This window comes from Salvelinus fontinalis, chromosome 10, assembly GCF_029448725.1.
Source record: "Salvelinus fontinalis isolate EN_2023a chromosome 10, ASM2944872v1, whole genome shotgun sequence".
Taxonomy (NCBI): domain Eukaryota; kingdom Metazoa; phylum Chordata; class Actinopteri; order Salmoniformes; family Salmonidae; genus Salvelinus; species Salvelinus fontinalis.
This window is the reverse complement of record NC_074674.1, coordinates 35,127,908-35,188,855: the sequence shown is the minus strand read 5'-3', so window position 1 is coordinate 35,188,855 and position 60,948 is coordinate 35,127,908. Positions and strand designations below refer to the sequence as shown.

General features: G+C 43.1%; 3 protein-coding genes, 1 long non-coding RNA gene and 1 pseudogene across 5 annotated transcripts; all 5 read right to left on the bottom strand.

Moving 5' to 3' along the window:
• Positions 1-602: 602 nt before the first annotated feature.
• LOC129863289 (glutamine synthetase-like) lies at positions 603-3,361 on the bottom strand (annotated as a pseudogene).
• A 3,989-nt stretch (positions 3,362-7,350) lies between these two features.
• Positions 7,351-8,982, bottom strand: LOC129864090 (uncharacterized). Its single transcript, XR_008761054.1, has 2 exons — positions 8,296-8,982; positions 7,351-8,099 (listed from the first exon to the last, which is right to left on the bottom strand). It is a non-coding gene; the product is annotated as an uncharacterized LOC129864090 (long non-coding RNA).
• Positions 8,983-9,136: 154 nt separating this feature from the next.
• Positions 9,137-23,780, bottom strand: mamdc4 (MAM domain containing 4). 2 transcript variants are annotated; one of them, XM_055936685.1, is made up of 29 exons: positions 22,830-23,780; positions 22,144-22,236; positions 21,679-21,840; positions 20,586-20,711; positions 20,202-20,438; positions 19,900-20,025; positions 19,662-19,820; positions 19,460-19,563; positions 18,815-18,970; positions 18,543-18,633; positions 18,253-18,369; positions 16,426-16,512; positions 16,103-16,240; positions 15,828-15,967; positions 15,555-15,663; positions 15,307-15,411; positions 14,971-15,105; positions 14,669-14,796; positions 14,292-14,505; positions 13,544-13,681; positions 13,094-13,221; positions 12,748-12,838; positions 12,494-12,643; positions 12,151-12,276; positions 11,861-11,985; positions 11,242-11,347; positions 10,943-11,148; positions 10,269-10,343; positions 9,137-10,161 (listed from the first exon to the last, which is right to left on the bottom strand). In XM_055936685.1, the coding sequence occupies exons 1-29, from the start codon at positions 22,882-22,884 to the stop codon at positions 10,126-10,128; spliced, it is 3,663 nt and encodes a 1,220-aa protein (XP_055792660.1). In that variant the 5' UTR covers positions 22,885-23,780; the 3' UTR covers positions 9,137-10,125. The 2 variants fall into 2 exon arrangements, with proteins under 2 accessions (XP_055792660.1, XP_055792661.1); XM_055936686.1 differs by having other exon boundaries at positions 10,269-10,340.
• A 105-nt stretch (positions 23,781-23,885) lies between these two features.
• LOC129864089 (14 kDa phosphohistidine phosphatase-like) lies at positions 23,886-27,018 on the bottom strand. The gene is made up of 3 exons (XM_055936688.1): positions 26,718-27,018; positions 24,596-24,723; positions 23,886-24,441 (listed from the first exon to the last, which is right to left on the bottom strand). The coding sequence occupies exons 1-3, from the start codon at positions 26,881-26,883 to the stop codon at positions 24,349-24,351; spliced, it is 387 nt and encodes a 128-aa protein (XP_055792663.1). The 5' UTR covers positions 26,884-27,018; the 3' UTR covers positions 23,886-24,348.
• Positions 27,019-27,099: 81 nt separating this feature from the next.
• Positions 27,100-58,718, bottom strand: LOC129864088 (ectonucleoside triphosphate diphosphohydrolase 2-like). The gene is made up of 9 exons (XM_055936687.1): positions 58,312-58,718; positions 36,582-36,699; positions 34,829-34,979; positions 31,695-31,854; positions 31,052-31,279; positions 28,509-28,781; positions 28,183-28,302; positions 27,842-27,976; positions 27,100-27,624 (listed from the first exon to the last, which is right to left on the bottom strand). The coding sequence occupies exons 1-9, from the start codon at positions 58,426-58,428 to the stop codon at positions 27,409-27,411; spliced, it is 1,518 nt and encodes a 505-aa protein (XP_055792662.1). The 5' UTR covers positions 58,429-58,718; the 3' UTR covers positions 27,100-27,408.
• Between the last annotated feature and the right edge of the window lie 2,230 nt (positions 58,719-60,948).

Below are 60,948 nucleotides of genomic sequence, written 5' to 3'. Positions count from 1 at the left end.
CATGATGCCAAACTAAAGTAACACCATTCCATCACCATTCAAGTTTTGTCAATGGGTGAGATGCAGTAAGGCTTGACGTGATGTGGTGTGTGTGTTTTTTTAACAACAGCTGACATGTTGGTAATAAATAAGCTAACCAGATTCAATGCATTTACAGTGTTATTTGACTGGTTGTCATGTGTTGTCAATATATTAAAATAGTTTACAATCAACGGTTAATGTGAGTTAATCATGCTACTCATTTTATTGTCATTCATGTCCAGTATGAGGGGTGACAATCAAAACTTGCATCATGATTCCACCTAGTGGTCATTTTAAAGAGCATGCGGCTCATATTCAATCCTGCACCTCTTTATTTAATCTCAATTTCAGACAAAATGAATAATATGCCAATTGGACCAGCTGTAAGAAAGATGTACAACTATAATTGACCATAAACATTCAACCTACCTTCAAGTAATGACTCTTCAAAGTCAGCAAACCAAAAAACATCACTACAGATTGCTTTGGCTACATTATAGTTCTATCCTACAATCATGTAACGGGCTGGTTTCCCCGAACCAGCAGCTACAGTACCATAATGTATGAGTCTGGTCACTATCTCATGTACTCTCCTCTTCCTCCTCCACCCCGAGCAGGCAGGTGCTTGTGATGGTACCCATCATGGCATAAGGGTCACAGCTGGCGGAGGGCCGACAGTCTTCAATGTAGCCCTTCTCCTCCTGGCCCACCTAGCGTTGGATCCAGATGCTGGCCCCGCGGTTGGCCACCCTGGCATAGAAGTCGCGGGTGATGGAGGTTTCATGGAATCCTGTGAGGCATCTGATATTGTCCTGGCCTCCGCGAGGGTCGTACACACGGATGTGCTCGGCGTGTTGCTTGCTCAGCTTCTCAATGGCCTGCTCAATATGTCTGTTTGAAGAGGGGAGGGGTTAGGTATTGGACCGAATCTTGTAGTTATACAGCCTTACAGAACCTTACAGTGCACTAATGTTTTTACAGTAATACTCACTACAGCCACCCTTCTTAACTTATCTCCTTGGTGCTAACTTTGGTGTGGCAGCCTGCCCCGTTCCAGTTCCCCTTTAGAACCATCCTGAAAGACTTGTTATACGGCATTGAAAAAGTCAAAGTTTACCTGAGCCGGCATGACCTCAACATTGGTGCCACAGATTCTGAGCCCAGAATAGAGACATGCCTTTTAGTGACACTCCATAATGTCCCTGCCATAGATATTGTCTGCACCAACCCCACAGTAGTATGGACCTGAGAGAGAAAGAGAGAGAGTTAAATGGGACCAAATTCAAAGGCCTATTTGATAACATTAAGATTGTATATAGACATATAGATAGAGGTAGATTTAATATATGTAGTGCTTTTCCGAGTGCACAAGACCATTTACATTATGAAATGAACAATGAACACATGGTAGAATACAATAGAGTCAGTCACCTTGGGGACCTGGGAATCCAGTTTGGGGCCAGCCATAAGGGTGACCATCCATCCCTAGGAGAGTGTACTCCTGCTCCATTCAAAACTAGGGGGTATAGTCCTTCACCTTCTTACAGCCTGAAAGTATGTTACACTCTGTATAGGAGAGAATAGGCATACTGTAGGGTTAGTTTGATTGACAGGGAAATATTAGACAGTCAAAGCCTACAGGCTGCTGTTTATCTTGACCAAAACCAGTTGGTCTCTGTCAACTTATGTAGAAAAGTGATCTCTTGCAGTAATTATTTTAAGTACCTGCAGGCAAGCGGTTGTACTTACGGACCTCACACAGGACCAGTTTGTTGGGTGACAGGGTGAAATGGTCCCGGAACATAAAATGAAATCAAATTGTATTAGTCACAGTGAAATGCTTGCTTACTTACTAGCCCCTAACCAACAATGCAGTTACAAAAAAATACAGATAAGAATAAGAGATCAAAGTAACAAGTAATTAAAGAGCAGCAGCGAAATAACAAAAGCAAGACTATATACAGTGGGGTACCGATACAGAGTCAATGCGCGGGGGCACCGGTTATTTGAGGTAGTATGTACATGTAGGTAGAGTTAATTAAAGTGACTATGCATAGATGACAACAGACAGTAGCAGTGGTGTAAAGAGGGGGGGGGGGGCACTGCAAATAGTCTGGGTAGCCATTTGACTAGATGTTCAGGAGTCTTATGGCTTGGGGTAGAAGCTGTTTAGAACCCTCTTGGACCTAGACTTGGGGCTCCGGTACCGCTTGCCGTGCAGTAGCAGAGAGAACAGTCTATGACTAGGGTGGCTGAAGTCTTTGACAAGTTTTAGGGCCTTCGTCTGACACAGCCTGGTATAGAGGTCCTGAATGGCAGGAAGCTTTGCCCCAGTGATGTACTGGGCCTTTCGCACTACCCTCTGTAGTGCCTTGCGGTCGGAGGCCGAGCAATTGCCATACCAGGCAGGGATGCAACCCGTCAGGATGCTCTCGATGGTGCAGCTGTAGAACCTGAGGATCTGAGGACCCATGACAAATCTTTTCAGTCTCCTGAGGGGGAACATAGTCACTGGGATCAGGTACCTGTCACTGTTGGATCCCTGGACCTGGTATGTGCTGGAGCCATCAAAGTTCTGCCAATATCAATTCCAGCATTAACATCATGGAAAATAGTGCACTGTACTAGAGATAAAATGTTCTGCGAGATGGGCCTAATGCTTTGGGCTTGATGAAGCAAGCACAACTTTATTATACATGTCACCTCTGGACAAGTATGCTTTCTTGTCAGGTAAACACTACAAGTCAAAGTCAAAACTTATTTTTACCTTCCTGCAGAGGAAGATGACACAGATGCCATGGCTTAGAGTCTAAGGGGGTTAAAATGACAGAGAAACAGATACTTGAGAACACATGCTGTATAGTGATGCATAGTTCAGCAGGTAATTCCTCATGGTTGTTTCATCAGATGGTGTCATCAGATGTAGCACAAGAACATATTTTGTATTGTTATTCATGTTCTATTCCATTCCCTTGTACTCTATGCAAATTAGAATTTAGCAAATTTTTATTTCACAAAATATATTTAGAACCCAATCTTACTGTGAATTTTACAGTGGCTTACAGGTAGCTCTGTGGCAAGTAAAATTATGTATTTCATATTACAGAACACTTACTGTAATATAAATACGGTATCAAAGCAAGTAATGACACACATTAAAATACCGTAAAATTGACGCTATTATACTGTAAAAAAGTCAACGCTATCAGAATCGGATTGATGTCAAAATGCTCAACCATTTAAGGTTAAAGACTTGCTGCCACTCCGATCTGTACCCTATACAAATTGATGGGGCACTGTAACCACATAGGAGTTAAATTGTTACAGGATTCTCACTCATGGTTGCAACAAATACGACCTCTTCCAAGGCACACGCAAAAATATGATAATGAACCAGAAACCACAATACCATGCACCCACTAGTGGTCAATAGGTTTTTGGTGCTCTAAAGGTATGGTACGGTACTGTATTCTGTCGGGTGGAATTACAGTACCTTTCGTAATACAGCAATTCTTTCCCTGCCCATATTTTCCCACAATGCACCATAATTTACAGTATGCTGCAGAGTATTTTACTGATAATAATACACCAAATTACTATATAATTTACAGTTCTCCATTACAGTGGTGACATACAGTGCAGAAAGAAAAGGCATACAAAATAAACCTGCACACTGTTGTACTCTCTCAAATCGGCCTTCATCAAAAATCTCTTTAATAAAATGTATCATTTGTGAGCACACAATGGTATTTGTGAGTTTATTTTGTCTATATTGAACAATTTGCTCTACCTGACACCTGGTAAGTTTAGCTGGATGTGCACACATTAAATTAATGTAAAGCATGTCTTCCCACTGGCCACAGACATCAATTCAACAGCCAGTCCACATTGGTTCAATGTCATTTCAATGAAATGATGTGGAAACAACGTTGATTTAACCAGTGTGTGCCCAGTGGGCGAGGCGTTTCACTTTCTTTTACATCATCCACACTTCCAACTTCTTCACTTACTGTTTGATGGGTGACGTGAGGAGAGTTGATTCTACTGAAGCAGTGCTCTGGTCTCTCTTCCTGTCAGCCTCAGATCATCCAAGTCGATTGAGACGTCTAAACCCATTTAGAGTTTTTACACAGTTTATGGAAATTAGCTTGTTGTGACATGGAAGACAGAGGCTCACATGTCCTCTCATCATTGATAGCTGAGCTATCAATCAACTAGTTAAACTGCTTTGAAGTTCATTGTTTTACCGTATAACTAATTACACAAACATTTTAATTAACATTAAAACATCTTAAACTTGTTTCTAAAAAGGGTTCCGTAATCCACATCCGGCTTTGACTAGTTGTCAACTATGTAAGTCTTACGATGTACACTGCTCAAAAAAATAAAGGGAACACTTAAACAACACAATGTAACTCCAAGTCAATCACACTTCTGTGAAATCAAACTGTCCACTTAGGAAGCAACACTGATTGACAATAAATTTCACATGCTGTTGTGCAAATGGAATAGACAAAAGGTGGAAATTATAGGCAATTAACAAGACCCCCCCAAAAAAAGAGTGATTCTGCAGGTGGTGACCACAGACCACTTCTCTTCCTATGCTTCCTGGCGGATGTTTTGGTCACTTTTGAATGCTGGCGGTGCTCTCACTCTAGTGGTAGCATGAGACGGAGTCGACAACCCACACAAGTGGCTCAGGTAGTGCAGTTCATCCAGGATGGCACATCAATGCGAGCTGTGGCAAAAAGGTTTGCTGTGTCTGTCAGCGTAGTGTCCAGAGCATGGAGGCGCTACCAGGAGACAAGCCAGTACATCAGGAGACGTGGAGGAGGCCGTAGGAGGGCAACAACCCAGCAGCAGGACTGCTACCTCCGCCTTTGAGCAGGAGGAGCACTGCCAGAGCCCTGCAAAATGACCTCCAGCAGGCCACAAATGTGCATGTGTCTGCTCAAACGGTCAGAAACAGACTCCATGAGGGTGGTATGAGGGCCCGACGTCCACAGGTGGGGGTTGTGCTTACAGCCCAACACCGTGCAGGACGTTTGGCATTTGCCAGAGAACACCAAGATTGGCAAATTCGCCACTGGCGCCCTGTGCTCTCCACAGATGAAAGCAGGTTCACACTGAGCACATGAGCACATGTGACAGACGTGACAGAGTCTGGAGACGCCGTGGAGAACGTTCTGCTGCCGGCAACATCCTCCAGCATGACCGGTTTGGCGATGGGTCAGTCATGGTGTGGGGTGGCATTTCTTTGTGGGGCCGCACAGCCCTCCATGTGCTCGCCAGAGGTAGCCTGACTGCCATTAGGTACCGAGATGAGATCCTCAGACCCCTTGTGAGACCATATGTTGACACATGCACATTTGTGGCCTGCTGGGGACCTGGTCTATTCCATTTGCACAACAGCATGTGAAATTTATTGTCAATCAGTGTTGCTTCCTAAGTGGACAGTTTGATTTCACAGAAGTGTGATTGACTTGGAGTTACATTGTGTTGTTTAAGTGTTCCCTTTATTTTTTTGAGCAGTGTATATTTAACTTTGATTTGACTACATCCTTTAGTGTTTCACAGGTCCACATCTGTCGAAAAATAAGCTGAAGAGATGCAAAAGCACTGACCAACTCAAATTCACAATGTGATCCTATATGCAAACACCAACAACAATTTCAAATTCTGTTTCATTTGTTGACATTCTACACATGTTAACCCCTAAATGAACACAAAACCCCCTTACAAAAATACAGCCAGATTTCGACAAGCATGGACCTTTGAACCAGGAAGACTGAGGCAGCCAAATGCTTCCTTCCCATGAAAAATAAACATGAGCACCCTCCTGTGCTATCGCAGGCGGGCCATCTGCTGAAAGAGGACTGGTGCTGTTTAGTGATCCATGCATTGTATGCATCTCAGTGCACAAGAGCACACATTACAGGCCAGTACGGAGGACGGCTCCTTATGAAACGCACCTACTGTCTCTCTCGTGTATAATCAGATAATATACTGAGATTGGGAGAGGTGCTATGTAAGCCTAAACTTGATGAGTCATCTTTTGAAAAGTAGGTATGAAGCCACTGAATCCTTCCTCCAATTTTAAACAAAAAAGATGCAAATAAAGTTCTAATGCAATGGTATTTCAAAGGGAATGCTATGTTTTGCAGGCCATTACCAAAATTGACATGTAACATTCTCTCCGATCAAGTCCCAACACTCTTAAGTCTCTTATTCTTTTGTATTTGATACAACAGTCCAATATTCTGCTCTTACACAACATATTTGATATATACTGAACAAAAATATTGACGCAACATGTAAAGTGTTGGTCCCATGTTTCATGAGCTGAAATAAAAGATCCCAGAAATGTTCCATTCACACAAAAAACTGATTTCTTTCAAATGTTGTGCACAAACGTGTTTAAATCCCTGCTAGTGAATATTTCTCCTTTGGCAAGATAATCCATCCACCTGACAGGTGAGGCATATCAAGAAGCTGATTAAACAGCATGCTCATTACACAGGTGCACCTTGTGCTGTGGACAATAATGGCTACTCTAAAATGTGCAGTTTTGTCACACAACACAATGCCACAGATGTCTCAAGTTTTTAGGGATAGCGCAATTGGCATGCTAACTGCATGAGTGTCCAACAGCGCTGTTGCCAGAAAATTGAAAGTTCATTTCTATACCATATATGGTTTCCAACATGTTTGCTGATGTCAATGTTGTGAACAGTGCCCCATGGTGACAGTGGGGTTATGGTATGGGCAGGGATGAGCTATGGAAAACAAAAACAATTGCATTTTATCGATGGCGATTTGAATGCACAGAGATACCATATCGAGATCCTGAAGCCCATTGTTGTGCCATTCATCTGCCGCCATCACCTCATGTTTCAGCATGATAATGCACAGCCCCATGTCACAAGGATCTGGACACAATTCCTGGAAGCTTAAAATGCTCCAGTTCTTCTATGGCCTGCATACTCACCAGACATGTCACCTATTGAACATGTTTGGGATGCTCTGGATCGACATGTACAATAGCGTGTTCCTGTTCCCACCAATATCCAGCAACTTCGCACAGCCATTGAACAGGAGAGGGACAACATTCCACAGGCCACAATCAACTCAATGTGAAGGAGATGTGTCACGCTGCATGAGGCAAATGGTGGTCACACCAGATACTGACCCCTATTTTTTTTTAAAGGTATCTGTGACCAAAATATGCATATCTGTATTCCCAGTCAAATCTATAGATTAGGGCCTAGTTAATTCATTTCAATAGGCTGATTTCCTTAAATGAAGTGTAACTCAGTAAAATCTCGGAAATTGTTTCATGTTGCATTATTATTTTGTTCAGTATACTTGCTGCTCCATCACAGACAGTCTTTCAATGGTTCATTTCAGAAGTGTGTGTTAATACAAATTTTATTAGAGCCACATCCACAGTAAACACACCTGGTGGTCGCTACATTGGTGAACATGGCCTGACACATTTATTTTTCTCTTTGAGAAAGAATGAAGTGTCTAAATGAAAAGGACACTTAAAATTCCTGGATGGATCTGATGGAATATATAGCATTCTTTTGGAGGTGTGGTCTAAAATACAGATCCTGAAGGGAGGATAACAGCTGATTTGGAATACAAACCTCACCAAATAACATGATAAAATAGAACTATGACAATATAGATTAACAAATAAATAGACAAAGTTTCCACACATCCACAGACATTTCCTCATGTTGTACTGTTCTCCGGAGTTTAGACTCCGTAGCTGTGTTGACCAAATCCCCATGAGCAATGTGCTGCTCAATCACAGCAAAGAGATGCTGCAGCAGATCAAGCTCTTCAAACCTGTCAAAGTTCCAAGTTCAAGACAAGAAGAGGTCTTTCAGTCCAACAATCCACTCTGGGGTTGTGGAATTGTCTGAAGTTCTGCTCAACAGATGCTCTCTCCAGCTCAGGCCTTTCTGACAATTCGTCGCCCACTCTTCCCAGCAGCCCTCCTCCAGTCTCTTCCTCTCTCTGTCCTGCAAGGCTGGCTACTGACCCGCCAGCTGCTAGGGCAAACTCGGGCACTGAGGGGTAGAGAGGAGGGAGTAACAGCTGAATGAGTAATGTATTTGTCATGCTGTATTGTAATAACTCCATAATAGCCTGTAATGATGAATATTAGTTCTTCAAACACAAAAAAAGTTACTTATAATAGCATTAGTCTACTATCATTGATGCATTTTGTTATTCATCCCATTATAGCATACACATAGCCCTTACCTGGTACTCCACATCGGCCCGGCTCGTTTTCGGGGCTTGGCAGCTTGCCTCCGGTACTGCAACCAGCCGCAGACGAGCTCATGAGCTATCATCATATACAGCAGGAAGATGAGAACAGCGGGATCCATCCGAACGAACGGTAACGGGCTGCTGTGCAGGTATTCGAAGAGGACGGATGGCGCGAGCCTGGAAAGGAGGTTGTCCAGGGAGCGGGAGCCAGAATGGGTTCGCGCGTGGTATACTCCGTTTATTCTCGAGAGCAATGAAGTAATTTGTTCTAATGGAATTGCAACCGAGATTTTCTCGAGTCCTGTTCCTTTCTAATTTGCGCCTAATAACCACCCACATCTATGGGTGTGTGCGCTGTCACTGTGTAGCCTACCCCACCCGTGCTAATCTCACTATAGACTAGGCTACAGCCGAAATGATGCCCCCCCCCACCTATCAATACAGTGTGTACCCCAACCATCTTTGTATGAGTTGGTCATCTAATCGAAAACATGCTACTGTGCAAGTGACCATTAAGCGTGTAATACTATTGATGCCACCGAAGAGGACAGGGGAGGATGTTGCCGTGGAGACATGGCGGTTGCTATGGTGGGATGTCGTGTCGTGATTCCCTTGTCCATCTGTTTTTTTTTTTTTTTATCAATCTCATTTGACCAGGGCAAAGCCATCTGGACTCTTGATCAGGGAGCCAGGAGAAATAACATGACGGCAATTGACTTACCTTATGATTACACATTAGACCCATAATTAGGCTACACATAGGTCTGACTGGTTTTAGTTTAATATATCTACCATGTATGTTACTTGTCACAATATATGCAATAGCCTCATAATCAAAGGAATGACAATATTTATTGTAAAACTGAACTGAAGCAATATGGTGCATGACATTCTGTTTTAATTAGTAATATTCATAATCACAAAACATACAACTAAGTGACCTGTCAATAGCATTTTGCTTGGAAATACATGCTCATCATTATATTTTCCTTTTAGTCTTTTATTTGCCCCGGAACATCAGCACTGTATTTGGAAGCAAATTGCAACAAGGCCCCTTTCTATCACAGATTGTAATATAAGGCATCAAATCCCACTCTCTGTCTTTGTCTCTCTTACTTGAAGTTGAACCAGCTGTCTTCTATGAATGTGTTTATAAACAGCTATATAGCATGGCTCTCCTATCAATAAGCTATAAGTACAATTTAGCACTGTAGCCAACAGATAGGATTCTGCGACAGACATTTTTGTCAGAGTGTTCTTCATTTCTACTTCATCTAACTCAATATTAGTCGAATTACCAAAGCAGAGCAGTGTCTGTCTTGTCTCTGAGGATCGAAGGGGCAATTTCATGCTTTGGCAGCTAGAACTGCATACAGCGAGCCATCTCATCTTATTGACTTCCAACTATCCTGACAGTCCACCAGCAGAAGTCCCAGACTTCAGGACCCAGTCAGTCAAATCTGAAGCTGCTCCATTGATTGCAATGGCACATGGATAAGAGTGAGTGTGTTTGTGTGTAGGGTTTGTGAAGGTGTGCAGTGAATGCTATAGCCATTCACTCACAGTTAGCAAGTCAATGCTATCCTGATATCCAGGTGTGTGTGTGTGTGTGTGTGTGTGTGTGTGTGTGTGTGTGTGTGTGTGTGTGTGTGTGTGTGTGTGTGTGTGTGTGTGTGTGTGTGTGTGTGTGTGTGTGTGTGTGTGTGTGTGTGTGTGTGTGTGTGTGTGTGTGTGTCAGGTGCAAGACGACACAAGCAGTTCTTCTGCTGTGATATCGCCTTCATTTCACAAAGCCACCACCAGGCAGCAGAGTCTCCCCTTCTACACCATCTCCTTCCTCACTAATTCTGTGGAATCCTGCAGACACACAAAAACAGATATTTGTAGGTTATTCACAGAGCACATTAGAATAGAATAAATAAGTCAATAGAAGTTCATTGATTCATAGTGGGACATGTACTTACAGAGAAGCATACTTCATTAGTGAAGTCCCCCGCCATTGGTTGTGCTGGAACTGGAGACACGGTCATTCGGTCCTGCTGAAAATGGACAAAAGGAGAATGATAACAAATGTACAAATATTTCATGTTAGAAACACCTTCTTGGGGCCTCCCGGGTGGCGCAGTGGTCTAGGGCACTGCATCGCAGCGCTCGCTGTGCCACCAGAGACTCTGGGTACGCGCCCAGGCTCTGTCGCAGCCGGCCGCGACCGGGAGGTCCATGGGGCGACGCACAATTGGCCTAGCGTCGTCCGGGTTAGGGAGGGTTTGGCCGGTAGGGATATCCTTGTCTCATCACGCACCAGCGACTCCTGTGGCGGGCCGGGCGCAGTGCGCACTAACCAAGGTAGCCAGGTGCACGGTGTTTCCTCCGACACATTGGTGCGGCTGGCTTCCGGGTTGGAGGCGCGCTGTGTTAAGAAGCAGTGTGGCTTGGTTGGGTTGTGTTTCGGAGGACGCATGGCTTTCGACCTTCGTCTCTCCCGAGCCCGTACGGGAGTTGTAGTGATGAGACAAGATAGTAATTACTAACAATTGGATACCACGAAATTGGGGAGAAAAGGGGGTAAAATTTAAAAAAGAAAAAAAAGCAACACCTTCTTGAACCAGGTGAAAAAACCCCAAGCCATAATACTCACTGTGAGGTGTGGGTCATACATGTCGTTGGCAATGCCTTCGATAGCGGAAGGCGAAGCTGATCGTTCCACAGCTCCGCCAGTCATTGCTTTTGTTTTGTCCTGGTTGCGCAGGTAGTAGTACAGCAACACTCCCAGAGTGGCCAGCAGCAGCAGTACCACGATGGTGGAAGCTGCAATACCTCCTGTGTTGTCTGGTTCTGGTGTGGCTGTATTGGACATAAGGTGTTATTAGACAAGGGTTGCTCAGCCAGGCCTGGTGAGTGGCATTAGCCATGAAGAATATATTGCTTGCGTCTTACTTGTTAGTGGGTCTTTTGCTTCACCGGCACAGTTGAATCCTATGTCATAGTCAATGTCATCCAGGGCCAAGACTCCAGTGTATCCTTTCAAACCCTCAAATATAATCTAGAAACACACGTTCTCAATGAACAACAACCCTTCCTTGCAATAATACAATATGAAACAATATATACAGGTAACTGGCAAAATAAACGAAACACCAAAATAAAGTGTCTTAATAGGCCGTTGGGCCACCACGAGCCCGAACAGCTCCAATGTGCCTTGGCATAGGAGGGATGCGACACAAGAAAATCCAGCATTTGGTTTTTGTTGATGGCGGTGAAAAACGTAGTCTCAGGCGTCCCTCCAGAATCTCCCTTAAGTGTTCAATTGGGTTCAAATCTTGTGACCGAGATGCACGCGTACACGATCGCAAACACACACTTTAAACCCCCTATGCTCCGTTGAGACCCCTCTTTCAAAGTCACTGAGATCTCTTCTTCTAGCCATGGTAACCATAATAATGGGCAACTGGGCATTTTTATACATGACCTGAAGCAGGATGGGATGTTAATTGCTAAATAAACTCAGGAACCACACCTGTGTTGTGTGTGTGCACGTGTTTGTGTGATGTCTGACCTGATACTCTTTAGTAGAAGTGATGTCAACATTGAAGCGTGACCAAACTGCTCCCACCTCTTCCACACTCAACATTTGTTTCAGGTTGCCTTCAGACTGCCTCCACACCTTCAGATGACTACCATCTGCATGGACACAGTATGGAATATAACGGCATTAACAAACTGGCAACCAGGATCATCACCATCATGGTCGGCATCATCACATAGACACAGACAGGTAAGGCAGGTTGTTTGATAGAGTTAAGACAGCAGTGGTGGTGAAGTCCAGTGGTGTAGGTTGGGTCTTACGGGAGACTGGTTTGTACACCCAGAAGCGCAGGCAGGTGCCCTTGGTGGAGGGCAGATGAGGACTCAGCAACCAGGCCTTGTATTTGGCTGTGTCCCTGGTGCTACTGGGGAGGAACAGGAAGTGACCTGCAGAATGGACACAAGGACAATAAGACTGGGACCAATCAGAACATGCATTCTCATCTGGAAGAGTAGCATTTCAGAGGCCAATTTGATGCTTATGACAAATCTTATAATGCATTATAACTGCATCATACCTGCATGCTTTAAGTAAAGTGTTACCGTTAGGTTTAATCAAGACCTTAGCATACAGTAAATGCATTTAAATGTGTTAGTGTGTCACCTCTCTCTGTCCCAAGGGTGTGGTCATGGGATGGGGTGGGGTAGTGGGTCTCTGCCTCAGCACTGGTCAGCTCCCAGTCCAACTGGTCTAGCTCAGGGTTCTGAGTGTTTGTCCAGTCACACATACCTATCTCCAGGTCACACTTAGTACCTGACAAACAGACCAGCATGCATGTCACTAACACACACAATAAGAATAATTATCTCTCTCTCTGTGTGTTCGTGTGTGTGTATGTGTGCGTGTAAAGTACTGACCAAGTGTTTGACAAGGATGGTTTGAGAAAATTATGTCATCAACTGAGACATGAGTGCCTTTCCCACCCGCTCCCTGCACCTCAAACTCCAACTGAAACACAAACAATTTTCAATTCAGTCATTTAGCAGACACTCTTTTCCAGAACGACATACAGGAGCAATTTGGGGTAAGTGCTTTGCACAAGGGTATATCGACAGATTTTTCACCTAGTCGGCTCGGGGATTCAAACCAGCGACCTTTCGGCTACTGGCCCAACACTCTTAAACACTAGGCTGCTTACATCTGACCTTTCAGTGCTTGCAGTGTCTGACCAGTGGCTTGATCACATGACATCATGTACACTACCTGCCAGTCTGTGATGGTGCTGCTGATGTTGCCGTTGCCATGGCGCCAGACATCACCCTGGTCCAGGTTGTTGGAGAAGATCTTCACCCTATCTCCTTTCACTGGCTTCATGTACACAGTCAGCAAACCTAAAATAGAACACACACACACTAATGTTGGAGCACGTATTTTTTTGTAGTACATTTACCCCTTTTTCGTGATATCCAATTGGTAGTTACAGTCTAGTCCCATCGCTGCAACTCCCACTAGAGCGCGATGGGACAAGGACATCCCAGCTGGCCAAGCCCTCCCCTGACCCGGACGATGCTTGGCCAATTGTGCGTCGTCTGTAGTGACTCCTCAAGCACTTCGATGCCTTAGACCGCTGCGCCACTCTGGAGGCCCCAGCATGCAAAGTGCGATGTGTGATTGAGGGTGCGTGGGTATGTGCTGTAAAAGGTATATACTCACCAGGATTCTCTCCCCCCATGTGGTACCAGAAGTGAACACACTCTGTTTGTACCACGCCTACTCGCACAGGGGATGTAAGGGTGGCCACACTGCCCTGTGGTAGGATCTCCACATCACTGTCTGCCATCATGTAGTACCCTAAGGACCAACAATAGGATATGTTGAAGTAGATTCCATGTATCTTTGTATCTCTCACTACTTGTATTTGTGAGAGGTATTGACATGTTGAAAGCACCGAGCTGTCTGTTTAGCACACAGCTCAGACACCCATGCATACCCCACAAGACATGCTACCAGAGGGCTCTTCACACTCCCCAAGTCCAAAACAGACTATGGGAGGTGACAGTACTACATAGAGCCACGACTACATGGAACTCTATTCCACATCAGGTAACTGATGCAAGCAGTGGAATCAGATTGAAAAAACATATAAAAATACACCTTATGGAACAGCATGGACTCTGAAGCAACACAAACATAGGCGCAGACACATGCATACACACACATGATAACATACGCACTACACACACATACACATGGATTTTGCCATTTGCCATTTTTTTTGCCATTTTGCCTTGAGGGCGCACAGTGTGTTGTGAAATCTGTTATGAACGTATTGTAATGTTTTCAAAATTGTATAACTGCCTTAATTTTGCCATACCCCAGGAAGAGTAACGGGATCCATAATAAATACAAATACAAATGATCTCCTTTTGTCGTTCTATTTCTCTCTCTCTCCGTCTCTCACCCATCACTGTCTCCAGTGTGTGGTCTGTTTTTGGCCCAGTGTTGGATGACTGCCAGTTAGTGTGGAGCCAGCGGGCAGTGCCAGTGGTGGTGTAGCCGCATTGCTGGCCTTCAAAGGAGCACTTATTGGGCACGGTGCATGGGCGGTTCACAAATGTCACGTCATCTAGTGCAACCCGCCCGTCAAAGCCGGAGCGCACTGCTTCAAATATCAGCTGTGTGTGTTTGTGAATCAAAGAGGAGGTAGGAGAGGGGAGCAGGGGTGGGGAGAAATGGAAGTGTCATATCAATGTCAACATGAACAGACATATTCTATTTTTGTTATTATTCATGTTTATGTGTCACTGGACCTAAAGCCTGTATTGAACCCACTCATACCTGGAAGCTAGTTAGCTGCTCAGATACTGGACAGTGTCCCTCATGCCAGAAGTTGCCATGGGCACCGGTGCGGCTCCATAGCAGACTCTCACCGCCGTAGGCATCACGCATCTTAACACTGAGTGCACCTGAGAGGGATAGAGAGAGGGGGAGATGGAGGGGAGTTGAGAGAGAAGGAATAAAAACATAGGAAGATGATGTGAGAGGAAGAGAAGAGGGAGACAGAAATAGGACGTGAAAGTGGTTTTCATTGAGTTCAGGAGTGACTCTTCTGGAAATCAAGGAGAGCCCTTCATCCTCACCTGTCTCAGGCCCATAGAGCTTATAATAGAAGGACAGGCAGTGATGTCCGGAGGTGCCTGGCTGATGGTACGATAACAGACGGCCAGACACACCCCGTAACAAGGGGCTCCATACGTCTACAGCAAGGCTTTTACCTGTAATCAAAGACATGATTAATTAAGGCGTTATAGACATCTAATGACTTAATGATCAGGTCCATTGGTTACATAGAGAGCAGAGAACACTTGGATTAATGCTACTATGTGAGAAGTACGACATGTTAAGAATGTAAAACTGGTAAGTGGTTATGTGAACCTAGTTGACTATTCTATGCAGGTGTAAGGTCATGTTAGTACCGACGCCAATGGAATGGTCCATCCCTGTGAGCAGGCTCCAGTCAAAGTTGTCCGTTTGATCCTGGTACCAGCCACACAGTCCCTCTTCAAAGTTACATGACAGAGCTGTCCAGAAGAAACAAATCATATCAGCAGAAAATCAACTAAATAAAATGCTATATACTATACAGGATGTGTGTGACCGTACTGAAATACCAAATGATCACAGCAAAACAATATTTGTTCAAACTGAAACATAAATTGCTTACCTGTGGGAGAGGATGGGAAATACTGAGCGTGACAGTTGATGAAACGAACATCCTTCACAGATATTCTGGCACATGGGCACAACTTCCTAGCACGAGCCACAAATTCCATCTTGGAAAGAGAAGGAGTGAAAGAAAGAGTAAATACCAGAAAGAGTAACCACAGCATCAAAAAATGAATACAATTACTATGGTAGTAGATATTACAAGATAATTACTGGCTACAAACAAGGTCTCTCAAAACCAAACCATAATCATGTCTTGAAGGTATCATACCTGGAAGCGGTGATCCCTGGCTCCGATGTACACCTGCGCCTGCTGGTACACCCCCTCTACAGATCCTGTTTTCCCACTGAACTCCCAAAGCCTTGGCAGACTGCCCAACAGACTGTCAATCACACGGATGGACACCTCTCCTAGGGGAGAAAACGGGGAACAAAGAGGCAGAGGTAAAGACAAGGAGCGGCAGATGTCCTGAACTGTAGGAGGGACATAGGTTTTGGTTAAGGGGATTGTTAGGGTTTGCTTGCAGGTGGCTGAGGCTGTGTTACCGGTGTGATTGCTCTTGCTGGTCAAGGAGTAGGAGAAGTTGAGGGTGCAGGCTGGCCCCGAGGGGCCCAGGAGAGGGGTGCGTGTCTGTGCCTCAGTCAACTGCTGCCCTGGGGCTTCAGCTAAAAACAGGTACTTGTCTGAGGGCAGAGAGAGAGATGGAGAGTTGGAGGTCTGTCACTATACTGAAAAAAAAACAAACAAAATGTACAGCTGACCAGACATGGCCACTCATACCTTATAGTATCTTGATATGCACACAAGCATAACACACACAAGCAAGCACGCACACGAACACGCACACACTCCGCTGACCAAAAGTTACCTTTGGGGGTGTCATTCAGCACCCACTGCTGGCTTCCAAGGCTGCTGTCTGTCCATCCAGAGCTGCCCTTCTCATAGGAGAAGTCCCCTACACAAACACACACACTAAGAACATGCAGATTCACACAAAAAAAATTGGGACAAATAATACAAATACAGTTGAAGTCGGAAGATTACATACACTTAGGTTGGAGTCATTAAAACTTGTTTTTCAACCACTCTTCAAATTTCTTGTTAACAAACTATAATTTTTGCAAGTCGGGTTAGAACATCTACTTTGTGCATGACACAAGTCATTTTTCCAACAATTGTTTACAGACAGATTATTTCTCTTATAATTCACTGTATCACAATTCCACTGGGTCAGAAGTTTACATATACTAAGTTGACTGTGCCTTTTAACAGTTTGGAAAATTCCAGAAAATTATGTCATGGCTTTAGAAGCTTCTGATAGGCTAATTGACATCATTTGAGTCAATTGGAGGTGTACCTGTGGATGTATTTCAAGGTCTACCTTCAAACTCAGTGCTTCTTTGCTTGACATCATGGGAAAATCAAAAGAAATCAGCCAAGACCTCAGAAAAACAATTGTAGACCTCCACAAGTCTGGTTCATCCTTGGGAGCAATTTCCAAACGCCTGAAGGTACCACGTTCATCTGTACAAACAATAGTACACAAGTATAAACACCATGGGACCACGCAGCCGTCATACCGCTCAGGAAGGAGACCCGTTCTGTCTCCTAGAGATGTACGTACGTTGGTGCGAAAAGTGCAACTCAATCCCAGAACAACAGCAAAGGACCTTGTGAAGATGCTGTACAAAAGTATCTATATCCACAGTAAAACGAGTCCTATATCGACATAACCTGAAAGGCCGCTCAGAAAGGAGAAGCCACTGCTTCAAAACCGCCATAAAAAAGCCAGACTACGGTTTGCAACTGCACATGGGGACAAAGATCGTACTTTTTGGAGAAATGTCCTCTGGTCTGATGAAACAAAAATAGAACTGTTTGGCCATAATGACCATCGTTATGTTTGGAGGAAAAGGGGGAGGCTTGCAAGCCGAAGAACACTATCCCAACCATGAAGCACAGGGGTGGCAGAATCATGTTGTGGGGTGCTTTGCTGCAGGAGGGATTGGTGCACTTCACAAAATAGATGGCATCATAAGGGTGGAAAATTATGTGGATATATTGAAGCAACATCTCAAGACATCAGTCAGGAAGTTCAAGCTTGGTCGCAAATGGGTCTTCCAAATGGACAATGACCCCTAGCATACTTCCAAAGTTGTGGCAAAACGGCTTAAGGACAACAAAGTCAAGGTGTTGGAGTGGCCATCACAAAGCCCTGACCTCAATCCCATATAAAATTTGTGGGCAGAACTGTAAAAGCGTGTGCGAGCAAGGAGACCTACAAACCTGACTCAGTTACACAAGCTCTGTCAGGAGGAATAGTCCAAAATTCACCGAACTTATTGTGGGAAGCTTGTGGAAAGCTATCCAAAACATTTGACCCAAGTTAAACAATTTAAAGGCATAGCTACCAAATACTAATTGAGTGCATGTAAACTTCTGACCCACTGGGAATGTGATGAAATAAATAAAAGCTGAAATAAATCACTCTCTACTATTATTCTGACATTTCACATTCTTAAAATAAAGTGGTGATCCTAACTGACCTAAGACAGGGAATTTTTACTAGGATTAAATGTCAGGAATTGTGAAAAACGGAGTTTAAATGTATTTGGCTAAGGTGTATGTAAACTTCCGACTTCAACTGTATAATACACCTACAATAATACATACATCGTAAACGCAGAGTACTCACCGCACTTTGCCTCGTCATCTTTATCTGCACAGTCTTCATGAAAGTCACAGATCTTACTGGTGTCGCTAGTGCAAGGATGCCCAGGAGGTTTGGGGAAATTTGCTAATGTGACATTTCCTGCAAGAGGAAAGGTGGGAAGGGGCCAGAGTAAGCAGGTAAATAGATGCAGTATACATGCTATGTTATGACTATATTGCACTGTGCTGTTGGTTAACATTATTAGTAGTTCCGTTTTTTATACATTGTGTGATTCAGAAAACACCTTCCTTGTATGTGTTTATTTGGTTCACCTTTAGAGAGACGGCAGTTAGGAGACATCATAATGCTATCGATAGCAACCCCTCCGTACTCCTTGTCTCGGATCGCAGCCACAAACACAAGCTAAGACAGATGAATGTCATTAAAAGCAGAAAGAGAGCAATATGCAAATGAAAAGGTGGTCAGTATTCATATACCAATACTGTCCCTAATCCAATGTAAGCTCTTTGATTATCTGGAAAACCATCTGGAATCGATGTCCACGCTTTGATTATGTCCACCAAGCCCTATCTAGTCCACTCACCTGGAAGCTGGTGTTGCTAATGATCTCCACCTCAGCCTTGACCCAGAGGTCCCCTAGGGCACCCCCCCTCTGCCACACCGGGTAGATCTCCGTGTCTGCCACCAGCACAGACAGGCCTCCAGACCTGGGCCCGAACTGGTGGCTGTACATCACCATCTACAGGGCAGACATGACGTTCATTTAGGTGTTTTTGCTCACATTAAAGACAAGTATCTATAACTTTACAGACTGTAGTAAATTAGTAATATAAAGTGAACATAACGATTGATTCAACTATTGTTACCTTGACTGAGAGGTTAGCAGTATGATGACTGTCAGAGTGATGATATAGTGTGTGATAGTGTGTGTGTATGTGTGATATGCGTTTGGTAGCCTTACACCAGTAATATAAATGTTGCTGGTTTGAATCCCCGAGTCTACTAGCTGAAAAATCAGCCGATGTGCCCTTGAGCAAGGCACTTAGCCCTAATTGTTCCTGTAAGTCGCTCTGGAGAAGAGCGTCTGCTAAATGGCAATATTTTTTAAGTGTAAATGTTCGTATAAAGTTCAAAAGACTGGCCTGCCAAGGTAGAAGCCATGTGTGTGTGTGGAGACAGCATGATAGAGGGGTGTTTTGGAGAAGCCTTGTTGTGCCTTAGTGCATACCTTGCAAGGATCTGTGCTATTGGTTGGTTCCAGTAGAGGGCTTTGAAAGGATGTCCAATCAGATTTGAGCCCGCCTTCAGGTACAGTGACATACAGGAAGTGACCTTCAGGGCAATAACACAAGTTGAAGACATCTCACTGAGGAATAAAATCAGGACAGAACAAGTATTAATATGTTTCTATAATGACATTTAGCTTGTACCCGATGCAGTATTGTTGGAATGGTCTCTACCAGGTCCTTTAAAAGGGTCTGTCATGGAGATATTGGCCTGACTGGTCCTTGTCCACTTCAGACTAGTGGAGACAGTCCTCAGGTCCCAGTTACACACTCCTTCTTCAAAGTCACAGCCCCAGTAGCCTCCTAAACACACAAAGCCATACAGAGTTAATAAAAATAGTGGAAGAGGGTTAAAATAAGGATGAAATAAGGTGACTCTCACCACAATTCTGCTCGTCAGTTTTGTCACCACAGTCATCAGCGCCGTCACAGACCTCACGCTGCTCCACACAGCCCTCCCTATTACACTGCAGTAACCCTGCAGCACACGACTCCCCTGGGACTGGCACTGAGAACAAAGAGAGAGGTAGAGGTGGAGAGAAAGAGAGAGAGAGAGAAAGAGAGAGAAAGAGTAATCTCTCTAAACTCAAAGTGATGTTAACACACTGACACAGAATAACAGATCTGAGGAAGAGAGCATAAAGAAACAGAGGAATCAAAAGACCGAAAAAGAGAGAGGCTCACGAGGCAGGGCACAGTCGAAGAAATGCAGCTGGTCTATAGCCACGTCTCCGCGGCGCCCCTCGGTGCGTTGGGAGTGGAGGCGGATCTGGAAGGTGGTGGGGATGCGTCCCAGGAAGACGGTTGCTTCCCTCCAGCCACGCACGCTGGTGCTCTCAGGACGCCACACCACTGCCTGCTGGGTGCTATCCTCCCTATACACAGAGGCCCACAGTGGGGCAGGCCCCAGCCCTGTGAACCCTGATAATAGTATAAAGGTTAGATTTTGCTGGAATTTACCTCATTCTACACAGTGATTATCCCCTGTGTTTCCCATGCTAAAACTGATCAGAAGAACTAGCTAAATATCACTGTAAAACCCTTGATTTTGTAATGCTATTGTGTTACCTGGGTCCCAGAGGAAGTATCTGAGGTGCATTCGGCATGAGGGAGAAGACTGTTTCATCATTGGAGATGCCATCATTGCAGTGCTGGGAGAATGTGCCTTCACTTCGGTCACTCCCATAAACCAACCTAAAAACACAATACGCAGTCATTGTATAATCTCCCTCACACAAATAGACTCATTCACCAAAGCCCCATATACTACCCACCACTCTCGTTGGCTGGCCCTAGCTTCACATACGTCGCAAAAACCCACTGGCTCCAGGTCATCTATAAGTCTTTGCTAGGTAAAGCCCCGCCTTATCTCAGCTCACTGGTCAACATAGCAGCACCCACCCGTAGCTCGCGCTCCAGCAGGTATATTTCATTGGTCACCCCAAAGCCTATTCCTACTTTGGCCGCCTTTCCTTGCAGTTCTCTGCTGCCAATGACTGGAACAAATTGCAAAAATCACTGAAGCTGGATACTCATATCTCCCTCACTAACTTTAAGCATCAGCTATCAGAGAAGCTCACAGATCACTGCATCTGTACATAGCCCATCTGTAAATAGCACATCCAACTACCTCATCCCCATATTGTTCTATATTTCTATATATTTTTTTACTCCTTTGCACCCCAGTATCTCTACTTGCAAATTCATCTTCTGCACATCTATCACTCCAGTGTTTAATTGCTAGATTGTAATTACTTCGCCACTACAGCCTATTAATTGCATTACCTCCCTAATCTTACCTCGTTTGCACACACTGTATACTGATCTTTTTCTATTGTGTTATTGACAGTACGTTTGTTTATTCCATGTGTAACTCTGTTGTTGTTGTTTGTGTCGCACTGCTTTGCTTTATCTTGGCCAGGTCGTAGTTGTAAATGAGAACTTGTTCTCAACTGGCATACCTGGTTAAATAAAGTTGAAATAAAATACAAAAATTAAATAGATATGAATTACATTTTTTAGTAGTGTGTGATACAAATCTTCTAAGCCCTGTGTTTAGTGTTTTTTTTATTAGTACATTCACTGGGAGAGCAGGAGTGTGAGTACCTATCTGAGTGCACTGAGTACCTATCTGTGTGTTCTAGTACTGTCGAGAGTGTACCTGTGGCTGTCCCAATAGTGAAGTCTGAGGAGGGTCCGCTGTCTGGTAGTGTGTCCCCTCTCTGACGCCTCTCCCAGGAGTAGGCCTTCTCCAAGGACTGGTCCTGCCAGCCACACACGTCTGGGTCCTCAAAGTCACACACAAAGTCCATCCCTCTGTAGCCTTGGGTTTCCCACCAACACACATGATACAGACAGGCAGACAGACAGGCAACCAGACATAGGCATCACTTAAAATCAAAAGCTTGTATTGCAATGTGTTGGTCTGAGGGAGCTGCAGTGTGTGTTCTTGGAAATAGATTTTTCTTGACCTTTAACTTTTTCCACCCCGTTCTAGTGCTATAACATAACGTTTGGTAAATGTCAGAGCTGCATGATTGGTGTTCAGTGGCAAATGGGCACGGTCACTGGAGCGCAGGTAGAATAATTGATTTGTCCGGCTCAGTCAGAGCAGAGGGAGTCTTACCACAGCCGTCTTCATCGATGCAGTCTGTACAGTCACAAACAAAGTCACACTTCAGCTCTGGGGTCTGGCATGCAAGTGTCTGTGAGCCAATTGCTGCAAAACAACAGACTCATCATTGACTTTGAAAATAATCGCCATCTACAGTACAGTAGGAGAGTGATTTAAGCAGAAAAAACTAAAACTGTCTTTTTTAAGTGGCCAATTGCATAAATGCCCCCGTAGGAGCTTCCATTCTTGGACCTGAGTACGTGCAAGTATTACCCGGGCAGTAAGTGACCCCTTAACTCCCCTCTTATCAGAACCCATTATAATCAACGTTTTATGAGGCTGCTAATGTTAGCAGGCTCAAAGGCCATACAGTGTAGTAATCTGGTAAAGGGAAATGTTCAATCCAAGGTCCCTGACAGCAGGTATTACAGAATCCATGTCACAAGAGTCCATAAAGTAACACTGTACATAAGAGTTTTTGTGGTAGCAGTAACTTCCAAAGCCACAGAACCTAGGTTCATCATGCACCTGTGATCTACACAGCCTATTTCAAGTCAAAAACAAAACCGATATTGCACTTCCTTGATAACTGTGAATTTAAAAAGTTTCCTTGTTGCTGACACGGACAGTGAGTTCAGAAAACACTAGCCTACATTTAGCAAAGTATTACATGAAGACTACAGTGTCAATGTTCTTACCCCAGAGAAACGTCAGCAGTAAAACCAGTGCTGAAAACCCTCTGTTAAATCCCATGTTACCCTTCTCTTTCTGCTGGAGTTGTGGACGTCTGAACACCACCTGGCACCTACTAGACTGTGATAACAGCCACTGTCTGCCTCTGACCTCCTCTGATCTGCTGATAGATAACAGGTAGACTTTACATCCACCTGCATCAGTCAGAGCCTTCGGTTGTAAAAGCAGCACTTTTCATGTTTAAAGGCACTTTACTGAACAGAGGACTAAATATTATGGCTGCATGCATTCATCAAAGGTCCTTAATTCCTCTTCATGACACTGAGCACTGCAGAGCTGCTATGTAGAAACTTGGCTCTGATGAGCATGTAGAAGTCAAGGCACTGAATACTGATAGGATAGTAATTTGCAATGTATACCTTTATGAAAGTATCAAACTTGTGTGATATTGATACTTTAAATTCGCTATAGATACATCATTTAATTGGCAGTAGAACATACTGACAGAAAGGTATATTTCAGGTGCATGATTGAGTGTAGACTTGCAGTATACAGTGATGTAATGGTAAAAACAATAGGTGGGTAAACTGATTGCGGTGTAAAAAGTAACACTCCCATGTAAACTGCATTTACCCTCCACTATACCACTGTGCCTGTATGGCAACATCGGAAGTTAACGCATTTCAGATCAATGAGTTCATCTGACCTTATCTGATATCCACATTTATAATCACTCATGTAGCAGTTGCTCAGCAATTTGAAGTTTAGTGGCTCCCAAAACCATATGAACTTCCTGTAGTTAGATACACAGTGAGATAAAGTAGAGAGAAAAGTAATGACAGATGCGTTTTTCTGTTATGAAACAGGAGGGGGCTATTTGAAAGATGGAGTGTTATATTTCCCCTATGTTGAACCACATTGCTCAACATGATAATGGTTTTATGACTCCATGACCGGAGATGGAATTTCCTACTCCTTCATTTTCAGGTACCGGTATTGTATGATATAAAATGTCCTTACTAAACATGAAATCATGCTAATAAAGCATACATTACAAAGTATTAAATCAATGTAAACATTTATTAGTTTTATGGTTAAACATGAAAAGATTCCTATTAAGTATTGTTTTCCATGTATTGTTTCACTGAAACAAAATACAAAAATCAAGCACTGTTCTGGGTATATTAGTCAGCAACTAGGTCAGCAATTCCCAAACTTTTTACCTTAGCACTTCACAGCTGATTCAAATAAACAAAGCTTGATGATGATTTGATCATTTGAATACACTGTGTAATACTAAGGCAACAAAAATTAATATGCACCCCTTGGGGTCCCAAGGACTGAGTTTGGGAAACGATGAACTAGGTAATGTGTCAGTCTTAGTCCCAGCTTTGTACCGACAGGTTTGTCTTCAGATCTCACATACTGTGATGCCACTGAGGTTTTGCGGTGTTCTGTTGGCCCACACTCAGGAAGGAGTTAGGCCTGAACCAAGTCCAAGCACAGAGGTGGCTCCAGTGTAGGTCAGTATCCCTCATCAGCCCAGGTGATCTCGTATTTAGGATAGCGCACCTTCAGTTTCTCTGTGGAAACAGCGTGATTTGCTTTGCCAAAGCCCTGCAAAAAACAAGAAAGCAATTGAAAGGATGACTTGGCTACTAGGAAATAACGAACCTCAAGAGATGTAATATCAGCCATGCAATATCAGAAAACCCAATCAATAGACGTACGAGTTCCACTGAAATAACAACACTATTCTGCATTCTCATACCATGGAGTAGCCATAGACGTGGATCTTCTTTGACTGGCAGTCGTGCTTAATCCTTCCTCCTCCAATACATTCACAGTCCAGGTGCCCTCCTTTCTCAAGCTCCTCTGCTACCTTGTCATAGATATCCGCTGCAGTGCCAAAAACACAAAATCATTAATGTACTCAAGGTTTCAGAACCAATCTCTTGGAAATACTCAAAAGACACAATATTTCAAAAGCACAGATGTGCAAAATAACCCAGTGAAAGTCTGTTGTTTTTTTATGAGGAATGTACACTATATCTACAAAAGTATGTGGACACTCCTTCAAATTAGTGAATTTGGCTATTTCGGCCACACCCGTTGCTGACAGGTGTAAAAAATTGAGCACAGAGCCATGTAATCTCCAGAGGAAAACATTGGAAGTAGAACGGCCTTACTGAAGAGCTCAGTGACATTCAATGTGGCACAGTCATAAGATGCCACCTTTCCAACAAGTAATGTTGTCACATTTCTGCCCTGCTAGAGCTGCCCCAGTCAACTGGAAGTGCTGTTATTGTGAAGTGGAACATTCTATGCGCAAAAACGGCTCAGCCACAAGTAGGTAGGTCACACAAGCTCACAGAATGGGGCCGCCAAGTGGTGAAGCGCTTATTAGTCATCTGTCCTCGGTTGCAACACTCACTACCGAGTTCCAAACAGTCTCTGAAAGCAACAACAGCTCAAGAACTGTTCGTCTGGAGCTTCATGAAATGGGTTTCCATGGCTGAGCAGCTGCACACAAGCCTAAGATCACCATGCGCAATGCCAAGCGTTGGCTGGAGTGGTGTAAACCTCGCATCTCTGGAGTGATGACTCACGCTTCACTATCTGGCAGTTCGACCGACGAATCTGACCTTGTGCACAAAGCGAGGTTTGTCGAGATTGGCGTAGAAGAAATTGACTGGCCTGCACAGAGCCCTGACCTCAACCCCATCGAACACTTTTGGGATGAATTTGAATCAGTGCCCAACCTCACTAATGCTCTTGTGGCTGAATGGAAGTCCCCAAAGCAATATTCCAACATCTAGTGGAAAGCCTTCCCAGGAGCAGCGGTGGAAAAAGTACCCAATTGTCATACTTGAGTAAAAGTAAAAGATACCTTAATAGAAAATGACTCAAGTAAAAGTTAGTCACTCAGTAAAATACTACTTCAGTAAAAGTATTTGGTTTTAGATATACTTAAGTATCAATCATTTCAAATTCCTTATATTAAGGAAACCAGAAGTCACAATTTTCTTGTTTTTTTATTTTACGGATAGCCAGGGGCACACTCCAACACATAATTTACAAACAAAGCATTTGTGTTTAGTGAATCTGCCAGATTAGGTAGTACGGATGTTCTCTTGATAAGTGCGTGAATTTTACCATTTTCCTGTACTGCTAAGCATTCAAAGTACTTTTGGGTGTCAGGGAAAATGCTTGGAGTAAAAAGTACATGATTTCTTTAGGAATGTAGTGGAGTAAAATTAGTCAAAAATAAAAACAATAAAGTATAGTACAGATACCAAAAATAACTAAGTAGTACTTCAAAGTATTTTTACACCACTGCCCAGGAGAGTGGACATTACATGTGTGTAATGACAAAACACCACTAGATAAAGAGAGACCTAAGACAACAATATAGCAAGGCAGCAACACATGACAATACAGCATGGTAGCAGCACATAACATGGTACAAACATTATTGGGCACAGACAACACAAATATATATATATTTCGTTTTTTATCCCAGCCCCATCACCGCAGGAGGCCTTTTGGTAGGTCATTGTAAATAAGAATTTGTTTTTAACTGACTTGCCTAGTTAAAACAAAATCTATTATAGCAGAAAAGGGGGGACAAACTACATACTAATGCCATTGATTTTGGAATGAGATGTTCGACGAGCAGGTGTCCACATACTTTTGGTCAAGTAGTGTATTTACTGTGCAGTTGGGGCTGGACTGACTGACCTCTGACATTTTTCAGTGACATAAGCCCCACCTACTGGCTCGCAAGCGTCACTGCCAGCACAGTACGAGTAGTAGTCTGTAGCTAGTAGATCAGTGACATATACATGAATCATACTAAAACTGAAAGACATCCTCATTATTGGTCCTCTTACCATGATATTCGGCCCAGGCATATCCACGTACAATATCTACGCTCGAATCGTCGCCGTCTTCTTTACTGTGTACTCGAATGAGAACGTATTTGAACACACCCGTCGGGTCGATTTCTGCCTCTGGAATGTTCGCCATTAGGGAAGCAGCCTTCGTTTGAGTACACATTTTTTTCCTAAAATACTTATACGAAATGCAACGTACTTAGCTAGTTCGCACAGCTGATAATTATTGAATTTGAAATTGTAGACAATTCTTCCTGCGATGATCAATGTGGAAAGAAAGGTCCGTAGCACACTTCCGGAAATACAGAAGAATGCTATTATGGTACTTGTAGTTTTAGTCAGTTGTAGTCAATATACAAACGCCTACTTCAAACACCACTCATGTACAAAACAGTTTATTTTTTGTTATCAAAATACAAAATGAATATAAATCACAAACAAATGGCACTTAAATGTTGGGTAAATGTGTTGTGAGAGTGATGTTGAACATTAATTATAGCATACATTGCGTGCTGTACAGAAAACCCCCTATTTGTTAATGCGAGGATATTTAAAATGTATTGACCGCCTGGGAGGACTCACTTTTTATCTCTGTGTAAAAGGAAACAATATAATTAATACTTTATCCAACATTATATCGAAACACTCCAGGATAGTACCACCAGCATAAGGGATTCCCTTATGATGATTAGTTGGCAATGTCACTGCTTCCTTTCTTCTTCCCGCGGCAGGCTTGCAGGGAGACGTACATCAGGGCGCTGGTGAGGAGTAGAGCGAAGAGGAAGAGCAGGGCCGCCCAGGCTCCAGGTTTCAGAGCCTTCCTCAGGCCTACGCTCTCCCCCGGCAGCAGACTGCTCAAACTGAGCATGTAGCCCAGGGCCCAGCCCACAGAGGTATCCCCTGCCTAGTGACATTTCAAACAAACACCTCATGTTAGCCTGGGTACACTCAGAGCATTCTGATAGGCACTAGGGGTTAAAGCTGAAATGAGAGGCTGTAGCCTAAAAATAAGTGAATTACAAACACTAACAAGACTTTGTGTAATGTCAATGATTATGCTGGTATCTGGAGTAAAATAAGGAGGGAGAGAAATAAATCATATTCACATCAAGCAAGCTTACCTTTTTCTGGAAAGAAATGCGGGGGAATGAGATCTCGTCAAAGCCATAGCCTCTTGTGAAGAGCACCTTGGTGAAGACAGAAGCAGCACAGAAGTCCTGCAGACGAGGCTCCTGGTCTGGGGCCAGCACCAACATCTGAAACAGGATACAAAAATGTGTATTACATAGCCATGATATCCATCCAGAAATACATGAAACACATATAAAACCATAATTCATGGAGAAACACATGCAAACACTGACAATGTCTCTCGCATGCATGCAGGCTCTCTCCCCTTCACACACAAATGTTCTCTCTCTCTCTCACACACACACACACACACTAAGAGAGGGCTGCTGACCTCCTTGATGCTCATGTTACAGACAGCACGGGCTGCCTCTTCCAGTTGGGCAGGGGTGGTGACAAGGATTCCTGTAGTAGTCTGTAGGAACTGGTGAATGTAGAAGAAGGCTGAGAACGCCTGATGGACAAAGAGAAAGAGAGAAAAAAAGGATGAGTTAGGATTAGGGTCTGAGCTGTAGTTAGGGTTAGGTTTGTGTTTTGAGAGTTGGGGTTAATGTTAGGGTTGAACCACGATGTGGACATGAAACTAGGTTTAGGGTTGTAGTTGAGGATAGGGTTAGGGTTGATTCAACCACTGTATGGGCCCCTCCTAATGCCTCTCACCATGAAGCTGCCACTGACATTGGGCTGGAACACCTTGTCAAAGGAGCACTGGGAGAAGGGGCAGTTGCGGAAGGAGAAGATCTCAGTCATGTTGCCCAGGCAGTGATCATAGTCGCCACTGCCCTCCACAGACAGGGCTGCCTGGGGATTGTATCCAGAGCTGGGTGTCTGGCCCACCGTGCAGGGAGAGTCAAACAATGTCCCCACCTTCATGGTGATGTTGTAGCCTGCAGGGAAGCACGGGTGGGACATTTTCCCTGTGTGACCCTGATCCTAAGAGAGAGAGAGAGAGAGAAATTATTACAGTAACTTGACACTTTCCGATAACAAGTAGAAACCAAGCTACAGTCATAAATGGAGTACTATGGTACTGAGGACCAATATCTATTGTTGGAATTAATGCCTGGGATGACTTTCAAATACACATGGTTATCTTAATCTGTTATAGATACAACACATAAAAACAATCTGGGGGTGATATATTAGTGGGTGTGTTTCCAATGATTTATAACAATATGATGGTGTCTTGTAACGTGACATGACTCCGGGCCCTTGCTGACATGACTCCGGGCCCTTGCTGTAGTGCATAAAGGTAAATACACACACTATGGAGACGGAAGGTACAGAGCGTGGCACGGTACTGCAATGTCGTTTTTCGTCACAAAAGGAGCGGCTCCTTGTGATAAAGTCCGGGATTCGGCACAATTTTGTACTACCTAAAAACTTTATCATTCCTTTTGCAGACGTGGGGGCAGTGTTGTCACTTGGTTCCTTGAGCTGATATATAGACTATATTAACCAGAATCCGACTAGACCTTCATTACCTTCTCTCTAGTCAGAATGTGACTATGCCATGATCAGGACAGCGCGGAGCCGGCTTGAGAAAATGGACCTCAATCCAGGGGTGGGAGATGGCAGTGTACTCCTAATTATCCCATTATCCCAACTGACAAATCGAGAAGATTGAAATACTGCTAGTTTTGTGTCAGCATGCTATTGCAGCCAATTGGATTCCATGAAAATGCGACGCCTATCATTGGGGCGAGATTGCTCGTTTTTCGGAAGCATGCGGTCATTAAAAACGAGCAAAATTTCAATCTTCTGGATCATATTTTTTTGCTATGACCCCTGGTGAATGGAAGTGTGACCGGTGAGGATATCGTGTTACCAAAATTTGTCCGCTGCTCTAAAAAGCCACTCTACCCACGTAGATCAAATCAAATTTTATTGGTCGCACACATGTTTAGCAGCTTTTGTTGTGGGTATAGCGAAATGCTTGTGTTCCTAGCTCTAACAGTGCAGTAGTATCTAACAATAGACAACAATATAACAATAGACAACAATAGATCTAAAAGTAAAATAATGGAATTAAGAAATATAGAAATATTATGACTAGCAATGTCGGAGTCTGAAGTGTGTGTATATATATATAGACACACAGCAGACACATGCACATTTGTGGCCTGCTGGAGGTCATTTTGCAGGGCTCTGGCAGTGCACCTCCTTGCACAAAGGCGGAGGTAGCGGTCCTGCTGCTGGGTTGTTGCCCTCCTACGGCCTCCTCCACGTCTCCTGATGTACTGGCCTGTCTCCTGGTAGCGCCTCCATGCTCTGGACACTACGCTGACAGACACAGCAAACCTTTTTGCCAAAGCTTGCATTGATGTGCCATCCTGGATGAACTGCACTACCTGAGCCACTTGTGTGGGTTGTAGACTCCGTCTCATGCTACCACTAGAGTGAGAGCACCGCCAGCATTCAAAAGTGACCAAAACATCATCCAGGAAGCATTGGAACTGAGAAGTGGTCTGTGGTCACCACCTGCAGAATCACTCCTTTTTTGGGGGTGTCTTGCTAATTGCCTATAATTTCCACCTTTTATCTATTCCATTTGCACAACAGCATGTGACATTTATTGTCAATCAGTGTTGCTTCCTAAGTGGACAGTTTGATTTCACAGAAGCGTGATTGACTTGGAGTTACATTGTGTTGTTTAAGTGTTCCCTTTATTTTTTTGAGCAGTATATATATATATATATATATATATATATATATATATATATATATATATATATATATATATGGACAGTATGTGGATAGAATATGTATTATATCTGAAGTATACGTGGATAGAATAGTATATGTACAGCAATAGTTGAATAGGATGGCCTTGACTAGAATACAACATATGAAGTGGGTATAACAGTATGTAAATATTATTGAAGTGACCAGTGTTCCATGTCTATGTACACAGGGCAGCAGCCTCTAAGGTGCAGGGATGAGTAACCAGGTGGTAGCCAGCTAGTGACTTAGTTCAGGGCAGGGCACTGGGTGGAGGCAGGCTAGGGATGGCTATTTAACAGTCTGATGGCCTTGAGATAGATGCTGTTTTTCATTATCTCGGTCCCAGCTTTGATGCACCTGTACTGTACTCGCCTTCTGGATGATGGCGGGGTGAACAGGCTGTGAAGTGGAGTGAAGCTTACAGTAAGTAACCTTTATGGGGTTCTGATGTTGTTGTGGCCAAACAGAGTCTTTCCTACCGTCACCATGTGAGCCAGTAGGCGTTTGAAGACCTGGTCTCGTCCGTAGCACAGGAAGCTGTGTGTGTACAGGGAGTAGTCATGGCCGTACAAACGTAGCTTCATCCTGTCCTTCTTGTCCTCCACCTCGTCCTTGGTCACAAAGGTGATCTGGGTGGAAGCCCCACCAAAGTCCAGCGCCCCCACAGTCTGTCTGCCTGGGCTCAGCCAATGGCCCACAAAGCCATACTGCAGCGGGCACATAGGGACAAACATAGTAATATGAGAGGTGTGTGGGTAGCTTGTCTAGTCAGCAGATGTTCTCTGTGTTGTAATGGTCACTAGAGGTCCTCAGGTAGCCATCCTCTCAACAAATGAATCTTAACACAAGAATCAGACTTAGTGGAAATCTGTTTTTTGGTAGCTATAATCAATTTTCTTTCAATCTTCAAAGAATGTCTACAGAAGCTTGAAATGAAATTAACACAGGGTCCTTAAGTTTTTAACTGCTTATGGTTGCAATGAAAGAAAAGCATAAGGCAGAGATCGATTTAGAACCACAATAGCAATGTTTATGCAGGATCTTTATTTACAAACAACTGTATACACACTTATTTGGGGTACCATAAATAACTATAGAATGGTGAAAGCTGGACCATGGTACCTTGATGAAGTTCTCCAAGAGATAGTTGACAGTGACCCAGCCGTACGCTCCCTCCTCCTGGCCACTTAAGATGGCTGCCCCCTGGTAGTTAAAAGGATAGGACTGGATTGTATGACCCACTTCTTTTAAGACCTGGGCTGACTGGACAGGGCTGGAGATACTGTTGAGAAAGGGAAATGTACCACTTCAGATACTTTAGATGCGCGAAGAGTAGGTACAGGCACAAATCAACATGGGGGTATGGAATGAACAACATTACTCAGCTTGACAACAATAACCAGTGACGTAAAGTACTTAAGTAGAAATAGTTTAAAGTACCTAAATCATTCCTAAAGAAAATGATGTACTTTTTACTCCCTACATTTTCCTTGACACACAAAAGTACTCGTTACATTTTAAATGCTTAGCAGGACAGGAAAACAAGAGAATACGTGGTTATCCCTACTGCCTCTGGTGGACTCATGAAACACAAATGCATCGTTTGAAAATGATGTCTGAGTGTTGGAGTGTGCCCCTGGCTAGCCGTAAATAAAATAAAAAAAACTAAATATTGCCGTCTGCTTTGCTTAATATAAGAAATTTGACAAGATTTATACTTTAACTTTTGATACTTAAGTATATTTAGAACCAAATACTTTTAATCATGCTGTATTTTACTCTGTAACTTTCACTTTTACTTGAGTAACTTTGTATTAAGGTGTCCATACTTTTACTCAAGTGTGACAGTTGGGTACTTTTTCCACCACTGACAATGACCTATTAACCAGACACATGCACATCTCTCAATCTTGTTGTTGACTCACTCATCTCAGAACCCCAACATGACTCACATTTTACCCTGCAATAACACAAAGAGAAAGACAAGGAGACAATTCGATATTTTCATTGGTTAGAAACTCTTATTGTGCAACTTTGTGTGTAAATGTATTTTATAGTAATATTATGTACAGTTGAAGTCAGAAGTTTACATACACTTAGGTTGGAGTCATTAAAACTTATTTTTCAACCACTCCACAAATTTCTTGTCAACAAACTATAGTTTTGTACGTCGGTTAGGACATCTACTTTGTGCATGACAAGTCATTTTCCCAACAATTGTTTACAGACAGATTATTTCACTTATAATTCCCTGTATCACAATTACACTGGGTCAGAAGTTTACATACACTAAGTTGACTGTGCCTTTAAACAGCATGGAAAATTCCAGAAAATTATGTCATAGCTTTAGAAGCTTCTGATAGGCTAATTGACATAATTTGAGTCAATTGGAGGCATACCTGTGGATGTGTCTCAAGGCCGACCTTCAAACTCAGTGCCTCTTTGCTTGACATCATGGGAAAATCAAAAGAAATCAGCCAAGACATCAGAATGAAAATTGTAGACCTCCACAAGTCTGGTTCATCCTTGGGAGCAATTTCCAAACACCTGAAGGTATCACGTTCATCTGTACAAACAATAGTACGCAAGTATAAACACCATGGGACCACGCAGCCGTCATACCGCTCAGGAAGGAGACGTGTTCTGTTTCCTAGAGATGAACGTACGTTGGTGCGAAAAGTGCAAATCAATCCAAGAACAACAGCAAAGGACCTTGTGAAGATGCTGGAGGAAACAGGTACAAAAGTGTCTATATCCACAGTAAAATGAGTCCTATATCGACATAACCTGAAAGGCCGCTCAGTAAGTAAGAAGCCACTGCTCCAAAACCGGCATAAAAAATCCAGACTAAGGTTTGCAACTGCACATGGAGAAATGTCCTCTGGTCTGATGAAACAAAAATAGAACTGTTTGGCCATAATGACCATCGTTATGTTTGGAGGAAAAAGGGGGAGGCTTGCAAGTCGAAAGAACACCATCCTAACCGTGAAGCACAGGGGTGGCAGCATCATGTTGTGGGGGTGCTTTGCTGCAGGAGGTGCACATCACAAAATAGATGGCATCATGAGGGGAAAAAATTATGTGGATATATTGAAGCAACATCTCAAGACATCAGTCAGGAAGTTAAAGCTTGGTGGCAAATTGGTCTTCCAAATGGACAATGACCCCAGGCATACTTCCAAGTTGTGGCAAAATGGCTTGAGGACAACAAAGTCAAGGTATTGGAGTGGCCATCACAAAGCCCTGACCTCAATCCTATAGAAAATTTGTGGGCAGAACTGAAAAAGCGTGTACGAGCAAGGAGGCCTACAAACCTGACTCAGTTACACCAGCTCTGTCAGGAGGAATTGGCCAAATTCACCCAAAATATTGTGGGAAGCTTGTGGGAGGCTACCCGAAACGTTTGACCCAAGTTAAACAATTTAAAGGCAATGCTACCAAATACTATGTCATAAGGTGAATGCACCAATTTGTAAGTCGCTCTGGATAAGAGCGTCTGCTAAATGACTTAAATGTAATGTAAATGTACTAATTGAGTGCATGTAAACTTCTGACCCACTGGGAATGTGATGAAAGAAATGAAAGCTGAAATAAATAATTATCTCTTATGTTATTCTGACATTTCACATTCTTAAAATAAAGTGGTGATCCTAACTGACCTAAAACAGGAAATTTTTACTTGGATTAAATGTCAGGAATTGTGAAAAACTGAGTTTAAATGTATTTGGCTAAGGTGTATGTAAACCTCCGACTTCAACTGTATGATGTTTCTTTGATGTACATTCTGTTAACTTTGCTTGTGTTTAAAACCATTGTGTGCAAGGGTATGAGAAATGTCTATGTGTACATATCTGCATGGACATGGGTGTCTTAGTGTAACTTTGTGTGTACATGATGTGTGTGTGTATCAGTGGAGGGGAGGACGGAATGGATGTGTTTGATACCATTCCATTCACTCCATTCCAGACATTATTATGAGCCGTCCTCCCCTCAGCAGCCTCTACTGTTGTGTATGCTTCTTGATCAGAATGTAGGAATATGACATCCCTTGTGTTTTAAACAGGTGTGGTAGTGTTTGCTTAGAGCTTGGCAGATGAAAGGTGGGGGCTTGTTCTTGCCTGTCTGCCTCTGAGTGGGAAATCCTTACCCATTGATTGTTTACATACAAAGGTACACGCACACAAAGATACACAGACACAAATGCGTGTGCACTCACACTCAAACACACACAGATGCATACACAAACTATAACTCACTTGAGCAGCCTCATGCCAGCGGTGGCTCCGAGGTAGACAGGTGTGAGGTGGTGCCTGGCTCTGGGGATGTCCCGCATGGCCTGGTCCAGACATGACTGGAGGCTTCTCCCTGCCTCTCGCTGCTGTCCCGCATAGCTAGAGATTCCTCCACCTGCATAGCGGGAACACCCAGACACACTTTATGGAAGAACAAACACCCCTCACCTGGGTGTCCATGCCCTGGTTGATGGAGCAGGATTAAGCCCAGGCAGTGACCCAGGGATCAGGTCATGCATGCCTTCCCCTAACTCAGACCAGATCAAGAGAATTCCCTGCATTCTGTGAGGCATTGAAGTAGGAGGTAGGGCTTTCTGCTCAACACATTACATTGTGAGGGAGAAGTTGGGTAGTCTCACCCCTTGGAATGCTTCTGTTCCAACACTCAAATCTCACACACGCACACAAACTACTTTCCAATACAGTTAGCTAGCTTAGCTGGAGCCCGACAAATTCCAAGACAGACCAAACTGCCCCGGTGCAACCTTGAGTCTAACACCCTTGAATTCTTTGTTTCTAATACCCTGTGAGGTAGAGAGGAGGAAGAAGAAGTCGAGACTTCAGTGGTTGATCATCATATTATACTGGTCAGAGAATCCCAGGATATTTAAAGGTCTTAACCCATGCGGTTGCTGAAAGACAGTAAAGTACAGTAAGTGAAGCATGTATTGTTTCCTGGCACCAGCGGTACAGGTGATGACAGATGGGAGGAGCTGTTGAGGAGTTGATGTTGCTGCTCCAATCAATCAAATGTATTTATAAAGCCCTTTTTACATCAGCCGATGTCACAAAGTGCTATACAGAACTCCCTAGCTGCAACCTACTTGCACTGACTTCTCTGATAACTTACTGTGCTTACTATGACTGTGACATATGGTTGTCTGACCTAGCTATCTGGATAAGAACATCTGCTAAATGACTAAAATGTAAATGTGAGTGCTGTTTACATGTACTCTAGGAGAGCTGGTGTACTTGCAAATACTTCACATTAATTAAAGCAGCCAACTACGTGTTTGTATAGATCACGGTAACTCGTGTAGGCATGACAGGACTGGAAAACCACACAGTGCACTGAGTCACTGCGGAACTATTGACAGATCCACCGTTGCTAGGCATCTATGTTTTTCTGCTTCTTTATCTTTGGCCTTGTCTGACGAGATACTGTAACCCACACGGTGTGAACACAGCACACAATGGGGACTGTTCTTTGCCAACTGGAGCGCCCAAAATGTTTTCTTGGGGTTAAGGTTTTGGGTAATAGAGTATTTTACAATTATTATTGTAAAAAAGTATTATTATTTTTACCTTTATTTAACTAGGCAAGTCAGTTAAGAACAAATTCTTATTTTCAATGACGGCCTAGTGGGTTAACTGCCTTGTTCAGGGGCAGAACGACAGATTTTTACCTTGTCAGCTCGGGGATTTGATCTAGCAACCTTTCGGTTACAAGTCCAACGCTCTAACCACTAGGCTACCTGCCACCCCATTTGCCTGCTCTTTGATAAAAATAGGATGTAAATCTGTACTTTCTGGTACTTACTTCAAATAATTGGTTACTCACTGGCAACAAATGATAATAGTACTTGTTTTAAGTCTCAAAAGGAATAAAAGAGTAATAACAATTTAATTACAATTCTACCAAGTAATTTCTATGTAAACACTTGGTAAATAGCAGACAACCACCTGGAAGAATCCTTCCATTGGGACACTGTCTTACCCTTGGGATGGCATTCAGTGTGCTGAGTGACCACACCCGTGCCATTCTGCTTGTCTGCCGGCCACTTGTAGATGTACATGGCTGTGTGAGAGGAGCCTGCGTCCAGGACTATCCCATACTGGGGAGAGGGGGAGAGGGTTGGAGAGAAGAGAAGAGAGGGAGATTAGAGACAAATCTTGAGAAAAAAGAGCTGATTTAGAATAATCCCCAAGAAAAGACAACCTATTTGGGTCTACTCCAAACCATAAAAGGTTACAAACGATCAGGTGTTTGAAATCCATCTATGCCAAGACATTTAATATGGATAGAGGCATCTGGAAGACATTTAACTACATTGATGGCCTGTCCTCTGGCTTTTATGACATTGTGTATATATTTTGGCAGCAAGAATGTTGCTTGCATGTTTACTTCATGGTAAGATAGATGGAAAGTTGTAGAGGATGTGAAAGAGGATGAGGGAATTAATTAGGAGAAGTAAGAGGCCCTGTCTGGTCTGAGAACAACCCATGATTGCAAATCATGAAGGAACTGTTTAGAGTGTGTATGCTCCAATCCTGATTATGCTATGAATCATAAACATGGTAAATTGTGTGTAAATATTCAGTAGTAAGGCAACATTAACTTTCTAAGATACCGTCTTCTATTAAAACCCTTGGGTCAACATACTGCATGAGGCCACTTTGTAATGATGAAATTATTACAGCGGAACTTACTATGACCAAAATATGCTGAACAAAAATATAAATGCAACATGTGAAGTGTTGGTCCCATGTTTCATGAGCTGAAATAAAAAATCCCAGAAATGTACACACAAAAAGCTTTCTTATGTGCACAAATTTGTTTACATCCCTGTTAGTGAGCATTTCTCATTTGCCAAGATAATCCATCCACCTGACAGGTGAGGCAAATCAAGAAGCTGATTAAACGGCATGATCATTATACAGGTGCACCTTGTGCTGGGGACAACAAAAGGCCACTCTAAAATGTGCAGTTTTATCACGCAAAACAATGCCACAGATGTCTCAAGTTTTGAGGGAGTGTGCAATTGGCATGCTGACTGCAAGGAATGACCACCAGAGCTGTTGCCAGAAAATGTAATGTTAATTTCTTTACCACAAGCCGCCTCCAACATCATTTTAGAGAATTTGGCAGTACGTCCAACCGGTCTCACAACCGCAGACCACGTGTAACCACGCCGGCCCAGGACTTCTTCACCTGCGGGATCATCTGAGACCAGCCACACGGACAGCTGATGAAACTGAGGAATATTTCTGTCTGTAATAAAAAAACTCATTCTGATTGGCAGGTCCTGGATCCCAAGTGGGTGGACCCACCCATGGCTGCACTCCTGCCCAGTCATGTGAAATCCATAGATTAGGGCCTAATTGATTTATTTAAATTTACTGATTTTCCTTGTAACTCAGTAAATTTGTTGAAATTGCGTTTTGATTGCATTTGAGTTTATATGTTTGTTCAGTATAGTTATGCATCACGAAACAAATATCATAAACCAGTCAGATGCCAAACACAGTCAGGTAATTAAACAAGTTTCAACAGCAGTGTCAGAGAAAGAAAGAGAGCAATTAAAGTATGTAACTGTGGGTGTAGGACCCAAGAGCAAAGGTAAGGCAGGGGGAGGGGGGTGTTTGGGAATAGCCTACAGTAGGGGTTCCCAAACTTTTTATAATCGTGTACCCCTTCAAACATTCAACCTCCAGCTGCGTACCCCCTCTAGCACCAGGGTCAGCACACTCTCAAATGTTGTTTTTTTGCCATCATTGTAAGCCTGCCACACACACACACACACACACGATACGATACATTTATTAAACATAAGAATGAGTGTGAGTTTGTCACTTCCCACGAGCTGGGTTGTGACAAAGAGCTCTTTTAGGTCCAGGGCACAAATAATAATAATCAATTATTTTGCTCTTTATTTAGCCATCTTACATATAAAACCTTATTTGTTCATCAACAATTGTGAATAACTCACCACAGGTTAATGAGAAGGGTGTGCTTGAAAGGATGCACATAGACTCTCTCCAATACAACCCAACATTGCAGAGTTCAGTCTTAAATAATTTTCCACACACAGTCTGTGCCTGTATTTAGTTTTTATGCTACTGAGGGCTAAGAATCCACTCTCACATAGGTACGTGGTTGCAAAGGGCATCAGTATCTTAACAGTGCAATTTGCCAAGGCAGGATACTCTGAGCGCGGCCCTATCCAGAAATCTGGCAGCGGCTTCTGATTAAATTCAATTTTCACAGAACCGCTTGTTGCAATTTCAATGAGGCTCTCTTGTTCAGATATCGGTAAGTGGACTGGAGGCAGGGCATGAAAGGGATAACGAATCCAGTTGTTTGTGTCATCCGTTTCGGGAAAATACCTGCGTAATTGCGCACCCAGCTCACTCAGCTGCTTCGCTATATCACATTTGACATTTTCTATAAGCTTGAGTTTATTTGCACACCAAAGAATCATACAATGATGGAAAGACCTGTGTGTTGTCCTTGTTAATGCAGATAGAGAAGAGCTCCAACTTCTTAGTCATAGCCTCAATTTTGTCCCGCACATTGAACATAGTTGAGGAGAGTCCCTGTAATCCTAGATTCAGATCTTTCAGACAAGAAAAAACATCACCCAGATAGGCCAGTCGTGTGAGAAACTCGTCATCATGCAAGCGGACAGACAAGTGAAAATTATGGTCAGTAAATAAAAGTTTAAGCTCGTCTCTCTATTAAAAAAAAACTTGGCAATACTTTCCCCCTTGATAACCAGTGCACTTCTGTATGTTGTAAAAGCGTTACATGGTCACTGCCCATATCATTGCATAATGCAGAAAATACACAAGAGTTCAGGGGCCTTGCTTTAACAAAGTAAACCATTTTCACTGTCGTGTCCAAAACATCTTTCAAGCTGTCAGGCATTCCCTTGGCAGAAAGAACCTCTCTGTGGATGCTGCAGTGTACCCAAGTGGCGTCGGGAGCAACTGCTTGCACGCGCATTACCACTCCACTATGTCTCCCTGCCATGGCTTTTGTGCCATCGGTACAGATACCAACACATCTTGACCACCAAAGTCCATTTGATGTCACAAAGCTGTCCAGTACTTAAAAACTATCCTCTCCTGTTGTTCTGGTTTCCAGTGGTTTGCAGAAGAGAATGTCTTCCTTAATTGACCCCCCATAAACTTAACGGACAACTACCAGGAGCTGTGCCAGGCCTGCAATGTCTGTTGACTCATCCAGCTGTAACGCATAGAATTCACTGGCTTGTATGCGAAGCAGTAATTGTTTCAAAACATCTCCTGCCATGTCACTGATGCATCGTGAAACAGTGTTGTTTGATGAAGACGTTGTCTGTATAGTTTTCTGGGCCTTTTCCCCCAGCATTGTCCCAGCCATATCCGCAGCAGCAGGAAGAATTAAGTCCTCCACAATAGTATGGGGCTTGCCTGTCCTAGCCACTCGGTAGCTCACCATATAAGACGCTTCTAGACCCTTCTTATTAATGGTATCTGTTGCTTTTAAACATGTCTTACTACTCGAAAGTCGTCTTAATTCTCGCTCAAAAAACTCCTGTGGCTTATTTTTCAAATTGGCATGTTTCGTCTCTAAATGTCTGCGCAAGAGTGAAGGTTTCATCGACTTGTGAGATAGTACTTTTACACATTTAACACATTTAACACGTTGGCTCTGGAAAGGCACTACTCCCAATATAAGTGAACCCCAAATCAATGTAGTTCTCATCATATTTGCGCCTCTTCTATGGTCCAACGTCCCTGTCTGTTGTTCGGTGCTTTCCTGGGAAAAGGTGCAGTAGCTCTTCGGCTGCATCAGATTCACAACTGTCAGTGTTCATGCTAGCTGGGCTAGCAACAAATGTAGAATTACTGATGCTAGCATGGGATGTGCTCGTGGAAGCAGAACAACTTGTGCCGTCGACAGGTGCAGGTGTAGTACTGCTGGTAGTAGCATGTGTCTCTATGGACGCAGGCCTTACTTATTTTTAACCATTCATCCATTTTCGAGCAAACGGAATGAGCAGCAGCTACGTTTGGCTACATTTGGACCGTTAGTGGAATTCCTGCGAAAAAGTAACGGTTAATGTGATTAGATGTTAATTATTTGACTAGGCTACCTGTATTTGACATTGTGTTGTTATTTCGCTGAACACTAGATGGTTTCATTGAATGTTTTGGCAGTGAAACGAGGCTACTCAGGCGAGAAAAAAACATCACCCAAATATATAGCCCCATTGAAAGATCTAAATGGACTGTTTGAAAATGTGAATCACATTTTTATTTGGCATACCACCGACGGCATTGAGGGTACCCCCAGTTTGGGAATAGCTGGCCTACAGTATCGAAGACTGTATGTTTTACCTCATGGTAAATTTGCATGTGTTTGTATGTACAGGATTTACATGGTAATACACATATATACAGTCAGGTTCATAATTATTGACACCATTGATAAAGATGAGAAATAAATACTGTATAAAATAAAGAATACAATGCTGAACTAATAATTTTCTAATTGTATACTAATACAAATGTTCCGAAAATAGATTTTGTTTGACAAGTAATACTTTTTTAGTTTTTTTAAGATAGGGTCAAAATTATTGCCACCCGTATTTTCAATACTGAGCCTTTTTCTAAAATGGTTTATGAGATTTGAGAACACATTGGGAGATATCTTAGACCGTTCCTCCATACAGAATCTTTCCAGATCCTTAATATTTTTCACCTGGGCTTATGGACTGCCCTCTTCAATTCAAACCATAGGTTTACAATGGGGTTCAAGTCTGGAGACGAACATGGCCCTTGCAAAATGTTGATTTTGTTGTCAATTAACAATTTTTTTGTGGATTTTGATGTGTACTTGTGGTTATTGTCTTGCTGGAAGATCCACTTGTGGCCAAGTTTGGAGGACCTTAAACATTTATACTCTGCGTGTGCTTCATTCTACAGCTAGAGGACTCCTGATATCTCCAGGAGTGATAAGTATATATTTGTTTATATCTGTTGTGGTCCAGTACTGTCTTTCTACTAGCTCGGTCAATCTACTTTAAGTGTTGCCTGTCTTTCCAGTGGACTACTTGTGTGTGTGTGAACTGCTGACTGCTCATAATTTGCAGATAGTTGTTGATACATGAACCAGGATTAAGGGCCGGGGCAATTTGTGCCTTGTTTTGGTAATCAGTGGCTGTATTGGAGGGGGAGTGGTTTCACCTCTGCTAGGCAATACGCAATTAGTGTTAGTACTTCAGTCTCCCATGGTCAGCTCAGCGGCAGCTGAAAGTGGTGGTCGTGTCAGTGGCGCCGAATACAAAGACCGTTGTTCGAGGAAGGAAAGAGAGGAAGGCTCTACACCACTCTCTCACTTGAGTATCTTACCTAGTTATTTTCAGATCTCAATTTTGCTCTTTTTGTAGCTTTGGCAATATGTGTTTTCTCTATACTTGTTCCCTCCTAACTCTGTAGGCTTTACAGATGATCCCCAACCTTTGGCTGCAACTATGTGGAATTCCAGATCTCTGGCAGTGTTTGGAACTGCCGGTCAAGAATGCCTTGTTCATCTCAGACTATGCTGCCCTTCAGTTCCTGACACAGGTCTACTCGTTTCTCCTAAGTGGATATTTTTTATTTTGTCCCTCTCTAATCTGTCCATCTCCTCATTTGAATTCCATGCTGTCACTTGTCCACTAAAGCTTAACATAGTCATCTATCGCCCACCAGGTGCCCTTGGAGAGTTCCTCATTGTGCTTGACACCTTGATAAGCTCATTTCCTGACGATGGCTCACCACACTTCGTACTTGGCGACTTCAACCTCCCGACGACGGCATTCGATTCATTTCATTCCAACTCTTTCCCCTCCTTGCCTCTTTTGACCCTTTCCCAATCCCCTCCAACTGACAAGGCAGGCACTACGCTTGACCTCATCTTTACTAGAGGCTGCTTGCCCCCGAATATCACTGCAACCGACCTCCAGGTCTCTGATCACTACTTTTGTTTCCGTTTCTGTCTCCCTTTCCTCCAGCACTAACCACTCAGCCCCTACCTAGGTCACCCACCATCTCAATCTTCGCTCTCTCTCACACTACTCTCCTCTTCTATCCTATCATCTCGCCCTTCTGCTAAATCCTTCTCCTTCCCACCTCCTGACTCTGCCTCTTCTACTGGATAACCAGATTGGATTTAGAGTGCCTTTGGGAGGTATTCAGACCCCTTGACATTTTCCACATTTTGTTACATTACAGCCTTACTCTAAAATGGATTATATATAATTTTTTAAATCCTCAGCAATCTACACACAATACCCCATAATGACAAAGCGATAATGAGTTTTTGGAAATCTTATTTTCATAAGTATTCAGACCCTTTGCTATGAGACTTGAAATTGAGCTCTGGTGTTTCCTGTTTCTACAACTTGATTGGAGTACACCGGTGGTAAAATCAATTGATTGGCCATGATTTGGAAAGGCACACACCGGTCTATATAAAGGTCCCACAGTTGACAGTGCCTGTCAGAGCAAAAACCAAGCCATGAGGTCGAAGGAATTGTCCGTAGAGCTCAGAGACTGGATTGTGTCGAGGCACAGATCTGGGGAAGGGTACCAAAACATTTCTGCAGCATTGAAGGTCCCCAAGAACACATTGGCCTCCATTCTTAAATGGAAGAAGTTTGGAACCACCAATACTTTTCCTAGAGCTGGCCGCTCGGCCAAACTGAGCAATCGGGGGAGAAGGGCCTTGGACAGGGAGGTTACCAAGAACCCGATGGTCACTCGGACAGAGCTCTAGAGTTCCTCTGCGGAGATGGGAGAACCTTCCAGAAGGACAACCATCTCTGCAGCACTCCACCAATTAGGCCTTTATGGTAGAAGCCACTTCTCTGTAAAAGGCATGACAACCCACTTGGAGTTTGCCAAAAGGCACTCTCGCACCATGAGAAACAAGATTCTCTGGTGTGATGAAACCAAGACTGAACTATTTGACCTGAATGCCAAGCTTCAAGTCTGGGGGAAACCTGGCCCCATCCCTACGGTGAAGCATGGTGGTGGCAGCATCCTGCTGTGGGGATGTTTTTCAATGGCAGGAACTGGGAGACTAGTCGGGATCGAGGGAAAGATGAACGGGAGAGATCATTGATGAAAACCTGCTCCAGAGCGCTCACGACCTCAGACTGGGGCGAAGGTTCACCTTCCAGCAGGACAACAACCCTAAGCACACAGCCAAGACAAACGCAGGAGTGGCTTTGGGACAAGTATGTCCGGGTTTTTGAGCGTCCATACTTCAACCAGTGCCAACGTGTCCATAATATGAGCGCCAGAGGGTGAAAAGTAGCAGTATGACTGCCTTTACGGTCTATTGATGTACTTAATACTGTGTGCACCTTTCTGATTCAGAGGGATTGGGTTAAATGCGGAAGACACATGAGAACTGAATGCATGAATGAATGCATTCAGTTGTGCAACTGACTAGGTATCCCCTTTCCTAGTTCCCTACCATTGTAATATAGTTATGAGTCAAATTAGAGTATTGTAAATACACAACGGCCAAAAGTATGTGGATACCTGCTCGTCAAACATCTCATTCCAAAATCATGGGCATGTAGAGTTGCTTTGTGCATGGGGGCATTGTCATGCTGAAACAGGAAAGGACCTTCCCAAACTGTTGCCACAAAGTTGGAAGCACAGAATCGTCTAGAATGTCATTGTATGCTGTAGCGTTAAGATTGCCCTTCACTGGAACTAAGGGGCCTAGCCCGAACCATGAAAAACAGCCCCAGACCATTATTCCTTCTCCACCAAACTTAACAGTTGGCATTGGGGCAGGTAGCGTTGTCCTGGCATCCGCCAAACCCAGATTTGTCCGACGGACTGCCAGATAGTGAAGTGTGATTCAACACTCCAGAGACCAATGGCGGTGAGTTTACACCACTCCAGCCAACGCTTGGCATTGCGCATGGTGATCTTAGGCTTGTGTGTAGCTGCTCGGCCATGGAAACCCATTTTATGAAGCTCCCGACTAACCGTTCTTGTGCTGACATTGCTTCCAGAGGCAGTTTGGAACTCGGTAGTGAGTGTTGCAACCGACAGACAATTTTTACACTCTACGCGCTTCAGCACTCGGCGGTCCTGTTCTGTGAGTTTGTGAGGCCTACCACTTCATGGCTGAGCCGTTGTTGCTCCCAGACCATGGCACAATAACAGCACTTACAGTTGACCGGGGAAGCTCTAGCAGGCTAGAGATTTGAAGTACTGACATGTTGGAAAGGTGGCATCCTATGACAGTGCCACTTTGAAAGTCACTGAGCTCTTCAGTAAGTCCATTCTACTGCCAATGTTTGTCATGGAGATTGCGTAGCCATGTGTTCGATTTTAAACACCTGTCAGCAACAGGTTTGGCTGAAATAGCCTAATCCACTCATTTGAAGGGGTGTCCACATACTTGTGTATATGTGTATATATATATATATATATTGGATTTTCAAAGAAGTTTGGATCGTCATTTTTCGGGTCCTTATAGATTTGAGACATAACTGTTAATCATCAAGTAGTATATTCAAGGCAATCCATCTTCCTTCCCAATCTATTTTAACATATTGTACCTCAAGATCCAAATTGTTTTTGAGTAGGATCATAACACCTTTTGAATTTCTTTACCCACCGACTGCAATAGATTTTACCATCCCATAATTTTCCCAGGGCACTTCATTAAAGATATAGAATGAATTTCCTGAAGACAAAATACGTAATCCTTGTCCCTTAGCCATGTAAATATTGTTTTTCTTATCAGCCTTAACAGTGGAATTATAGCTAGCTATACTTAATACACTGATTACCATGATGGGTTACATTTTAAGATACTCATCGCTGTCCTTACCACCATTTTGAGATACTTCTCCATACTAACTCTAAGTAGACCTCCAGTTGTCTTCCAATACCCCTCCCACAAAAACAAAACAAAAACACATAATATTGAGATGGGTCTTCATATATTTTCTCATTTTGACTCCATACATTATGTAAGGTGTTGATACACTACATAAACAGCTACAATGAAAGTAGTATCGATCAACCCTTAAGCTTCTAAGTGGGCATGTATTCACAAAACATAAAAAATACATACAAATCCCTCATGTTCCTCTATCACCTCCACCCCTTTCCCCTTTGATGCTTCCCACATGAATCTGTCCTGTACTGATGCACCAGTGAGAGAGTGACCTTATTGGTGCCTCTGTAGTGGTCATTCCCTTTAATGCAGGTTATTGGTCAGTGACTGTCTCTATGCAATAAAAAATAAATAATAATATATATAGTCTTGGCCAGACTTAATTGTGCTCTAGTCAACCACAAATGTAATATTTTAAATAAGGTGTGTATAAAAAAAACAAGATAACTTATATAATAACACGATTCATGATTCCATTGGTAAGTCCAATATACACAGTGGCCAATTTATTAGGTACACCCATCTAGTACTGGGTTGGATCCCACTTTGCCTCCAGAACAGTATGAATTCTCTGGGGCCTGGAAATGTTGCTCAATTGGTATCAAGGGACCTAACGTGTGCCAGGAAAACATTCCCTACACCATTACACCACCGCCACCAGCCTGTACCGTTGACACCAGGCAGGATGGGGCCATGGACACATGCAGCTTACGCCAAATCCTGATTCTGCCAGTGGCATGATGCAAAGGAACCGGGATTTGTAGGACCAGCAATGTTTTTCCACTCCTCAATTGTCCAGTGTTGGTGATCGGTTGCCCACTGGAGCCTCTTGTTTTTAGCTGATAGAAGTGGAACCCAGTGTGGTCATCTGCTGCAATAGCCCGTCCGTGACATGGACGAGTTCCGAGATGCCGTGCTGCACACCACTGTTGTACTTGCTTGTTTATTTGCCTGTTTGTGGCCCGCCTGTTAGTTTGCACGATTGTCATTCTCCTTCGAACCTCTCATCAACAAGCTGTTTTTACCCACAGGACTGCTGCTGACTGGATGTGTGTGAAAATCCCAGGAGGCCGGCCGCTTCTGAGATACTGGAACTGACGTGCCTGGCACCGACGATTATACCACGCTCAGTCGCTTAGGTCACTTGTTTTGCCCATTCTAACGTCCTTTCGAAACAGTAACGGAATGCTTCAATGCCTGTCTGCCTGCTTTATATAGCAGGCTTTGGCCAAGTGACTACAGTTGAAGTCGGAAGATACATACACCTTAGCCAAATACATTCAAACTCAGTTTTTCACAAATCCTGACATTTAATCCTAGTAAATATTCTAGGATCACCACTTTATTTTAAGAATGTGAAATGTCAGATGTCAGTAGAGAGAATGATTTCTTTCATCACATTCCCAGTGGATCAGAAGTTTACATATACTCAATTAGTATTGGGTAGCATTAAATTGTTTAACTTGGGTCAAACGTTTCGGGTAGCCTCCCACAATAAATTGGGTGAATTTTGGCCCATTCCTCCTGACAGAGCTGGTGTAACTGAGTCAGGTTTGTAGGCCTCCTTGCTCGCACACGCTTTTTCAGTTCTGCCCACAAATTGTCTATAGGATTGAGGTCAGGGCTTTGTGATGGCCACTCCAATACCTTGACTTTGTTTTCCAAAGTTGTGGCAAAATGGCTTAAGGACGACCCATTTGCGACCAAACTTGAACTTCCTTACTGATGTCTTGAGATGTTGCTTCAATATATCCACATAATTTTCCTTCCTCATGAAGCCATCTATTTTGTGTAGTGCAAATGTCCCTCCTGCAGCAAAGCACCCCCATAACATGATGCTGCCACCCCTGTGCTTCACTGTTAGGATGGTGTTCTTCAGCTTGCAAGCCTCCCTTTTTCCTCTAAACAAAACGATGGTCATTATGGCCAAACAGTTCTTTTTTTGTTTCATCAGACCAGAGGACATTTCTCCAAAAAGTACAACCGTTGTCCCCATGTGCAGTTGCAAACTGTAGTCTGGCTTTTTTATGATGGTTTTGGAGCAGTGGCTTCTTCCTTGCTGAGCGGCCTTTCATGTTATGTCGAAATAGGACTCGTTTTACTGTGAATATAGACACTTTTGTACCTGTTTCCTCCAGCATCTTCACAAGGTCCTTTGCTGTTGTTCTGGGATTGATTTGCACTTTTCGCACCAAAGTACGTTCATCTCTAGGAGACAGAACGGGTCTCCTTCCTGAGCGGTATGATGGCTGCGTGATCCCATGGTGTTTATACTTGCGTACTATTGTATGTACCAATGAACATGGTACCTTCAGGCGTTTGGAAATTGCTCCCAAGGATGAACCAGACTTGTGGAGGTCTACAAAAGGACGAAATTAGATATTATTTCTTCAAATTCCTTTATTATTATAATTGTTTTTTGTTGTTGTTTTTTGAGTGTTTGAAGTAAATATAGTAAATATTATTAATGAGACCTGTCTAGGTCTGCTTCTGCCTTCTGAGACACTTCAAATCAAAGTGTATGTGTAACGGATGTGAAATAGCTAGTTAGTTAGCGGGTACGCGCTAGTAGCATTTCAATCAGTTACGTCACTTGCTCTGAGACTTAAGTAGTGTTGCCCCTTGCTCTGCAAGGGCCGCGGCTTTTGTGGAGCGATGGGTAACGACCGTGCTTCGTGGGCAACCGTTGTTGATGTGTGCAGAGGGTCCCTGGTTCGCGCCGGTGTCGGGGCGAGGGGACGTACTAAAGTTATACTGTTACATATGTGTCACATTCGCCGAATACAACAGGTGTAGTAGACCTTACAGTGAAATGCTTACTTACAAGCCCTTAACCAACAATGCAGTTAAGGAAAATAACTGTTAAGTAAAAAAAATAGATAAGTAAAGTACCAAAGACGAAAATCTACATTGATAATTTGTCCTGGCCAGTGTCATAGATCTACCTCTTGTTTGTTTTAAAGCCAAAGTAAAGGAATAGGTTATCCCTCTCAGGGTCAATAACAAAGGAAAAACAACAAAAACCATTGCCATCACCGTGTTAATGGAAAATAAAATGAATTTGATTATTTAGGAATTAGGCATCTATATAGTATATTAAAGAGATTTGTTCAACTCTCCATATAATTCTCAAATAAAATAAATGCAAACAGATGCAGGCCTACAACCACTGAAGTAGCCTACAGTTCTATTATATTGCACACAACCACCGGGGGGACAAAACGGGCAGCTCACTAAGAGCGGGGTGGTATAATGACTTGTAACATCAATGCAATATAGGCACCAGTAGAGCCAAAGCGAGTGCGTCCATTTATCAGCTACATGTTCAGTTGACCTAGCTAAATTTCTTGTACACTCCACCTTGGGATTCAGTGAATTCATGTTTCATGCATCTTTCTTTCGACACCAAACCTACCACTGGTGTGCGTGGGCAAAGAGCTCTATCTTCATGTCATCTAACAAATGTAAATGCTTGGAGATTGCTAAACAGCATTGGCACTTGGATTAGAATCAGATGACATGAAAATAGCTATTCTTTACATACAATATAGCTCAGTATTTGTATTATTTATTTTATAAAGTCTTTTTCCTCATCTTTATCAAGGGTGCCAATCATTTTTGACCTGATTGTATGTCTCTCAGAGCATTCATGCATGCATATGTGAACCTGCAAACAGGAAACGTGATACTAACATACATCATAAGTAAGTAGCCTTAGACAAGACTTGGCTTGTGCAAGCCTGAACAGCTCATAGGAGCAGGAGCCTATTTACTGTTTTTGTAGCATGAGAATGCTTGATTACCATTACTCCCAATCTACAGTGCATTTGGAAAGTATTCAGACCTCTTGACTTTTTCCACATTGTTACATTAAAGCCTTATTCTAAAATTGATTCAATAGTTTTTTCCCCCCTCAATCTACACACAATACCCAATGATGACAAAGCAACAACAGGTTTTTATACATTTACCACCCCACCCCCCAAAAAAATATGTAATATACATAGGTATTCTGACCCTTAACTCAGTACTTTGTTGAAGCACCTTTGGCAGCGATTACAGCCTCGAGTCTTCTTCGGAATGACGCTACAAGCTTGGCACACTTGTATTTGGGGAGTTTCTCCCATTCTTCTCAAGCTCTGTCAGGTTGGACAGGGAGCGCCGCTGCACAGCTATTTTCAGGTCTTTCCAGAGATGTTGGATCAGGTTCAAGTCCGGGCTCTGGCTGGGCCACTCAAGGACATTCATAGACTTGTCTCGGCTTAGTGAACCTTCGCCCCAGTCTGAGGTCCTGAGCACTCTGGAGCAGGTTTTCATAAAGGATCTCTGTACTTTGCTCCGTTCATCTTTCCCTGGTTCTGGACTAGTCTATCTAGTCCCTGCCACTGAAAATCATCCCCACAGCATTATGCTGCCACCACCATGCTTCACCGTAGGGATGATTCCAGGTTTCCTCCAGACGTGAGGATTGGCATTCAGGCCAAAGAGTTCAATCTTGGTTTTATCTGACCAGAGAATCTTGTTTCTCATGTTCTGAGAGTCCTTTAGGTGCCTTTTGGCATACTCCAAGCGGGCTGTCATGTGCCTTTTACTGAGTGGCTTCCATCTGGCCACTCTACCATAAAAGGCCTTATTGGTGGTGTGCTGCAGAGATGGTTGTCCTTCTGGCAGGTTCTCCCATCTCCACAGAGGAACTTTTTAGCTTTGTCAGAGTGATCATCGGGTTCTTGGTCACCTCCCTGATGAAGGGCCTTCTCCCCCGTTTGCTCAGTTTGGTCAGGCGGAGAGTTCTAGGTAGAGTAACTTCTTCCACTTAAGAATGATGGTGGCCACCGTGTTCTTGGGGATCTTCAGTGCTGCAGAAATGTTTTGATACCCTTCCCCAGATCTGTGCCTCGACACAATCCTGTCTTGGAGCTCTATAGACAATTCCTCTGACATACACTGTCAACTGTTGGACCTTCTATAGACAGGTGTGGCTTCCCAAATCATGTCCAATCAACTTACCACAGGTGGACTCCAATCAAGTTGTAGAAACATCTCAAGGATGACCAATGGAAACAGGATGCACCTGAGCTCAATTACGAGTCTCATAGCAAAGGATCTGAATATGTATGTAAAAAAGTTATTTATTTTTGTGCAAAAATTTCTAAACCTGTTATCACTTTGTCATTATCGGGTATTGTGTGCAGATTGATGAAAAACATGTATTTAATACATTTTAGAACAAGGCTGTAACGTAACAATGTGGAAAAGGGGAAGGGGTCTGAATACTTTCCGAATGCACTGAATCTCTAATTCTGAGAGCCAAGCAGAGACGCATTGGGTCCCATTTTTACAATATTTGGTACGACTCGGCAGGGGATCTAACTCCCAACCTTCAAACCACAAGGTCACTGAGTTGGTTTGCATACTGTGGATAGCTGAAATTATTATTAACTCAAGTGCTGTCTCTGTACATTTATCTGGCACTAAATGGAATAGAAACAGCTGATTGGCATGGCCTGCATGTTCCACCCCATGTTCCACCCCCCAAAACTCTTCAGTTGAAAACGAGCTCAACAAGCTCACATGTTTGATGGGGCGGGGGTGGAACAGGATGAGACCTTCAAACTTTTTCGAGACAAACTGACATAGCTGGTGAAATGGTTAACAGGAAGCTGTGGTCGATGGCTTCGGTATTGGGGGGGGGGGGGGGGGGGGATGAGAGCGAGCCGATAGGAGCTACACACAGAAAACCAATAGTAGTCTCTAGCTGTGATATGAGGTTTTCCGATTTTTAAACAAAGATTTCTCAAAATGACACAAACTCACCCAATGAGAGGCAAGAGGCAGAGAAGGAAGAGTCTTCCAAAAACAGAGAAACATGGGTATGCAACTAAATGAACATAATGGATATGCCCCATTGACAAAAATGCAGCAGTAGTCATTCTTAGGGTTCTACGGTGTGATCAGACAGAACATCTGCAGACCAGTCCTCCACAAAGAGCTGCTTTCCTGTTTTTCCATTGACAACACAATATAGGGTATTCGTACAACTTGAAGGGTATTCATAAGATTTATATGAGGACCAGTAAAGGTTTGATTCATATTCTTTATATACACAGACGGTCAATAACCCATGCAAGAAGTAGTAGTTATCTGTTATGGTTCAAGGCATTCAACTACTCTTCTCTCTGAGGTTTTTAAATTCACCCAAACATACACAGGTTTGAGCCATTGGCAACGTCTGTTCGAGCAAACAGAGGCTCCTTTCAGCATTGCACAAAGAGCCAGGCATGCATTAGGGTATGTGACTGTTAAACTGCAAACACTTCACTATACCTGACCACACAAACCACGTTGCCCACATTGTGTTGTTAGTTTACATGCCATCCGTGTAAAGAGCATTTTGAAGAAGTCCAGGCGACTGCTCGATGAGCATTGAATAGAACACAGAGAGAGGTGAAAAAGCAGACACCAGACACCACCAATAGGATATTTCAGATGAAGGTAATGTAGTTCCAAGGACCCTGGCTGCAATGTAATGCATGTCAGTGAAGCATCGTTTCTGTGGAGGTCAAGGCTTCACTTGTGAAAACAGAAGGCATGTAGATGCACACACTACATTAGAGGTCGACCGATTACGATTTTCCAACGCCGATACCGATTATTGGAGGACCAAAAAAAGCTGATACCGATTAATCAGACGATTTTTATATATATTTGTAATAATGACAATTACAACAATACTGAATGAACACTTTTTTAAAATTTTTTAATTTATTATTTTAGCCCCTTTTCTCCCTAATTTTCGTGGTATCCAATCGCTAGTAATTACTATCTTGTCTCATCGCTACAACTCCCGTACGGGCTCGGGAGAGACGAAGGTCGAAAGCCATGCGTCCTCCGAGGCACAACCCAACCAAGCCGCACTGGTTCTTTAACGCAGCGCGCCTCCAACCCGGAAGCCAGCCGCACCAATGTGTCGGAGGAAACACCGTGCACCTGGCCCCCTTGGCTAGCGCGCACTGCGCCCAGCTCGCCACAGGAGTCGCTGGAGCGCGATGAGACAAGGAAATCCCTACCGGCCAAACCCTCCCTAACCCGGACGACGCTAGCCCAATTGTGCGTCGCCCCACGGACCTCCCGGTCGCGGCCGGCTGCGACAGAGCCTGGGGGCGAACCCAGAGACTCTGGTGGCCCAGTTAGCACTGCGATGCAGTGCCCTAGACCACTGCCACACCCGGGAGGCCTATGAACACTTATTTTAACTTAACATAATACATAAATGAAAATCTATCTAGTCTCAAATAAATAATGAAACATGTTCAGTTTGGTTTAAATAATGCAAAAACACAATGTTGGAGAATAAAGTAAAAGTGCAATATGTGCCATGTAAAAAAGCTAAATGTTTAAGTTCCTTGGTCAGAACATGAGAACATATGAAAGCTGGTGGTTCCTTTTAACATGAGTCTTCAATATTCCCAGTTAAGAAGTTTTAGGTTGTAGTTATTATAGGAATTATTGGACTATTTCTCTCTAAACCATTTGTATTTCATATACCTTTGACTATTGGATGTTCTTATAGGCCCTATAGTATTGCCAGCCTAATCTCGGGAGTAGATAGCATTGCTAAGAGCTGCTGTTTGAATGAATGCTTACGAGCCTGCGGCTGCCTACCACCGCTCAGTCAGACTGCTCTATAATATATCAAATCATAGACTTAATTATAATAAAACAGACAGAAATACGAGCCTTAGGTCATTAATATGGTCAAATCCGGAAACTATCATTTAAAAAACGTTTATTTTTTCTGTGAAATACAGAACCGTTCTGTATTTTATCAAACGGGTGGCATCCATAAGTCTAAATATTGCTAACAACCTTCAATGTTATGTCAGAATTATGTACAATTCTGGCAAATTCGGTTCTCAATGAGCCAGGAGGCCCAAACTGCTGCATATACCCTTACTCTGCTTGCACAGAACGCAAGAGAAGTGACACAATTTCCCTAGTTAATATTGTCTGTTAACATTAATTTATTTTAACTAAATATGCAGGTTTAAAAAACATGTGTATTGATTTTAAGAAAGGCATTGATGTTTATGGTTTGGTACACATTGGTGCAACGACAGTGCTTTTGTCCCGAATGCGCTTGGTAAATCATCACCCGTTTGGCGAAGTAGGCTGTGATTAGATGATAAATTAACAGGCACCGCATTGATTATTTGCAACACAGGACAAGCTATTTAAACTGGTAATATCATCAACCATGTGTAGTGATTATGTTAAGATTGATTGTTTTTTTTATAAGATAAGTTTAATGCTAGCTAGCAACTTACCGTGGCTCCTTGCTGCACTCGTGTAACAGGTGGTCTGGCTGCCACGCAGTCTCCTTGTGGAGTGCAATGTCATCGGCCATAATCGGCATCAACAAAGCTGATTATCGATTGTTATGAAAACTTGAAATCGGCCCTAATTAATCGGCCATGCCGATTAATCAGTCGACCTCTACACTACATGTTAATGTATGTCAATTTTTGTCTTTTCTGTAATGTCTTCTTCGTTATACGTCGGACCCCAGTAAGTAACATAAGGTGAAAGATACATTGTCTCAGCAGATTGCTTTAGACACCACAAAGTAGTGTCACTTAGGTTGTTAGCAACTCACACCCATTGTACACTTCTCAGGGTGAATATTATATGATGACAACGTGACCCAGACACATTAATGGCCAAATAGGTTTTGGTACTTTTCAGTGACTGTATTATTGGATAGGAGCTCAGCGAGGTTGGCTATCAACCTTATTCAAACGTATGGAAGAAAGCATTTTAAGCCTATAAACTCTCTGGTACAAGTGGGAACGCTAGCGTCCCACCTCGACAACAGCCAGTGAAATTGCAGGGCGCCAAATACAAAACAGAAATCCCATAATTAAAATTCCTCAAACATACAAGTATTATACACCATTTTAAATATAAACTTCTTGTAAATCCAACCACAGTGTCCGATTTAAAAAAGGCTTTACTGCGGAAGCACACCATGCGATTATGTTAGGTCAGCGCCTAGTCACAGAAAACCATACAGCCATTTTCCAGGGTGTGTGTCTTTGTGTCAATAACAGCTGGTGCGCGATGTCTTATATTAAAGAAGTCTCGAGGTATTGCTCGCCTGAGGTACAGTACCTTATGATAAGCTGTAGACCACACAATCTACCAATAGAGTTCTCAGCTATATTATTAGTAGGCATCTATTTACCTCCACAGACCGATGCTGGCACTAAGAGCGCACTCAACCAACTCTAAAAAGGCCATAAGCAAACAAGAAAATGCTCACCCAGAAGCAGTGCTCCTATTGGCCGGGGACTTTAATGCAAGCAAACTTAAATCAGTTTTACCAAATTTTTACCAGTATGTCACATGTGCAACCAGAGGAGAAAAAAAAGACTATAGACCACCTTTACTCCACACACAGAGATGCATACAAAGCTCTCCCCCACCCACCATTTGGCAAATTCGATAATAATTCTATCCTCCTGATTCCTGCTTACAAGCAAAAACTAAAGCAAGAAGCACCAGTGACTCGCTCAATACGGAAGTGGTCAGATGGCGCTACACTACAGGACTGTTTTGCTAGCACAGACTGGAATGTGTTCCGGGATTCATCCAATGGCATTGAGGAGTATACCACCTCAGTCATCGTCTAAATCAATAAGTGCATCAATGACGTCATCCCCACAGTGACCGTACACATAAATCCAAACCAGAAGCCATGGATTACAGGCAACATCCGCATCAAGCTAAAGGCTACAGCTGCCACTTTCAAGGTGCGGGACACTAATCTGGACGCCTAAAAGAAATCCCGCTATGCCCTTAGACGAACCATCAAATAAGCAAAGCGTCAATACAGGATAAAGATTGAATCCTACTACACGGGCTCCGACGCTTGTCGGATGTGGCAGGGCTAGAAAACTATTACGGACTACAAAGGGAAACCCAGATGCGAGCTGCCCAGTGACGCGAGCCTACCAGACGAGCTAAATGCCTTTTATGCTCGCTTCGAGGCAAGCAACAATGAAGCATGCACGAGAGCACCATCTGTTCTGGATGATTGTGTGATAACGCTCTCAGTAGCCGATGTAAGCAAGACCTTTAAACAGATCAACATTCACAAAGCCGCGGGGCCAGATGGATTACCAGGACGTGTACTCCAAGCATGCTGCAGACCAACTGGCAGGTGTCTTCACTGTCATTTTCAACCTCTCCCTGACTGTAATACCTACATATTTCAAGCAGACCACCATAGTCCCTGTGCCCAAGGAAGCAAAGGTAACCTGCCTAAATGATTATCGCCCTGTAGTACTCACGTCGGTAGCCATGAAGTGCTTTGAAAGGCTTGTCATAGCTCACATCAACAGCATCCTCCCAGATACCCTAGACCCACTCCAATTCGCGTATCGCCCCAACAGATCCACGGATGACGCAATCTCAATCGCACTCCACACTGCCCTTTCCCACCTGGACAAAAGGAACACCTTTTTTTATGTGAGAATGCTGTTCATTGACTACAGCTCAGCATCCATCACCATAGTGCCCACAAAGCTCATCACTAAGCTAAGGACCCTGGGACTAAACACCTCCCTCTGCAACTGGATCCTGGACTTCCTGACGGGCCGCCGCCAGGTGGTAAGGGTAGGCAACAACACGTCTGCCATGCTGATCCTCAACACTGGGGCCCCTCAGGGATGTACACTTAGTCCCCTCCTGTACTCCCTGTTCAACCACGACTGCATGGTCAAACACGACTCCAACACCATCATTAAGTTTGCTGACGACACAACAGTGGTAGGTAGGCCTGTTCACCGACAACGATGAGACAGCCTATAGGGAGGAGGTCAGAGAACTGGCAGTGTGGTGCCAGGACAACAACCTCTCCCTCAATGTGAGCAAGACAAAGGAGCTGATCGAGGACTACAGGAAAAGGTTGGCCGAACAGGCCCTAATTAACATCAACAGGGCTGTAGTGGAGCGGGTCGAGAGTTAAGTTCCTTGGTGTCCACATCACCAACAATCCATCATGGTCCAAACACACCAAGACAGTCGTGAAGAGGGCACGACAAAAATCTTTTCCCCCTCAGGAGACTGAAAAGATTTGGCATGGGTCCCCAGATCCTCAAAAAGTTCTACAGCTGCACCATCAAGAGCATCCTAACCGGTTGCATCACCGCCAGGTATGGCAACTGCTCGGATTCTGACCGTAAGGCGCTACAAAAGTTAGTGCATACGGTCCAGTACATCACTGGAGCCAAGCTTCCTGCAATCCAGGACCTATATAAATAGGTGGTGTCAGAGGAAAGCCCATAAAAATGTCAGAGACTCTAGTCACCCAAATCATAGACAGTTTTCTCTGCTACTGCACGGCAAGAGGTACCGGAGTGCCAAGTCTAGAACCAAAAGGCTCCTTAACAGCTTCTACCCCCAATTCATAAGACTGCTGAACAATTAATCAAATGGCCACCGGACTATGACATTGACCCCCTCCCCTCCATTTCTTTTGTACACTGCTGCTACTCGCTGTTTATCTATGCAGTCACTTCACCCCTACCTACATGTACAAATTACCTCTAACCTGTACCCCCGCACACTGACTCGGTACCGGTACCCCCTGTATATAGCCTAGTTATTGTTATGTTATTGGGTTACTTTTCATAATTTTTTACTTTAGTTTATTTGGTAAACATTTTCTTACATCTTCTTAAACTGCACTGTTGGTTAAGGGCTTGTAGGTAAGCATTTCACGGTAAGGTCTAAACTTGTTGTATTCGGCACATGTGACAAATAAAGTTTGATTTGATATAGACTTAACATAGTAAACATTCATATTAGTATGATGTGTTACGTTTGGTATGGTTACATAAGACAGAAGGTTACTTAAGGCAAAAAACGAAAGGAGGGTCATTGATCAGGGTGGATGGGTGGGTGTATAATATGAACGTCTAGCAACCAAATGTTTGCGTGTTTGAATCTCATCATGGACACTAGCATTTTAGCAACTTTTCAACTACTTATCATGTTAGCTAACCCTAAGCCATAGCCAGCTAACGTTAGCCACCTGGCTAACATTAGCCACAAAAACTGCAATTCGTAACATATTGTACATTTAACAATTCATAACATATCATACAAATTGTAATTTGTAACATTATATGAAATGGATGATGGACATCCAAAAATGTATACATACCATATGAAACGTGACATACATACTAAAAGGAGTATCTTGGGTTTACATAGAGAATAATATCAAATGCTCTGGGACCAGGTTGCAGAGGTGGATAGACGGACTGAATTGTTGAATGCTTGTTGACAATTTTCTTATCTTCAGTGTTGTGGTCAGTAGACATAAATTACCTTGTCAAATATGCAGTTTATATTCTGCATGCAGATAGACACATCACTCAACTCCATTCACAGCCTACACTGTCCCTTACAAAATATATAGCACTTTTGAAACTGAAGTAAAACTGCAGTAACTGCAGTCCACTGTAGTATTTTGGACACAGTGTACAGCAGCACTGCAAAATGTGTTGTAAAAAAAGTTGTATTTTAGAAGCAGTATTTGCAGCATAGTGCAGTTATACTGCATTTTACTACAGTTAAACTGAACTCTGACTGCAATATTTTTCGTAAGGGGTTGGTGAGGCTAATTGTGTTCATCTTACATTTCACGAACCAGCATAAAACGCTGACATACACAGTCCAAAAACAGCCCAACATATCTTACCATAAATTCCGGAGGTTGGGCCAAGTCTTCAGTGGGAATAGTTAGAAGGAGAATGGCTACAATCCCAAACAGTAATAGCGCAACCGTGGCGAAAAAATGACAGCGTCGCTTGGCCATTGTTAAAAATTGAGCGGTGCTCTTCTTGCAGATGAAATCCACAGTGCGTGCGCTGCCTGATTAGGCTGTGAAGGCAAGATAGTTTGGATAACAGCTTGAGGTAACTACTCAATGGGTTTGGCTTCATACAACGCATAATTTAAGTCACTTCGGCATGACTTGCAATTACTTATTTACTTCCCATCACAAAACCCCACAGATATAACCATTGGTAGTAGGGCTGGGAAGTGCCTCACAATAAGATATTATCACTTTTACTTTGGCGGTACCATATGTATTGCCATTCTACATGTATCGCGATTCTATGTGGGTTGTTCCAAAAATTAGGTGCCTTTTGAGTTGTGTAAATTGGTGCGGGAAAAACATTTTTTTTCACGGAATTTAAATTGCAGTTAAAATCTTGCACACTGAACAAAAATATAAACTCAACATCAAATCATACTTTGTCACGTGCCCGAATACAACAAGTGTAGACCTTACCGTGAAATGCTTACTTACAAGCCCTTGACCAACAGTGCAGTTCAAGAAGAGTTAAGAAAATATTTACCAAATAAAGTAAATAATAAAAAGTGACACAGTAACATAACAATAAGGAGGCTATGTACAGGGGGTACTAGAGGTCAACCGATTATGATTTTTCAACACCGATACTGATTTATTGGAGGACCAAAAAAAGACGATACCGATTAATCTGCCGATTTTTATATATATACATTTGTAATAATGACAATTACAACAATACTGAATGAACACTTATTTTAACTTAATATAATACATAAATAAAAATCTATTTAGTCTCAAATAAATAATGAAACATGTTCAATTTGGTGGCGCGGGTGGCGCAGTGGTCTAGGGCACTGCATCGCAGTGCTAGCTGCGCCACCAGAGTCTCTGGGTTCGCGCCCAGGCTCTGTCGCAGCCGGCCGCAACCGGGAGGTCCGTGGGGCGACGCACAATTGGCATAGCGTCGTCCTGGTTAGGGAGGGTTTGGCCGGTAGGGATATCCTTGTCTCAGTATGTAAAATGTAATAAAATGTATGCACTCTACTGTAAGTCGCTCTGGATAAGAGCGTCTGCTAAATGATTAACATGTAAATGTAATGTTGGAGAAGAAAGTAAAAGTGCAATATTTGCCATGTAAAAAAGCTAACGTTTAAGTTCCTTGCTCAGAACATGAGAACATATGAAAGCTGGTGGTTCCTTTTAACATGAGTCTTCAATATTCCCAGTTAAGAAGTTTTAGGTTGTAGTTATTATTGGAATTATAGGACTATTTCTCTCTATACCATTTGTATTTCATATACCTTTGACTATTGGATGTTCTTATAGGCACTATAGTATTGCCAGCCTAATCTCGGGAGTTGATAGGCATTAAGTCATAAACAGAGCAATGATTGAAGCACAGCGAAAGGCTGCTGGCAAATGCAGGAAAGTGCTGTTTGAATGAATGCTTACGAGCCTGCCTACCACCGCTCAGACTGCTCTATCAAATATCAAATCATAGACTTAATTATAATAAACACACAGAAATTCGAGCATTAGGTCATTAATATAGTCAAATACGGAATCTATCATTTCGAAAACAAAACATTTATTCTTTCAGTGAAATACGAAACCATTCTGTATTTTATCAAACGGGTTGCATCCATAAGTCTAAATATTGCTGTTACATTGCACAACCTTCAATGTTATGTCAGAATTATGTAAAATTCTGGCAAATTAATTACGGTCTTTGTTAGGAAGAAATGTCTTCACACAGTTCACAACGAGCTAGGCGGCCCAAACTGCTGCATATACCCTTACTCTGCTCGCACAGAACGCAAGAGAAGTGACACAATTTCCCTAGTTAAAAGAAATTCATGTTAGCAGGCAATATTAACTAAATATGCAGGTTTAAAAACATGTACTTGTGTATTGATTTTAAGAAAGGCATTGATGTTTATGGTTAGGTACACATTGGTGCAACGACAGTGCTTTTTTTCACGAATGCGCTTGTTAAATCATTACGCGTTTGTCGAAGTAGGCTGTGATTAGAGGATAAATGAACAGGCACTGCATTGATTATATGCAACGCAGGACAAGCTAGATAAACTAGTAATATCATCAACCATGTATAGTTAACTAGTGATTATGTTAAGATTGATTGTTTTTTTATAAGATAAGTTTAATGCTAGCTAACAACTTACCTTGGCTCCTTGCTGCACTCACGTAACAGGTGGTCAAGCCTGCCACACAGTCTCCTCGTGGAGTGCAATGTAATCAGCCATAATCGGCATCCAAAAATGACGATATCCGATTGTTATGAAAACTTGAAAATCGGCCCTAATTAATCGGTTGACCTCTAGGGGGTACCTGTACCAAGTCAGTGTGCGGGGGTACAGGTTACAAAGATTTTACTGAGATACAGTTCATATAAAGAAATCAGTGAATTAAAATAAATACATTAGGCCCTAATCTATGGATTTCACATGACTGGGGAATACAGATATGCAAATATAGGGGTGTGGATCAGAAAACCAG

Bases quoted from the DNA above. Each gene is read 5' to 3' on its own strand.
- mamdc4 (XM_055936685.1), bottom strand. From the start codon at position 22,884: ATGGGATTTAACAGAGGGTTTTCAGCACTGGTTTTACTGCTGACGTTT. The intron at 20,439-20,585 runs GTAACACAATAG...TACTATTATCAG, and splicing joins ATACTTCCTCTGGGACCCAG to GGTTCACAGGGCTGGGGCCT. The intron at 11,348-11,860 runs GTCAGACATCAC...GTGTGTTTCTAG, and splicing joins CTTCTACTAAAGAGTATCAG to ATTATATTTGAGGGTTTGAA.
- LOC129864089 (XM_055936688.1), bottom strand. From the start codon at position 26,883: ATGTGTACTCAAACGAAGGCTGCTTCCCTAATGGCGAACATTCCAGAG. The intron at 24,724-26,717 runs GTAAGAGGACCA...TTGGCACTGCAG, and splicing joins TGCCTGGGCCGAATATCATG to CGGATATCTATGACAAGGTA. The intron at 24,442-24,595 runs GTATGAGAATGC...TGTTTTTTGCAG, and splicing joins ACGTCTATGGCTACTCCATG to GGCTTTGGCAAAGCAAATCA.
- LOC129864088 (XM_055936687.1), bottom strand. From the start codon at position 58,428: ATGGCCAAGCGACGCTGTCATTTTTTCGCCACGGTTGCGCTATTACTG. The intron at 31,855-34,828 runs GTGAGTTATAGT...CTTTCTCAACAG, and splicing joins GCTGGCATGAGGCTGCTCAA to TATCTCCAGCCCTGTCCAGT. The intron at 28,303-28,508 runs GTGAGAGGCATT...TTTGTCCATCAG, and splicing joins ATGTCAGTGGCAGCTTCATG to GCGTTCTCAGCCTTCTTCTA.